Source organism: Nelumbo nucifera, chromosome 3 (genome assembly GCF_055504915.1).
Source record: "Nelumbo nucifera cultivar China Antique chromosome 3, China Antique-T2T, whole genome shotgun sequence".
Lineage (NCBI taxonomy): Eukaryota > Viridiplantae > Streptophyta > Magnoliopsida > Proteales > Nelumbonaceae > Nelumbo > Nelumbo nucifera.
This window is the reverse complement of record NC_142651.1, coordinates 8,320,636-8,388,524: the sequence shown is the minus strand read 5'-3', so window position 1 is coordinate 8,388,524 and position 67,889 is coordinate 8,320,636. Positions and strand designations below refer to the sequence as shown.

The window sequence follows — 67,889 nt, the reverse complement described above, 5'->3', positions numbered from 1 at the left end:
TTATCCAACGTTCAAGATAATGCCACATCATTGCACCTGCTGGCAGCAATGGGCTGTTTTTTTGAGAAAACATTGAATCTAGTGTTTCTTCATACCACACTTTCTTGATTTCTAAGACATAGTCTGAAGCAACATTTTTTCTAGAAAAATGATACCAATAAGAGGCCGCTTTCTGAAACACCACTTTTTCTGATATGGTTTCTACGTGGTGCCGTTTTCTCAGAAAATGGTACCGATGCCAAACGCCGCCTATGATAATGTTATGTGATTATGAGACCCACGTATGGAACACTGGTAAGTCCACTCGTGATTGATAATTAATACAATTGTGTTTGCAGCAGATCCTGAGCTGTCTGGTTGATGCCTGATTTAGATTTTATTTATGGGTAGTTTTCATTGATGGTTATTCATCCTTGGAATTTGACAATTTGGGCCTAGATACAACTAGTGGTCTGGTACGTTCCTATTTCTATAACTTTATTTTCCTGGTGAAAATATATTCTCTTTTGTTTTTGTTTTAGTGAGTAAACATCTGGCATACTTGCACGTTTTCATTTATGGGAGAAGTTCACGATGCATGGATTTCTCATTCATGCATCTGTTCAGTCTGGATCTGTTTACAAAGGCTCTACTCACACCAATGCACAGGAGCGGCGCATTGGAAAGATCTCCCATTATACACATACAAGTAAAGTAAAGAGATATTCCCTATGTACGATTGTAATGTCTTGTGGGTAGCTGATATTAACACGCCTCTCCATGGCAGTATCACTTCCTTCTTATTAGAGTAATGTGCACTGAGTTTTTAATTGCAGGGAATCCGGTTGCTTGCATCACTGTATGAGTGTCGAATACAAATAACCAAAATTTTCTTGTTGACCTCAGTAGCCCTGCTGGTTAGGGGTGTCAGTTGGATCGGATTTGGTCCAATTTAAGTCCATTACATATGGATTAGGTCCAGTTTAATGCGATGAATACTCTTAGACCATTTTGAATCAGTCCAATTTAATGTCTGGATTTTTTTTTTGGGTATTAAAACTGAAACAAACAATAGAGTGCCGCAATCAGTTTTCTAAACTGATTAAGTTCTCCTGCCAAGGAGGAGCCAAAACATTCCACTCGTTCCATCTTTGCGAACGGGAATTGAATGCTGCTATTTGATGAGTTGCATGATTGCAGTCCTGCTAATCCATTTGAAGGAGATCTGCTGAAACCTTTCAAGCAATAAAAGCATATCAGATAGAACAGGCCAGAGCTCACTAAAATGATTCTCATCTCCTTTTTAAATGCCTTCAATTACTTCTTTGCAATCTGATTTAACCAAAACTTGTCTGATGCCACGCCTAATAGCCTCGGCCAAATTGCGTCTGATTGCCAGCGCTTCCAAGATTGATATTGAAGAAGAGGCTATTGGTCCACCTCCTACCACTATTAAGTCACCGGAAGCTGATCTAATAATGAAGCCTATTTGCTGCATTCGGATCTGTTTTGGATTTTGTTGCATCTGAGTTCAACTTAACAAAACCTCGTGGAGGTTTTTCTCAGTGGCTATAAGAGAGGGAGGATCCATTTGGCCAAAGAGAAGTCTGAAAAGAATCCTTTAATTCTGCTGTTAAAAGCAGAGCTTTTTCAATTACAGAAATAGGAGAGTCTTGTGTACCTTGATGAACCAATTCATTTCTGGATTTCCATATAAGCCAGCATGTGATAGCCATAAGCACTTCTGGATTATTTTGATTCCTTTTTGTGTCAATCCAATCACAAAACCACTCCTGTAACAAATTCTGCTGAACCAAGTTGGTTTGAATTGGGATGTTTAGTCCAAAACCAAATCGCCTTTGCAAAAGGGCTATGGATGAGCAAGTGATTTATAGTTTCAGCCTGCTCACTGCATCTTGGGCATGTCTCCTCTTCTGGTAAATGTCTTCTTTTCAAACACACTAATGTTGGGAGGGAGTTGTGAATACACCTCCATAGAAAAAAAAATAATTCTTGGGGGGGTGTTATTTTTTTGGATTTTGAGATGGGGGAAAGTTGGTTAATGGGATTTTGATTCCCATTGACCAAGAATCCCATATTCTTTTTTCAGATTAATATGGGAACTAAGGAAAGTTTATTTTTTTGGGTATCACTTACCCGGATCTCCCAGGTGGTCAAATAAATTTCACACTTGGGGAAAGTTTCCAACACTTGAATGGGACAAAAATACCCATTTGATAATGAATATTTATGGTTAAAATAGTCATTTCCTCTTTTACTTGGAAAATAAAAGAACATGGATAAATGCACTTACCTGGATAAGTGTTTTCCAAGAAAAACTTACCTAAGTGATTACATATACCCGGGTAAATAACTTACTGAAAAATGAATGCAGGCCTTAGAGTAATTGCATATTCCAAACACCTTTCAAGATAGATTGGTTCACCTTAGCTTCCAGTAGCGTGGTTACTTTCCTCATCTAAGCTAATTGCCAAATGATACGCATATTTTACCCCGAGAAACTACCATTATTTGTTAGGCCCCAGCCCATTGTGTCTTGAGTGGGATACCAGCTCAATGGAATTGCCAAGATAGCAAGGATTTTCTCATTTGAAAACAGGGATCTAAGCAACTCTCCCATTCCAGGTCCTTGATCTTTGATTCATCAGATCCCCCACCTTGGTAACTCACAAATCGATGAGTCCTCCCATATGTTGTTTATACTAAATCCTTTCTTTAGTAAATCCCTCTCGATTAACAAACTTCTCCGTGCCCATGAGGGACGGGAACCAGGTTGAACCTCCAAACGCATTGTTCATAAGTGATCAACTGCATTCTGTTTATTTGATTCGCTAATGTGTGGATTGTTCAATATGTTCAAATAATCTGGTTCCAATCTAAACTTGGTCCATGGACGGTTGTATTTCTAATATAAATTCATTACAAATACACATCGTCCAATCCAATAAATACTTTGAACCTTGGTCCAATTTTAATTCGTTAAATCCGTTTAAATTGATTTTAATTTGGATGAAATTCAACTCAAAACCGGTCCATTGACACAACCTAGGTCTGTATGTAATCATCTTATAAGTAATCAATCTGCACAATATAGGGATAGGGGGATGAGATCAAATCAACCTCCACAATACATTTTTGCCGTGTATTAAAATTATCTCCCAATGATAATATCATTTTCAGGAAATATTCCCAGTATACGGCGGTAATGAGCTGTAGAACGTTGTGGGTGGCAATCCGTGGGAGCTGATTTAAACAGACGGTTATTGTTTTAGAGTCTATGTCTAGCCGTGGGTCCCAATCCCATACAGGTGCATATTTACGAAGAGTGACAATCAGATGTAAAGGTTGACCGTTGACAAATGAGGAAGACCAATAAACCGGAGCCGTCGATTTGCAAGGTGCCGTCACTGCCGCGTAGCTTGGGTTGGGGATAACATTCTATGATTCTATCTCTATCTAAGGAGGACACACAAAGGGACATCATGGTCCTCGTTGCAGCTCGATAGATCTCTCTTTCTTTCCATTAGATAAAATTCCAGATTCGGCGGGTATTGCCCACTTGCGCATAGATAAATGTTCCAAATGTTCAATGAACAGAGACGATATTATTTGTTTAATCAATAGGGCAAGCCATTTTGATGCTGGACGTACAGCCTGCCCGCTGCCCGAAACCCTAAAACCAGCTCATTGGCCTAAGGTGTCGTCGGTCCTTACTTGAAGACATTATAAGATGCAAACCCTAGAGACTCATCTCATCGGTTTCAAGTTTCAAGTTTCAAGTTTCAACTTTCAATTCCTCTCTTCTTTTTCTTCTTCCTCAGTTCCAGTTCTTTTAATTTCTAACCCTATTATTTCATGTTTGTGCTCAAGTCTCAGACTCTCAGTTAGTTAGAGAGGGAGGGCTTTTGTTCTCTCTTTTCTTCAACCATGTCTATTAGATTTTCCAGTTTTAACTTTGTAGTTGACCGTTTGTGCACGTTACATCCTGTGTAAGTTAGGACAATAACATCCTTGTATTATCTAAAATCCATCTCTTCCTCTTCCTGTGTTTTAGTGTGTTTTGGTGCAAAAACTTCCATCCGCTTGCGACACGTGGTGGGCAGAGCGGCCATATTTTGCACAGATCGAAGAAAAAAGAAGTGCTTTTTGGCTGTTCCTGAAGGTTGATGTGAGGATTTTACGCAGAAAACCTTCTTTGGAATATCAGCATACATTTTGTGTAGAGATTTCTTTTGAACCGAATTGGATTTCAGAGTTTTGTCCGTTGATTTTGACCGTCTAGTCCATGGGATTGTTCGGAATGGTGCTCGGAATAATAGAACCATCAGTGACAGTGACCAGAACGTGACCACATCCACATGGACCAAAGGGAAACTACGGATATTGCTAATTTACTATTTTACTCCGTCTTTTTTTAACCAAAAACCCTAATATTTTGAACTAAGAATACCATTCTCACTTCTTTCACCCTTTGAGAAAGGGAAAATCATTGCCATTCTATAGTTTAGTCCACCTCTCGGGTGGAACTAAGATTTTTATAAGGGAGGGGCTGCCATTTTAGATACTTGTCCCTACATGGTTTCGGTAAATACTAAACCACTCTTAGTTCTTGTTTAATACTGTTAAAAGCGATAATAAAAATTTATCTAGCAACTTTAAGTTTCGTTTTTATAAAACTTTAAGCATGGAATGATGATTTCCAAATCAATATAAATCAGAAAAAGGATGCTCTTTATTTATCTGTTAATTTTATATCATATTTTTTCAGCATATTATACTCAACTTCATCTTCATATTTTAATATCATTCCAAGTTGCTGTGCGAATCCAGAACTTTGTGTTTAAGAACCCAAACCACAATGCCAGTGAAGATGGCATCACCAATTCACCATAATAGCTTCTCTAGATATTCTTCCTATGATTATCTTTGATTGGTGATGTAAAATCTACATACAATGATTGATTTTCTATGATTGTTACATCTCCCACCGCGACATCAATTTCCTCTTCATTCCAAAAGGAATCCACTCACTCGCTCCTTAAATATGAAATTTTTCCACCACATTTTTTTCAAAATGACGAAATTATAAAAATATTCTAATGAAACACAATCAATTAAGTTCTTCCTTTTAGAATTTAAAATTTAGGGAGTGTTTTTTAGTGTGGATGAGAAATTAGTGATCCACACCACATCTTATGGCAGGGACTAATCCACACCACATCAGAGTCCATAGCTGTTTTAAATTGTGGATAAACTGTGTGGATACGACCAATCCACACCCATAGTGGTGTTTATGTATTGTGGTGTGGACCGGTCCATATCACACTGTTTTGATTCCATGTATTTCATGTACATGAAATTATTGATATACATAGTTAATCATAAATATGTAATTTTTGTATTTTGTATGATAAATATTTAAAAATGCATCAATGAATTAATATTAGCCAAAAAATATCATTTTTTATAAAATAATAGTAAAATAATTAAAAATATATAAAATATATATTAAATATTTAAAAAATATTATTTCATTGATGCTGACATTCCCAGTGGCGGCTTGAATGGGTTTGTTTGTGCTTTGCCTAATAAGTTTTGTGGACCTGAAAATAGTAACTTTCATATTTGAAAACCAGCTCTGCTCTCATCTGCAAAGCAGGTGGTGGAGGCTAACAAGGAGTATCATCCTATTGGTGACCCAGCTTTGCTCTCATCTGAATGAGTATCTATTGCACCTAAATAAGTATTTTATTTCATCACTATAATTGATTCTTTGTTTTCTTCTATTTTTCCAATCTAAATTCTTGTAGTTGAGATTATTGTGTCATATGACCAATTCTATTCACAAGTAGTAATAATGTCAAGGATTGTTTGAATCACAGGAAAATGTGATCAATGGAATTTTGTGCAAATTCATAGGTATAATTTGGTTTTAAGTATTTTCTACCTATTTTTCATTGAATAAAAAGAAATCTAAAATTTGTAATAAAGTTAAATAATGGAAGAAAAGATGATCAAGATAATAGGAGAAGAATAAAAGAGAGAAAGGAGAGAAAAAGACCGCAATGCAATACCCAGAACTAAAGAACACGCATGTTGGAGATTGTGACCACCAACCCACCAACGCAATACCCAGAAAGAAACGAAAAAACCAATAAAAAAAAACAAGAAAGCAATGTAGAGGTTCGATGAAGAGGAAAAAAAGAGAGGATGTTGTTAAAGATCAAAAAATGATGCAACATGGATCTTACCTTCGGTGAAGAACTTGGACAGCGTAGGTGGAGTACAAAAGAAGCAGTGGAGTACGTAGAGGCGATGGAGCACAACAGAGGCGGTGGAGCATGTAGAAGCGATGGCGGTGGAGCATAACAGTAGAAGTACAACAGCAGAGGTTTGGCGGAGGAGCACAGCAACTGAGGCGATGGCGGTGGAGCACAACAACAGAGGTTTGGCGGAGGAGACTTTGAACAAGATGTAGGGTTATAGATATTGTGCATGAATCACATTATCAAAGGCAACCTGTGGAAGAAATTCATCCACGAGAAGAAGCCATTGCTGAGAATATAGGGTGTGGACAGGACTGGTCCACGAGATAATGTGGACCGGTCCCATCCATAGTGAACTGAACGCTACTTTCATCTCATGGCGTGGACCGAAATGGTCCATCCACGAGATGTAAACAGTACCGAACAACACCTTAATGGGTGATGGGTGCTCTGGAAATTTTGTTTTTTCTGTGTTCATCAGCCGCTTCTAGTTAGGGAACCAGTAACATGTGGTTTTGGAACAAAAAAACCACCCCCACGCTCAATGAAAAAACGAGTGCCTTAATTAAGCAAAAATGAAAAAAAAAGGTAAAATAATTGATTAGAGGTTCGTTGGACGTTGAGAGTAAGAACTCTTTATTGGACGTTGAGAGCAAAGACTCATCCTTGGATGTTGAGAATAAGAAAGACTCTCATCTTAACAAAACAAACAGAAATCTTATATATGAATGAAGTTTGGGCGCTTAAGGGCACTTCAGTCAAAAAAAATTGTTTAACAGGTTGACTCACTATTAAGAGGCAGTTTGGTCATGAAATTTGCATTTAGGTTGACATAACTAATTGACATGGTGAATTGTGAACGATCTGAAAAGTTGATAAATTCAAGAGAATCCATAAAATGTCATAGTGAGTTTTGAATAATATCCCGCTATGTTTGGTTTGAAGGAAAAGGTAGGGAAAGGAAGGGAAAGATAGAAAAATCAATACAAGAATTGTAAAGATTTTTATATTTTTCCTTCCTTCCCTTACATTTTCCTTCAAATCAAACGTAACCTAAATAAAAATATGCGCTTATAGACCAATCAGGAGTTGCATATCTTACTGTATTGAGATGGGCTTGCCTGTCGCTATTTCGTCTCGGTCTATGGAAATAATTTAGGCTTGATGTCGGAAAGGGCTGATGCCTGAATAACTTTGATCTTTGTTTTTTACGATACCGGTTGATTGGTTATCCCTTTCCGTCATCATTGTCCAATTAATAATATGACGTGGTAGATTTGATTCCTGAACTATTTTTAGATCCCATCGTGGTTGTAAAGTTGTAAACGTCCCTTTTGTATTCAGAATTAGACGTCATCACTTGTTGCTTTGAATACTCACAAAGTGACAAGGTATAGCGACCGTTAGGAATGCCAACGGGGCGGGGATTATATTCTCCATCCTTGATTCTGACCTCCCAAATCACTCTTCATTTCTGTTCCTGATTCTTGGCGGGGAAAGGAATCCTCCCTCTATTCCTAACCCCGATGGGGATGAATTCTTCATCAAAGACCTGAATCTCTGACGGACTGAGAGGCTATAGAGAGATTGAGACTAAGAGAGAGAAAGAGAGAGAGAGAGAGGACCATTGGGAGAGTTAAGGTCGGCGACGAGAGAGAGTCCGACGGGCAATGGCGGTCAGCGACAATAAACAAAGGTTAGAAGGACTGACGACTGAAACTCTTCTTTGAGTATCTCTTCTCTATCACTTGAGAAGACACGAAGCTAGGGTTCTGAGTCTTTTGACGGCGACGAAGAATCAAAGACAAAGGAAGATGAAGGCATGCACAAAGCTAGGGTTCACTGGTTTAGCTATTCCAGAGGCAGAGTTGAGAGTTCTCGACTTCTTTCTTCTCTTTTTGAGTGTCGAGGGTTTTATTTTAGTGTTTTATACTTTTATTTTTTTTAAGTTTTAATAATTAATATTTTAAAAACAAATAATATTATATATATATATATATATATATATATATATATATATATATATTAATCGGGATGGATCGGGGTGGGGATTGCATTCCCCGACCCCGACTCCGACTCCGCCAAGGTACCCCCCATCCCTTTGTGCTATTCAAGCATTTTGATAACACAGTCATCCAAAAGCAGAATGGATATATCCGCGGTCAATATCCAGTATTCAGTTCCAAATAAATGCTACGTCATCCTCTCAATCTCGAGAGACAAACGTCTATAAAGTCAAATTCCCAATATTAGTATTTAGAAGAAATCAACTGTTCCGATTTACACTCCCATGAATAGAAATGAAATTGAATTGCAAACAAAGCCACCGTACTTGTTCAATTCCGGAGCCAGGTTCAGGAATCATATTTCAAAGTTCAAACATAGAACATGCGCGCGTTTTTGGATTTTATTGCTTCATCCGTGTTCAATTAAAATTTTGATTTAGAGAAAGAGGGGGAGTTGGGTATTGGCCAACCATCCATAATATTCCATATGCAGGACTCCACCTTAAAAATGAACCCAAACTAACTAATGAAGACAAACAAAAGTGGCTTCACAGCTTTCACTCCGAAAGTTCACCAAGAAAAAAACAAAAGCTTTCACTTTGGAGCAGCCTGGATTTTACTTAGCTTTCCACGTGCACCTTTGGTGCTTCACCTTAGACTTTTAGCAGAGACAGCCATTGTTGATGAAAATCCAAGAAATGCCCCATCCAAATTCCACGAAAAGGAAAGAATATACTTCCTGCCTGGACCAGTGTTACCCCACTCAAGTCCTAATCCATCCCTCCACTGGCAAGGAGTGAAGCTTGTATTTCCAAATCAGAAAGAAGATTAAAAAAAAAATATTAAGAAATGATGCCCTCTTGACAAACCTGCAACTAGAAATTAATTATAGAAAAGTAGTTCGTTACCAAGTACCAACTTAACAAGGCACCCGTATGGCGTTGCAAGCATGCGAGAAGTTGCACACCAAGAAGCAGACACAGCGGCCTACTAGCTTGTTAACGTAGGCTATGAAGTAATTAGGTTCTTTCGCTAAAGCAATTGGAGTTCAGACATTGAGTTGTTGGGGTCAGGAAGTATGGATCTAGGGGAAAAATAATTAAGGGCCCATTTGGGAGTCGGGAGAGCATCAGTGTTAATTAAGCTGCGTTGACTGAGCCTCTTTGGGAGAAATTACTAAAACTAGCTTAATTTTTGGTTTTCTGGGTTTTCATCAAGCATAGCTTTAGGACGTTCTGTATGAGGCCTACCTTGCAACGCCAGAAGCAGAAGCCGCTGTGTCAAAGCCCTCCCAAAGGGGATTTCATGCTAGGGCTTTTGACTTTTGGGAATCGGGGAACACCCGAAAATCTATAAGCAGTGTAATGTTTAGTAATTTCAGGCCATTACCCGACCCAAACCTATTATTGCATGGGCATGCTGGTCCGAGGCTAGTTGGGCGGCATAGCTGACGTACACATACAGTGCACCTTGTGTTAGCGTTCAAAGTTTCAAACACAGAAGGAAGCTCACAATTCATTCTTGTATGATCAACAGCTGCTTCCGAAAAAAACATTGAGAAACGCTAACATAATTTCCTTTCATGTAATTGAAAATTTGAGATTTCTAGACACCCATCCATAAATGGCGTCTGTACTTATGCATCGAAAACGAGCATTTTGCGAATGCGATTTCAAATGTGAAGTAATGCCCTCTTCTGATCATTTTCTCTACCCATGCCACTGATACGAAACAAAGTAACTTGATGCAATTATTGGACCATTCATCCTATACCAAAGACCGTCCCATTGAGACACAATTCCATGGTGGAACCCCTAATTAAGAAAATAAGGAAAAAAGGAAGGAACAATTCCAATATGATTAGTCTTTTTGAAACACATTTCTCTGATGATTTCGGTGTCGATTTAAACCCGAATGACATACTTGGGTTTTCAAGCAAAACCATTCATTTTTGCGTCGGCTGGTTTTGTTTCGCTCCAAATACGCTCTCCACGGGGGCAGTGCCTGTGCATCAGTTCCATCACATCAGTGTCTGTTCATTATATGGAAAATTCGCAGCTAACTTCTATGTTTGCACTAGTTGAGCCAATGTGTCGAACACCTTATAGGCTTCAAAGGAGCAATACAGTCACGACACACCCAATACCCATATATAACATGTATGAGAGAGTATTTACCAGATCAGGGTTGAAGACGTTGTGGATGACAGAGGCACCTGCTAGAAGCGAAACAATAACAACGATGCAGGACCATGCGAGTGACGGCGTCCCAGTTGGTTGCCTCCCTCCTCCAAACCTTCGCTTCATCCTTTTTATTCTTTCTTCCCTCTCCAGAATAATGATGCATTGCAGTTCTTCTGATTTTAAATCTATGATGGGAAAATATATAGTATGGGAAGAATTTTGACCAATCAAAGCCAACCAATGAAATGGCTATCATATTTATGATTCCAATTGACTGGTCAGAAGTTTTTCAGATGTTATATCTTTTCCGTATCATAGTTGAACCTTTTAAAATTTGAGGCTATGTTTGGTTAAAAATAGAAAAAACTTATAACTACTTCATCAGATAAGATCAGATCAGAGTATCTGGACCGAAAGCATGCCAAACACACAAATCGTCTGGGCCATGGGCTGCAGCGTTCGAGCAAAACTCCGCTATATTGTCCGCTTATAGGGACTTAAATGGGCTGGGCCTTGTTTGAACAAAAGAATCTCCCCTGCACCAGCACACATAAGGCTCATAGTAAAGCCAAAAATCCTTGGAGCTGTATAAATAAGAGAGTAACAGAAAGCGAGGGAAAGCATTGAGAAGATAAGAAGATATCAGACCAAGATAATTGTCCCAACTCCCAAGTCCCAAAAGCATTGCAATGTAGATATTCAGAACAATCCGCCTTTTTACCTTCCATCGCATTAACATGTGATGTGACTATGTGAGCCACCTGGAAAGGTTGTAGCTCACTACTATATATGGGTCCTTATATAACTAAAAAAACTGCCTTTCCATAATATTTAAATACCCAAAATACCTTCTTCTTCTTCTTCACCTTCCTTCCATTGCCAAACAACCAAATAAATATGGGCATATATCTGCTACTAAAGTGATGATTGCCCTCCATTGACCTCCTTTGGGGTGCTCGGCGGTATGAGTGGGATGTGCGGACATACATCATGTTAAAATGTGTTGGAACATTTTGGCCTGCACCCCAAATAAGTAGTTTTTACTTGAAAAGCAGGTGAGAGCGCAGGAGAGTTTTCAGGTTGGATGTTTGAGTGTATTGTAACAAGTTCTCAGTGTGTGGAAGACTGGAAGGTATTCGTCTTAATTTTTATCTCTACCATTTGTTGATATAGTGGATTATCTACTCTGCCATCACCCATCGGGTTTATCATTGTGAATCTTTTTAACCTGGATTCACTTGACGGACTCATAAGCCTGTTATTTGTGATCCTACACCTTTGTCGCAGTTATTCTGTAGTATGCATTCTGGGACTCTCATATTTGTGATTCCTCCTATCTAGGCTTTTGCAATTCTGCTTTTCTGTTCCGGATTTGCTCAATATACCTCCAGGCTCGCTACTAAAAGGGATTTGCTCATAATACACCTTGGAATCATCGCTCCGGATATTGCACTTAATATATACATCTGTACGGTACACATGGAAAGAGCACAAATACAAATATGTAGTGCGCAAAACCTTGTGTAAGTGATTTGTATGTATTTGCACTCTATTAATTTGTATTTGTACTTCAAAGCAAACAGCAAACATGGTGTTTGGAAGTGTGGTTGCTTTTTAGAATTGATTTTCAAGAAAAAATGTCCATACTTCTAATACCTGTTTTTCACAAAAAAAACGCTTCTGTCACGTAGGCATTGAGCAATACTATGCTGTTTGGTAAAGTGATTTTCATCACCATTTTTCATGTATGTGTTGACAGGTAAAAACTGCATAGGATACACATCAGTCAACCGTTGGGGGAAACGGTTCACCGATGCATGAAACTCCAAATTTGGTGTTTTATGCATCGGTGGGGTCCCGATTTTCAAGGCATGCCCGATTTTTTAATAATCTGCTGAACTAAATAATGAGATACATGAGTGTTTGTTGACATGATCATTTGTTGAAACGCCTGTATGAATCCGATGTGGCACCGTTTTTTTTGAAAAATGGCCACGGTTCCAAACATCTCCAAAATCTTTCGTTTTGTATGTATTTGCACTGCACATATATGTTTTTGAACCCCTTCCAAACTGAGCCTAAAGTTGAGATTCGTAGAAGAACAAATCCCAAATTGTTTCACAAGTAATGGGGGATGTTAGAACCGGTCTGTGGCATTAGGGGTATTCGTACAATTTTCTCAAATTAAAAGAAAATGTGATTAGGAATACTAACTTATTTCAAGATTCACTAGGCCATTCTAGTAAATTCACTCTTGTCGTAGGGTTTGCGCCACCACAGCACCACCCATGGCCATGGGTACTTGATTGAGTGGTTTGCTCTCATTTATGTACAACTTAAAACTAGAACCACCTAGAAGCCAAATTTCGGAAATGACAATGCCAAGTTATGGTTTTAAAATCATACACTTTTATGAAGTTTAGGGTTAAAAATTCTCTTAAGCTCTATTCTCCACTAATCCCCTTTACCTTTAGCATGCAATGGAAATGAGAAAGGCTGACATAAACAGACCAGACTGTACTAATCTTCATTAGCTTATCATGCAACCATAATTTGCTCTCCACAGGGAGTCCAAACATATTATATTCTAATGTAATGCTGTATTAGTATGCTTTATTACAAATCTCCACAACCCAGTTGAACTAATGATCTTGAGCTATGTACCCTCGAAGACCCTGCACATGGATCTAGTGGATCAGATTAACCATCCATGACTTGATAGAATTGAGTTCTTCAATCACAACCATGATTTCCTTCTTTATTTTATTATCGTTATTCTTTTTTGTTTTCTTTTTTATGGGTATCATGATAATGGTGGTTTAGTTTAGACCTAAATAAGTTGAATTCATGCTTGCTTTGCTTCCCCATTACATAAAGAGTTGAATTCTAGCTTCAGATTGCAGAGCTCAAAGAACCAAAAGCCTATTGTCAGTTGGACTGTGAAAGGTAGGATTACTTTCGTAATTAAGTCTTCAAAACATTCCAAATGAGTAAATGCCGGCTCTACTTGTACCCAGAAAAAGTCCTAACCATTTTTGTAATCTTCCTCTATATAAACTGTCTGTAACCACCATCTTCCACTGCTTCAAGTAGAGTTACACCTGAAACTCTTAAAACAGAGATCACATCCTCTGCTTAATAGAGTAAGGCTGAAGAGATGAAGAAAAGCAAGAATATATCTTTGCTCTTTCTGTTTGTTTGTCTGATCATGATACTCCTTGCCTTCTCTACAATTTCAGTTGATGCTAAGAAGAACCATAAAAGGAAGAGCAAAGCTCACAGGAATCAGAAGCAAAGAGGAAGTGAGAATGGTGATAATTCCCCTGGGCCAGTTCATTCTCCTAGTCGTGAACCTGACCCTGCTCCTTCCTCTGGTTCTTATCGAACCCACTCCAGCATTTTTGATGTTCTGTCCTTTGGAGCTAAGGGAGATGGAGTTTCTGATGATTCTAAGGTGCAAACAATTGGAATTTGGAAAATGTGTTGAGAGAGAATGAGTGTGAGTGCATGTGAATATGTAGTTGTTAAATAGTGTTCTAACTTGTTAATGGTGATCTATCTGATGATGCAGGCATTCCAAGCAGCATGGAAAGCGGCATGCAAGGTTCCAGGGGCTACAGTAGAAATTCCATCAGAATTCAAGTTTCTCATCAGACCAATAACATTCCAAGGCCCTTGTATGCCTCACCTTGTTCTTCAGGTTTGTTGTGTACTTCCTTTCTTAAAAATGTGTGTTCTTCACCTCTTGTTTTATTAATATTTCTCTATTTCCCCCAGGAAAGATAAACAAATAAGCCAAAAGAGAAAATAGAGGAATCTGATCTGTTTGAAATTTAAACAGATAGATGGGACTCTCTTAGCTCCTCCAAAGATTAGTGCCTGGCCAAAGTCCACCTTGTTTCAATGGATAAACTTCAAGTGGGTACATAATTTCACAATTCAAGGAACTGGCATTGTTGATGGCCAAGGTTCTGCTTGGTGGAATCTCTCTCAAATCAACCTTATTCAGGTTAGCTAAACAACTTCCTTCCCCAGCATTCAGGTAGAGTGGGAAAAATACAAAATACAATTGGTTAACAGCATGTTCCTGTCTATTTTCGTGCAGAAGAGATCCAAATGCATACCAAATGTAAAACCAACTGTAAGAAATCCTCAATCCTTTATATTTATGGCTCGGGCCATCAATTTTCTGAATGTTTCCTTCAAACTCATACGAATCAGCCTTCTGGGTTTTTCTAGGGTCAAAGTTATGTGCGTTTGAATTTCTGGGTTCATTTTGCAGGCTTTGAGGTTCTATTCAAGTTACGATGTTACAGTTCGTGACATCATGATCGTAAACAGCCCACAGTGCCATCTAAAGTTCGACAGTTCAGGCAGAATCAAGGTTAAAGATATCACAATTTCTTCGCCAGCAACCAGTCCGAACACCGACGGCATTCACCTACAGAACACACAAGATGTCGAAATTCAACATTCCCATATTGGATGTGGTAATATAGAATATTATTAAGCCATTCTTGTAGTATTGTTTACAGATCCATCAACCTGTTTAGCGCCTTCACCATACACGTGGCCAATTTTAATGGATAAAAAAGCATGTCTAGAGATCCATTAATGAAAGCTTAGAAATTTGCTTAATTTTTTCCTAACTATACACCAGTTCTATTTTTACAGGAGATGATTGTGTATCCATACAAACTGGGTGTTCAAATGTTCATATTCATCACATCAACTGTGGCCCTGGACATGGTATTAGGTAATAAGCTTACATACACACTCAGAAGGAACCGTCCAACCTAAAAACTTGAGCTGTTATGTGAGGTCCTGGATAGGTTTTTATTCTCTAATACACCCCCTCGCACTAAAAGTACATCGGGCTTTAAGCGTGTAAAAGCACAAAATCCACTCATACCTTGCGCTGATAAAATTTAATTAATTATAATAGAGTGATGGGATCGACTACTTGGTCATAAATGTTCTAATATCATCTAAAAGAACCATTCAACCTAAAAACTTAAGCTGTGAGGTGAGGTTCCTAAGTTCCTGAATAGGTTTTTATTCTCTTAACACATGCATACTTTTAGGAAGACCATTCCGGGTCTAGAATCGGAATCGGAACAGGCTATTCCAATTCCAATTATGGAAACAAACCATTCTGATTCCGATTCTAATTTCAAAGGATTTTGATTCCGATTCCAATTTTGATGTGCGAACCAAAAGGACCTAGATGTACAGCTGAATTTCATTTTCATTTTGCTTAAATAAATAATGTGGATTATATCTGCTTATATATTAATAAATCCTGTCTCTTACTGTCATTTTCTCTTTCTCTTCACAGCCTAGGAGGGCTAGGGAAAGATAAAAGCATGGCATGTGTATCCGGTATCGTTGTGGAAAACATTAATGTGCAAAATGCTTTATATGGAGTTAGGATTAAAACTTGGCAGGTAGAAAATTGTCAAAGCCTAAATAGAAATTAATAATCAATTAGCAAAAAGAAAAAAAAAAAAAAAACTTGAATTGACATACTCAAATTTTGAAAACTATACTAATGGTGCATTTCTTTTCTCTGATTTCTTGTCTGTTTTCTGAAAATCCATTCCAGGGGGGTATTGGATCCGTCAAGAATGTATCATTTTCAAAGGTCCAAGTCTCAGAAGTGAAGGTGCCAATCATGATAGATCAATACTACTGTGACAAAAGATCATGTCGAAACCAAACAGGAGCTGTTGCAATTTCCGGTGTCAAGTATAATCATATAATCGGGACCTTTTCGGTGCAACCCATTCATCTTGCCTGCAGTAACAGTTTCCCGTGCACCGACGTTGATCTTATTGACATCCAGTTGCAGAAGTCGCCAATGGGTTCCAGAGGTTTTCAACAGGCACTGTGTTGGAACTCTTATGGAAAGTCACAAGCTCCCCTTGTTCCGTCAAGCATCGATTACTGCCTGCAGAGGGGGAGAGGTTTGAACAAACGACCAGCCAAATCACATGAGTACAACTGCTAGTGTTTTAATTAAGGTGACTCAAGACAGACCTTCATGGTGCTGTAGTGATCAGACACATATAGATTATAATCATGTGCTTCCCTTCTGCAATTTTGTTTTTTTTAATTGTAGGAAGGTGATGGCCCGATGCTTTAGATTGGTTTCAGCACAAGGACAATGTAAATCAATTGTCATTTTTATTTAAAGGCTGAAACATATGAGCATTTTCTTGCTCTTTACCATCATTAATGCTGTTGTATCATGTATGTTGTTGCAGCAGTAGCTGCTCTTGTTATGAAGCTACTGGTGATAATAATATGAAGATGGTAATGGATTGGAAATGCATGCACCAGTCCTACCTATAAATAGGATTGAGTTTAATCGATCAGCTAAATTTGAAATGAAATGGGTTGAGGTTGTTTAGCCTGGTCTGTAATTTGATACCCGTGTATGGTGACATTCATCGGCATTCTACTATTTATTCACTTGCTGAAGGCAATATGTTATTCAGCATATACTCCTGGGAAAGATCCAGAAATGCTCAAAGTTGGAAAAAAAAAGTGAAAACTGAAAAGGGGAAGGAATATGATAATTTCCTATATATGATACCTTAAAGATTTTACAACCTTCAATGGTTGGAAGCTTTTGCAGACGGGGACACGCAGACAAACTTCTGTAGCTGGAGTGGGGAGTTTCAAACCATAATCGATCAGGACTTGTTGTCTAAGACTAAAAAGCACCAGAAACCACATCAGAACTCCACTCATTCCCGCATTCCTAAGCTTTCCAATATATGATCACGCTATCTTTTGCACTGAAATAAATAAGAAGGAAAGAATACATGCAACCTGGCCGGGCGTTTATATTAATTTATATTGCAACCTCAGACAGACAGAGGGAGAGAGAGAGAGAGAGAGGGTCTGGGCAATTCTAATAGAATTAATGGGGTTCATGGTGGTGGTGGTGCTCTGTGAGGAGGGATGTGAGAACAGCTTGTGGGTAGCAGATTCGGAATGGGTCAATTCTGATAGAACTAAAACTGAGGCCTATAGGTGCAAGACTGCAAGTTGTACACACAACACCCGCCAGAAACCATTTAAAATTAAGCGTAGGGAGAAGAAGAAAAGAGCGGAACGGTAGAGTCCTATTTGAGCGGATAAAAGCTTTTATAATTTAGTATTGATGAGAGAGAGCACGGTAGAGTTTGTTAAAATAGAAAATGCCTATAGTTGAGTTGAGAGTAACTTTAAAGTAGTAACTGTAGAAGGGGGACGATTATGCTCATTTCCCATCCCCTTTTAGTTGGTTGCTTCTCTGTCTCTCTCTCTCTCTTTTCTTTGGTCGAGTGGCGCACCGCCTGATTCCCTTTTGGAAAATTTTACTGCATGCGCATTGCCTCAATTTTTTTTTTTAAAGAAAAAGTTAAAGACACAAAACCCATAACCTACCCCTCTCCTCCCCCTCCATCTGTGTGTTCTGCAGCTTTTTATTCCTTACTCTTACTTTTAGATCACTCGCTCGACCAAAGAATTCCTACAGAAAGCCCATTTGTGGGGCGGTAATAGCTAGCTAGGCAACTTTGTTAGTAATATGTAGTTGGGTTCAAATGGATATTGTAGTGGTTTGGCACATGGGACTTCACTCACATTACTTCCTGCAGTGATGTGTGGTGTTTTATTTTATAGGGAGCGTAAGAGGTTGTTTCAATGGTGTGAACACGGGTTTGTATTGACTGAAGCCTAACTCCAAAGTGAGGGCAGAGGGTTCTTCTTTGAAGTCCACTACTTATAAGGAAAGAGAGAAATGTCAGATAACAGGAAATGTATAGAAGAATATTGGATGCTTGCAAATAGGGGTGTCAATTGGACCAGATTTGGTCCAATATGAGTCCATTGGGCAAGGTCCAGTCCAATTCAATGTATTAACTGTCCAATATGTTCAAATTGGTTTTAATTTAAATTGATTCCAACGCAAACTTAGTCCATTGACACTTCTCTAATATCAATGGTCTGGATATTGGTTCAGCCTGACCCAATCCAATATAAATCTATTACAGATCAGATGGACCAGCTCCTGTCCAATCCAATAAATACTTTAGACCATTAAATCTGGATTGGTCCAATTCATTATGTCTTATTGGTCCACCCAATCTGTCCAAATTGATTTTTGATTTAGACAGAATCCAATCCAAAGCCAGTCGGTTGACACTTCTATTTGCAAACCTGAACCAACTTGTAGAGAACAAAAACACTAGGGATGACACTTGGAAATGCATATTTTGGCATCAAGAAAGATATGTATCAAAATGGAGTAAGTAGCATGTGGGCAAGTAGATGAAAAGTCAAGTGGAAACAGAAAGCTTAATTAGAAGACCTTATAAGACCAACAACATTTTATAAAAGCATAAAACTAGAAAGTCAAAAAATAAATTATATCTATAAAATGAGAATAGCTGGGAAGAAACTTTTGAGATATGGAAAGCAAACTTTCTTCCCACAGGTCAAACTGAAACAGTATCCTTACAAAGATCAAAAACATTTGTAAAAAAAAAAAAGAAAAGAAGCCTATGATGTATAATCCAAGAAATCAAATAATTAAAAGGAATAATGATTGTTCAGTCCATCTCAAAATTCTTAACTCCACCATATCTTGACGTGAATTGATGCCAAATCTATGGACAAGATGAAGTTTAAAGGGGGGCTACTAAGCCTTATAGGGGTTGGCTACTCTGCCATTCTATCGTGTTCAGTGCCATATCCATCATTAAAATAGGCCCTCAATTCACTGGCCTGCCCCTAGCTCTTCTAGACTCTTCCAACTTGTAATAATTCATTTCTTCTCACCAGTAGAAATCAATACAGAATTTGTAGGACTTAAACCTCGTTAAATATGACACATTACCATGAGTGTGGGGTAAAAGAGTAATTTTTCTCAATATCTTTTTAATAGAAAAAGACAAACATGTATGGGGTAAAAGAGTAATTTTCTTCAATATCTTTTTTATGAAAAAGACAAACATGTGTGGGGTAAAAGAGTAATTTTCCTCGATACCTTTTTGATAAAAAAAGACAAACAAGAGACTAAATGAGTTGACCAAACCGATTATGTGGGTTCTGGTTCTGCGGTTTGTGTCCCAATTAATGAGTCAGGACCAGCTTTTATTGTTCTGAACCAATTATATAGCTAATAATGTATAAAGATCTCCTGATTTTCTTGTAATATCTGTTATATTTTATGTCTAAAAGAGTTATAGGCCGTATATAAGAATTTGTCTTATAAAGACTTGTTTTATGAACATATAAATTTACTGTTAATTTTTATTTTTTAGTAAGGTTATATTTTAAAAAAATGAAATTCTAATTTGTTATTATATAATTATAGATGTCAAGTCTAATTTGCTTCTGGGTTTATTTTATAGACCTAAACCACAAGTAGGAAAGAAAAAGAATAAATGAGAAAAGACCATGCAGATCCTTATGGAACCACACAACTGATTGTCTACCTCTACATGAAACCACCGAGTCATATTTCCTTGGGAAGCAAATTACAAGCGTTGTAGAGAGAGACATTCTTATATAATTTCGGGCTATGAGTGTAGAGACTTTAGCCAACAATGAACTACGGTTGTTGATGTTTAAAGCAATAACAAACAACCACGATATACTCAAAGAAGTGAGAGTAACATATGTCGCGGACCCCATCATCACTTCTCCCTCTGATAGTATAAGTTGGCATAGCCTTTAAACCAATTTGATAAAGAAAACCGTGAAAGGATTAAGGAACTTACCTTTGAACATCTTTTGAGATGTGGAGGAGAAACATATGGCAACCCACACAGCAGACCAAATAGAAATTGCCATCTCATTTCATCGAGGCAAAGTTCATAACCTGTTACAGAGTCAACAACTTGCATGCCCATCGAGGCTAACTTAAAAAAGGGTTCACAGACGCCTATAACATAAATTTGTCAAAGAAAATAAAGAAAAAAAGGGGGGAAGAAGCAGGATGCAAGATAACCAGAGCAAGCCATTACTCAAAACCGAGTGTCTTTTGACAGCTAAACTGTTAAAATCATTGTTTTCAAAACTGGACCGGAAAATCTGATAACCAGTAAGTCACTAAAGCCTGTTGAAAAAGTTAGAAAATCGCTGACCCGGGTGATTGAAACGCTAAACCGTTCGACCCGGGCAGCGGTTTGCGGGTTATCATTTTTATTTTTGCTGATTTAAATAAAATAAAAAACAAAAAAAAATGAAATAACCCCCATATCCCCAATCCCAGATCTTACGAATATTTAGGGTTAGACCCCCATTTTCGTTCTAACTCTTCCCTCCTTTCAGCCCTCACACCCAACTGACCACCTGTGGCCGCTACGACCTATGGCGTCTGACGACAACACACAGCGACTGGCAACGGCAGTGAGCTTCATCTACGACGGCCAACGTTGATTTTGCAGCACTTTCAGGCTCTAGCAGTAACAGTTGTGACAATAATAGGTCCGATGACTGACTTGCAACGGTGGCCGGTGATTTTGCAGCGACAGATGGGGATTTCTAGCGGTAGTAACAATTGCAGCAGTACTTACAGAGGCAATCACCTGCGACCAAGCCCAAGCCCACGCTATCCACCATCACACCACCGTTACCGGTAGTGAAACTGTGAAGGACCTGAAGGTATAAAATGCTTAGTTGCTTACTTCTTTGAATTTTTTTTTATGAGTTTAATTGATTCTTTGAATTTTTTGCTTAATCCTTTGTTTAATTAATCTTGCTTAATTATTTTTTTTCTGAATTCTTTGCTTAATTAATTATAGAGATTAATCTACTCACATTGGCTTAATTAATTTTGCTTTAATAATTTTTTTTTTCAATTCCTTGCTTATTTGCTATGTGAATGATGATGATGATTAGATGATGTCAAAGAATGACAAAATCTCTTTTTTTGGATTTTTTTATTTTCTGCAAACATATGGTTTTTGTATTTTCTACAAACTTAATATGGTAAAATTGCTGAAAGTTTTGCTTAATGAACTCTAAGTTTATATGAACTCAATCTTTTCTGTTTTTTTCTGTATGTATTTATTTGCAATTTTCTGTTTTATTTTTCTGTATTTATTTGCATTTTCCTGTGTTTTATCTATTTTTTTACAATTTTCTGTGTTTTTATATAGTTTTTTGGTTTTTTTTTTGTATTTTCCGCACATGTATGAGTATGACTAAACACATCCTAATTTATCATTACTTTTTCTGTATTTTTAGAATGTTTCTGTACTTTTTTTGTATTTTCTATTTATTATGTACTTGGTTATTTTTGTATTTAGATAGTTTTATTTTTCTGTATTTTTTGTGTTTTTTTCTGTATTTTTTAGAATTTTTCTGTATTTTATTTTTATATTTTCTGTGTTTTGTACTGTATTATTTTTGTATTTAGATAGTTTTATTTTCTATATTTTTTCTGTTTTTATTTAATTTTATGCTATTTTATTATTTATAAATATATTTTTAATTTATAATTTATTTATGACATCACAGGTTGAACTGTTCGACCCGGACGGTTGAACCGCTTAACCAGAAACCGGTCCCCTGACCGGTTCTGTTTCCAGTTCGTTTTTAAAAACTTTGGTTTAAATGGGCTCTCACTGTTCACCAAACTATATAAATAATATATATTTTCTTTGTTCTCTTTTGTTTTTTCTTTTTCTTTTTGATAACTAAAGAAACTTTAAACAGAACCAGCTGTGTTCAAAAATACAAAAGCTGATAATCACGCACGAGGACTAAACCAAATTTCCTCCCCATAAGAGTTTTTCATATGTTGTGCCATCTCATGCGCAGCCCTATTAAGAATTCTATTTATATACATGAATTTGGCAAAAGAGAAAGAAGAAGAAACATAGTGAATCCCCATCCAAAAGACAAAAATCTCCCAGGTAGTGGAGAATCAGTCAAGGGCTATGCCAGTAAGGAGTCTGATTCTATGGTGACAGACTTCTCCACAAGCCAAAAAGACTCCACCTGCAGTAGCAAGAAACATATTACTGAAGGAAGAAAACAAATAAAACCGTAAGTGCCTGTGTCCTTCCCTAGCAGACCTCCGTTGCATTGAACAGATCATCATTAAGACAAACTCTGCTCTCTAAAACAGAAATATTTTGATGAGTTGCATGAGAATTATCATAAACATTCAAATCACTATAGGAGGAAATAATTCATTGAATTATGCTGTCAATCCAAATTGCGTATTTGCAAGATCCTTCAAAGATGTATTTATTTCCAGCGAACATGCAGTAGTCAACCAACAAAGGAAGCCTCGCTGCATATGAGCAAGGCTACTAAGGCTGCATTTGACATTCCTTATTTTAAGGACTATCTCCTTTTTACAGTTTAAGACTCAGTATTCATAGTAGCATTTTAACCACAAAAAGGAGATAAATCCTTAAAATAAGGAATGCCAAATGCAGCCTAAGAAAACTTGAAATCAGATGAAAAAACATTCAATCTATCCTTGCTGAACATGCAAACCCCAGGAGGACCTAAACCAGATGCTTCTAGCAAAAGGACAAAAATTAAATATATGCAAAATGGTTTCATTATACGTTCCACAGAAGGCACAGACGAAGTGTACAAGGTTTAAATATTTAGTAGGAATGAAACCCCTACTAAACAGGGTTTCACCAACACCCACACAACTGATTGTTAAATATTTTGCTTCTTAATAGATTCACCAGAAGATCATTAATGCATGTGTACAAGGTTTGTACACGTTTCCCTACCCTTTTCTTTCAAACCAAAACAGCCTAAGAGAACTGAGGAACCTTCAAGCAAGTTAAGTAAGCAGTATCCCAAGATCATCCAGATAGATTATGGGTACCAAGATCTACAAGTGGGATGGCTAACACTCTAGCTAAGCAAGGGATTACTAGAAATCTGTTGTATTGGGCCTGTTTATAATGTGCATACTCTTTGTAGTAGTAGGATAGTAATAACTACACTCACTGGGTCTTCATAGAAACTGTCCATGATAATCTGAAGGGAGCTAGTGTCTCGTTTTGTTGACCTAAAACAGAGGAATACCCAAGTATTTAGAATTTGGATCTAAACTTTTCATTCTAAGCTGCATTCTAATAACCTTCTGATACTTGAACGGAAATTTTTACTACAGTGAAATTCAGACTTATCAAAATTAACTAATTGACCAGAAACATTTTGAAATTGATCGATAACATCTAACAAGCATAGTTTTAGAAGCCCTAGTATACAGAAAAACATCATCACCAAAAAATAGATGAGAAATTGAGAGAGCAGCAGAAGAGATCTGAATACCTTGAATAGCATTGTCCAACTAAGCTTTATAAAGCATACAAGAGAAATCCTCCATGGCCAAAATAAAAAGGAAAGGGGAGGGAGGATCCCCTTGCCTAATACCTCTAGAAGGTCTAAAGTAACATTGAGGGGATCCATTAATCAGAACTGAAAAGCTAACAGAAGAGATACACTCTAAAATCATATTGCATCAATTGGATAATCCCACTCTAGCATATTAAAAGCTTTAGATATATCAAGCTTAATGGCTAGACAACCACCCTTTCTCCCTCTTTTTACTTCATATAATGCAAAATCTCGTGAGAAATGGCTACATTATCTAAAGGCTGTATGCCAGGAAACAAAGCAACTTGATAATAGGAAATGCAATTGTCCAGGAGTGTCCTAATCCTATTGGCAAGCAGCTTAGCAATGATTCTGTAAACAACATAATAACGGCTTATGGGTCTATAATCAAGAAGATAAGTGCAACTAGATTTTTTAGATAAAACAAAATAAAGGAGTGATTAAACCTCTTAACAACTTTTTATTTAAGAAGAATTTAGAAACAAACTCATGAATACCATGATATCCCAAAACTGTTGATGGATAAGAGCTGGCATACCATCCAGGCCAGGAGCCTTGAGACTTCCAATACTAAACACTACATCTTTAACTTTTTCTAGAGTTGGGGAACCTAGAAGCATCTTCCTCAGTAATACAAGGATCAAAAAGATTGTTGATACAACCAAGATTACTATGACCCTGAGATTTAAAGAGGCCTGCAAAATACTTGAAAAACTTATTGACAGTATCCTTATGCTCGTTCACCCAAACACCATTGTCATCTTTAATCCACGTGATTCTATTTCTCTTTTGCATACCCATAGTACAAAGAAGAAAATATCTTGTATTTCAATCGCTTCCCCTAAGCCAAAGTTACCTAGATTATTGTTTCCACAAGCTATATACCTGATTAGTCACCAACTCTCTTTTCTTATATGTCTAGACAACCGATGATCAATCAAGGAATTAGGCTGTGACTGCTCAAGGACAATTGAATCATCTACACTTTTCAACTTGTCATTGATATCCCCAAAAATGTTTTTGTTCCAACCACAAAGATCTTTTTTTTTTTTAATTTTATACAATCTGAGATAGATTTCATATCCAGCATATCCATTTAAGTTCAACTTCCAGCCATCTATTACAACTTTTTTGATAAATTCCCCTTATAATTTGAATACAAGCAGGGTCCTCTAACCACATTTGGAAGAATCTAAATGGGTTTAGACAAAAACTGGATGGTAGGTTGAAGATAGTTAAGGATGGGTTGTTACATTTATCTTTATCTGTTGGGTTAGTGAGCCTAATTAGTCTATTAGACTTAATTAAGCCATGTAATGAGTTGGGACCACACTTAATTAATTAGGGTGACAGGGGCTTTTTTGTCCGCTCATTGTTATCTAATTATGTATCTAAATGTTTCTTGGGGCGGCTGCAATGTTTTTTGGTCTCCCTTCTAAGTTTCTCTAGTTTCTTTTGTACTTCCTCTGTTTTCTCTCTTCTCTAGAGCTTTCTTCTTCCCTTCTTTTACTGTTTTCTCATTACCTTAGCAGTCTCATAATTTACAAATTGGTACAAGAACTGCTCTAGGAAGTTTTTTATCACATTCTCATGCAGTTTTAGGAGTTTTTAGGAGCATAGAGGAGCTGAACAGATTTTTTTTTGGGAAATTTCCAGATTAGTACCCTGTACTTTGGGTCTGGTGCCATTTTGGTCCCCGAACTTTCAAAACGTGCTAATCTAGTGCCTGCCATTAACCAGTCCGTTAACCAGCCGTTAAGTGTCATTTGAAAAGACACAAATATCCTTCAAATGTCATCTAATTCTCTTTATCAACCATCCAAACGTTGACAAAAAATGAACAGTCCCAAATCCTTGCCTCTTCTGTTAAAGAAAGTTGGGGTCACCAGAATGCCCACACCCCAACTTTCTTGAATAGAAGAGGCAAGGATTTGAGACTGTTCATTTTTTATCAACATGCGGATGGTTGATAAAGAAAATTAGATGACACTCAAAGGGCATTTGTGTCTTTTCAAATGTCACTTAATGGCTGGTTAACAGATTGGTTAATGATAGGTACTGGATTGACACATTTTGAAAGTCCGGGTACTGAATTGTCACGTTTTAAAGTAAGGGGACCAAAGTGGCACTAGGCCCAAAGTACAGGGTACTAATCAGGAATTTTCCCTTTTTTCTCATTCTTGGAGTTTTTTAGGAGTTTTCACTGCCCAAGTGATGTTCTTGGATAGCAGCCTAGAAAACGGGAAGAATCAGTGAAGGAAGGGTGATTCTAGGTTGGAAGCCTACCTTGGGGCTGCAAGTAAGGCTAAGTTTGGGAGTGCTTAAAAATAAGTACTTATTCAAATAAGCACTTATTTTGGGCCAGGACCACACCAATAAGCACTTATTTATGTTTGAAAAATAAGCCTAAAAGAAGTGCTTATTCTGAGAATACGCACTTATTTGAGAAGCACAAATTTTGGGCTAAGTGCTCATTTTCTTTCTGGCCTATCTTGGCCCACCACATCATTTTGAAAATACCTATACTATCCCTGTTTAAAATAAGTGCTTTTTCACCAAACACTCATAAGTGCTTATTAGAACAAGCACTTAGTTTTCAAATAAACACTCCTAAACATGGCTTAAGATCAATTGTACTAGGAAGTGTCTTTTGGCTGTCTAGGGGAGAAGGCCACTATTATTCTTATACTTCCTAGTCTCTGTACTGCTGCTGATTGCTCCGGGAAGGTTTTCAAATTGTTTTTGGGGGCTCTTTGTGTTTGGGAAGCAGATTTAAGGTGCTGCAATCTTCCTCTTGAGGTTGAAAAGGCAATGGACAGTCCAAGGGATGATCAGAAAGCTAATAGTGATTGCGGGAGTCTGACTTTGGTTGCTCAAATTCTACACAACCACACATCAGTAAGAACTATATATTCCTGAACTCATCTAAGGAAAGCACAATGGGATGGTGATCTAAACCCCATGTAGGAAAGAAATTTAAAAGAGAATTTGGAAATATTTTAGCTAATCAGGGGTAACAAAAATTCTATCTAAATTCCTCTCAATACAATGAAATCCTTCTTTGTTATTAGACCAAGAAATCCCACCACCTCTAATGCTAATTTCTAAAAGACCAAAATCATCATCATCATCCAAGCTTTATTTCAACTATATGGGGTTGGCTACACGAATCCCATTTCATCATTAATGCCATAAAACATTTATTGAGCAAAATTATCAGAATTAGTAACCCAAATCATTTAGGCTATGTTTGGTTTGAAAGAAAAGATAGGGAAAGGTAAGGAAACCTTTACAAAGTTTGTATAGGTTTCCTTACCTTTCCCTACTTTTTCCTTCAAACCAAACACAGTGTGATAGAGCTTATATCATCAAATTGAAAATAAACAGATTGATTTAGATCAATTATTATCACAAAGGGCATGTCAATACTCAATAGAATGCAAAACCGCATGGAAAACCAAATAGCATTTCTCGTATTTTCCCTAGTTTCACTATACACAACACTCCAATTTTGATCCAAGGGGCCGGATTTTACAAGAAGAAGAACATACCTATCAGAAGAATAAAAGATATCAACATCCATTTCATCCTTCCAAAAAATCGCAATACCACAACTCAAACCTTCAAAGAGGACCACATACTGATTAGGGTATTTAAGACTAATGCCCAGATAAGTAGCCTTATTAGAAGAAACTTTAGTCTCACAGGAGAAGAAACACCTTAGGTCGACTACACCACCGCAGTTGAAGTGTCGAACTGAACAACCTCCTGAGTGGTGCTGTGGCTGTTCTGGGCCAGCCACCACCGCCCCTATGAATAAAAATGTAAAAAAAAAAAGAAACGCCTTACCTGAGTATTATCATGAACCACATCCCCTTCCGAAACAGAGCAAACAGAGGATCTCCTGGAGATAGAGGCATCACTAGATGGTTGACCCAAAACCTGAACCCCAGAAGAGAAACTAGTTGCAGGAACGGTAATAGAATCCAAGGAAATGACCCGATCAACTGGCTCTGGATCAGGAGTAGATGAAGCATCCGAAGCCAAGCCAGAGAAACTAACCCCAATACGGATACCAGAAGAGCCTTCTACACCTCCTCTGGGACTGTCAGGGAACACATTTCGCAAGACAGTATCAAAGCTCGCTGCCAAAGACGTAGTAACGTCAGCATTCTGATTCTCGAGCTGAGCACTGCCATCGTTACGAGAGCTAGAACTCCCACCAACTCCTGAAGAAGAAGGATTACCAGAAGAAGACCTAGCACCAGAAGATTCACCAACATGCATGTGCCTACCCGAAGAACCAACTCCAGCATTCCTTTGCGAGGACCCCACATCTCTTTCCCTGGCTTGGCAATAAGTTAGCATCAAATCTCTGAAGACTGGTCTACGCCATTCCTCCCTAAGTGGATTTTCAGCACGTAACCACGGACCAGGGAAGTTCATCGTTATCTGATTGAAGTATTGTTCCAAATTATCAACTGAAGGAATTGGATAAGAACAATGACGGTAGCGATGTCCTGCTCTACCACACGCATAACAAATAAGAGGCAGGTTTTCACATCTATAGATAACCTAAACGGTAGGACTCACAAATTCCCCCGTTTTAAGAGGTTTGTCGATAGAGATGACCACTTTCAACCTAATAAAAGACTGATTTGGAACAACAGCCCTGACAGTACCTAAAGAAGCCCCAATTCTAAAGCCAACAGCTTCACAAGCATGTTCGTGAGGGAGATTATGGATTTTTGAATCCATACCTCCGCTTCTCTCAGAACCTTAGGCCAAAATGATTGAGGCATATTCGCCTCCCAGGCCTTCAGAAGAATCCATACGTTAAGCACAGACCAGGGCCCATGCTTGAGGGTATTATCAAAATCCTCTTGAAACCTAAATTGAAGTACAAAGAAACCCCTCTGAAGAGGCCTCACTGTCAAAGAATTTTGATTAAGACCCAAGACAACATAAAGAGCATTAACAAACTGCTGAAAAGGGATGGAAACAATAGGAAAGATTCTCCCAATGATAGAGCGACTCCATATTTCTAGTAAGTCAGCAGGAAGTTCACCCAATTCAACGACATCGACGCCAAAATCCAGCCCGCCATTAAGCATGTGTGCAAAAGCTTCAATGTCTTCAAGTTCTTCCATTTACACTACAGAACAGAAAAAGGTAAACACCAGATAATAAATACAGGAAACTAGTAAAAGTACAAAAAGAACAAAGCTAGAAAAGAAAAAAAAGGCCCAAAAAGGAGGGGGAAAAACCCTCATAAGGGAGGAATAATTGAATAAACCTCACCAGGGACGACGAAAGCGCAAACTGAAAAGCACCAGCGGAAACGCAAACTTCGGTTGGGACACTAACAGGAAGAGAAATGAAAGGAATACAGTTACCAACTCAGGACCACTATTCTATATAACGAAGCACACAATAGAGAAGGAGAGAAACAATCATACGATGGCATGCAATCTGAGCCGTCTCGCTCGAATCGGGATTTGCTCCTCACAGAGCTCTCCTCACACTGAACACCTCCCCACGAAAAACAACATACAAGTGGCGGGAAGATGTTCTCGATGTGCGGAAGTTGGTGGAGGAACGCCCCGTGACGAACATTTCCGGACTCCGTCCGCTTCTACTCCAGGCGGTTTTTTCAAAAGGGCCGGTAGAGCAAGAAAAATCTAAAAGCCGAATAGAACCGACAAGACCGAATCGAAAAATCTGATTAATCGAACCGGTCGATTCGATTTTATTTCGAGATTTAAAAAGAAAATGATGGTATCATTCGGTTTCGGTTATCCAATATAAAAAACCGAGGTTAATCTTAATCGAATCAATCCATGTAAATCTATATTATACTACTAACGAGGAGGTATTGACTTTTTTTTTTATTAAAATATCTCTCTTATTGAATTTAGTTCATAAAGGGCATAAAATATAATTAAAAAAATAGTATTATGTATATTTAATTACCTTTCATTAAGTCTCACATTTAAGTCATTAAATAAATCACATTCTCTTTGAATCCAATATTTATACTTCTGTTTATCATCATTAAATTTTGCTAATAAATTCATACACAATAATTATTAATAGAATGAAATTTTATATTTTTAAAATAAACATAAAAATGAAATCATATTTTTCATTTAGGTGGTGGGTAAGTAGTTCAACCATTTGGGTCAAACGGAAAATTTCATGATGTCATAAATAAATATACAAATTTAGAAATGTAAAAATACTTTTGTTTATCATTATAAATTTCACTAATAAATCCATACACAATAATTATTAATAAAATGAAATTTTATATTTTTAAAATAAATCTAGAAATGAAATCATATTTTCCATTTAGGTCGTGGATAAGTACCTCAACCATTTGGATCAAGTGAATAATTTCATGATGTCATAAATAAATAATACAAATTTAGAAGTATAAAAATACATAGAAAAAATAAATTTTAAAAAAAGTTGGACACGTTTCTATCATTATATATGTCATATTAAAAAATAAGTATGATAAAATAGACATAATTTTATTAATGATGGACATCAAATATACAACTTAAAACTGGTAGGAAATTAAACCATCTTCATATCGGGGGATGGATTAATTAGTGATTCAACCTTTCAGGTCAAATGGGTTAACCCATGATGTATAATTAAAAATATATTTTTTAAATAAAATAGTACAAAAAAATATGAAACAATTTTGGACACATCTATAATATTATATACTAATAATATAAAAAACAACAAGTATGATAAATAAAAATTATCTTATCAATGATATAAATGAAATGCAAAATTTAAAACCAATTTGAAAATAAAACAATTTCCATATCTAAATGGTAGGTAGTAGGTCAATGATCTAACATTTCGGGTCAAAAGGGTCACCTATGATGTTATAACTAAGTAACGAATATTAAATACATACATACATACATACATACATACATACATACATACATACATACATACATACATACATACATACATACATACATATATATATATATAAACTCAAAGAAAAATATAAACTTTGTATAAAGTATTTTAATACAGTTCTATTGTTATATATTCACCATATTAAACAAAATAAATGAGAAAATAAGAATTACTTTTATTGATGATGAAAATGAAATACATGATTTAAAATTAATCGAAAAAGCAAAATAGTTCTTCCATCCAAGTGGGTTAGTGGTTAAACTATCCATGTCAAATGGATAACACATGATGTTATTATTAAATAATAAAATATAGAAAATTAGAAAATATAGAAATCTGTCGATAATTTTGAGTACATTCTATAATATTATATGTTCATCATATGAAAAAGTAAGATTAATAAGAATTATTTTCATTAATGATAGAAATGGGATAAAAATAAAGAGCATTAATGTCTATCACATGACCCAACTAACCATGTCAAATGGTTCAATAATTTAATTAGTTGGGTCATCGTAGACAAGTGGTTTGGTAGGGATGCAAACAGATCAGATCAAATTTGAATCAGGGTATTTTCAAATCTGATTTGATCCAAAGATTCAACCGGATCTCATAAATATTGATTTGAATCTGAATCCGATCAACTATTTCCATCATATAAAAAGTTTACAAAAATGCAATATAAATAACATATTTATAAATAAATAATAAATAACATATATATTATATAATAAATACTATATATATAAATAATTGATTTGACTGCATTATTAAAAACCAATGTTCAAACAATATATTGGAATTGCATTTCCTCTTGGTAAATAAGTAATTTTTATTATCTCATAAATTAAGTAATAAAAAATAAAAATATAGAATCTTTTATAAATTTTATAAAAAAAATTGAACATACATTAATATTATATATTGTTCATATTAAGAAAAAATATGTTTAAAAAAATAAGAATTATTGTTAGTAAAGATAGAGATGGCTAAAATACAATGAAAAAAATGAATTAATGTCTAATCATAGTCTATTTTCCTGGTTAAATAGGTTAACGGTTCAACCAATAAGGTCATTTGGTTGCTGATTATTATTGCCATCATCATTTGATATTGCCACGTGCAAAAATAAATGTGAAAACAAGAATTACTTTTATTGATGATGAAAATGCAATACATGATTTAAAATCAACTAAAAACTAAAAAATTGTTTTTCCATCCAAGTGGTGGGTTAGTGGTTCAACTATCCATGTCAAATGAATCAACAGATGATGTTATTATTAAATAATAAAATACATAAATTCTAGAAAATGTAGAAATTTGTATATAATTTTGGGTACATTCCATATTATTATGTATTGATCATATAAAAAAGTATGATTAATGAGAATTATTTTCATTAATGATAGAAATAGGATAAACATTAGGATATAAAGAGTATTAATGTCTAACACTATGACCCCACTAACCATGTCAAATGGTTCAATGATTTAATTAGCTAGGTTATTGTAGGCAAGTGGTTTGGTAGGGATTAAATTTGATTCAATCTGAGGATCTTATCAGATCTCATAAATATTTATTCAAATCTAAATCTGATTAAAATGTTGGATATCTGAATCTGATACGATCTAATTTAATTTAAAAAATCATAAATTATTAAAAGGAAAAGAAAATATAATAGTTGAAATAAAGAAAAACAAAAAATATAAGTATTTTTTCAACTATTTTCGTCGTATAAGAAGCTTACAAAAATGCAAACAGACAAATATAATTGTATTTCCTCTTGGTAAATAAGTAATTTTTATAATCTCATAAATTAAATAATAAAAATTAAAAATGTAGAATTTTTTATAAACTTTATAGAAAAATCTGAACATGTGTTAATATTATATATTCTTCATATTAAACAAAAATATGTTTGAAAATAATAACTATTGTTAGTAAAGATAGAAATGGCTAAAATACAAAGAAAAAATGAATTAATGTCTTAATCATAATCCATTTTCCTGGTTAAATAAGTTATTGATTCGACCAGTAAGGTCATTTGGTTGCTAACTATTATCATCATCATTTGATATTGCCACGTGCGTATATAATGTATAACATATGTATATTAAATATATTTTATATTTTTATATATTATAAATAATAAATATATATTATATATCAATACATATATAATGTATAACATATTATTTATTATTTAAAATATAATATTTTATATATTTTTAGTTTTTTATTATATATTTATTTGTGATATATAACTATAAATATAAGAAACTAAAAAAAGTGATGATTAACCGAACCTGTCAATCAGTTAATTGAATGGCTTCAATTCGATTTTGGTTACCGATTTTCTAGAAACCAATAGTACCGGTTCAATTTCTAAACCGTGAGAACCCCTAAGGGTTAGGGTGGATATCGAAGAAAAACCTGAAATTCAAGGACAATGCGGGGTGGTAGTTGTACACTTCATCCATAGTCTAGCCCTGAATATATATAATGAATATATCAAAAGTTACTTGATAAACCAAGTCATATATTCTTTAAGGTATAAAGATATTAATAATCTTATAATAATTTATAAAAAACAACTTGATCAAATTTAAATATATACCTAAATGAAATTTTATCCAAAAAAAAGTACCTAAGGATGCATTTGGTTGCAATAGTTTTATCTGCACTAGTATAAAAGCATGAGAGTGCAAATGAAAAAAATGCAAATTTTTGTTTAATTTTATTTTGGATTTTTATTTTATTTTGTTTTATGTCTTAATTTACTTCTTTTGTATTGCAATCAAACAAAATAAATTTAAATTAAAAACAAAAATAAATCAGAATTTACACTTAAATCATTTGCACTGCCATAATTTTGCATCAATGCAAATTTATTTTAACTACAACCAAATACAAATGAAACCATAACTAGAATTGCCCGGAGCCCAGGGCAATTTCAAGGATTACCATTTCCATGAGAATGAGGATGTGGTCGGGGGTCGGACATTGAATATGCAAAAACCGGGCCCACCCCACCCACTTCCATTCCAATCATAATGGACCGAGTTATTGCTCCAATCCAGCTCAGTCCAATACTTTATCCATTAATGAATAATCTTAATCCAATCAAACCCAAGGTCCAATCCCATCCATTTTAATGCAAATGGATTGGATTGGACCCCGTACAATCCAAAATGATTGAAATAACAGAAATTACATAAAATATAAAAACATTATAAAAAATTAGAGGAAAACTATTTGAAATTTCAGATAATATATATATATATATATTTGTTTCAATGGTTAGAATTTCTTCCATTGGCATGCTTTTCTTGAATCTACAATTACAAATGCATTAGGTTAAGTAATCAAAGATTGAGAAGATCAAGATATAACGCAATGGGACCTTTTTCAGGCACCCTAGATTAGTAATTTTAATTTGTAAGAAAGAAGAGATTGAAGAGGATATTAACCATAGAATTAGAGTGAGATGAAAATATTGGAGGGGTTCCTAAGTCTTGTGTGATAGACGAATTTCACTTAGATTGAAGGAAAACTTTATAAAATTGCTGTAACTTGTAAGACCAGTTATGTTGTACCAAGAAAAATGTGGGCAGTAAAAAAATTAGACATTTTTGCATAATAGATATCAATAAATATTATTCCCGGTTATACATTCAGAAGTTCTTGTTTTTTCCCCAAAAGAAACCCAGAAAGCATTCATTGATAAACACTAAAGGAGTACAGGAAGGAAGATGGCTGCCCTATACACTTGGAGTTTGTTATATTTACAAGCCTGATAAGCAAGTTCATGAGCAGCCCGATTCAGATTTTCTATTTATATAGTTTATGCGTACAATATCAAAAAAGGTTAATAAGTGGGTAACTTTTTCCTTGATGGATCTAATAGTCCAGTCCTATGCATCATCACTGAAAAACAGGCCACCAATCTACTGCCCATAATTAAAAAACATATCTTTGTGTCCAATGCACGATATTGAGAATGGAATAAAAAAAATAAACTTATCTATATTTTTTTTGCTATAAAGTTAATGGAAAAGTAGGGACAGGCCCAATGCAGATTTCTGAATTCCACTGCAGAGTTATATACATTCAAAATGTCAAAAACCCCCATTCTATACACTAATGCCCACTCGTAAATTAGCATCAATTCCGAACAGGCACCTATCCCAACTATACTTTGGGCCTAAAAATTCTGACCCTGGGCTGAACCGTCATTCTCCCTAAAGTCAATTGAAAACATTTTGAAACGAACACTCACCAATAACTTTTTTTTAAAATATGCCTACCTTTAAGTATTAATAATATTTATGCCAATTCATGGTAAAAACGAATATACATCAAAGCACCTTTTTGGTGAAAAGAGTGATTGACTCATAAACAAGAGAACAATAGAAACAAATAAAAAAAAAAGGCAAAAGCAAGACACTTACATACAACAACTAGCACAGAGATTGCCAATCATCTAGGCATAGCTTCAGTGAAACAGCTCTAAGAAGACAATTCATCGATAGCTAGTTTATGTGCCACCCCATTAGCAGAGCAAGGCACCCAACAAAAATCAAAAGATCTTCCTTGAATCAGTTTCCTTAAATCCATGCATAAAAGCAATAAATCACAGTGGCAGTTCAGATCAGAATCAAAAAGATTGTCTATTAGAGATTTACAATCTGATTCAAAAACCCATGCTTCCAAATTTAAATTAATTGTAGTTTTCATTGGTTCAAATAAGGCTTTGGCCTCTGCAATCAAAGAAGAAGAAGCTTAGACCTAACCAGCCTTTGCAAAAAGAAATACGCTTGTACAATCTCTAAAAACAAAACCCACTAAAGCTTTCCTTGAATTTCAAAACCCACCATCCACATTTGCTTTGACAAAACCCGCTTTTGGTGGAACCCAAAAAGATGAAGTGATCTTTGAACACAACTTAGTTCTTGAAGAGCTTTCCTATCTCAAAGGCAAGTTTTGAGATCTCTCCACTATAAATCTGTGAATAGAAGAGATGACATCCAAATGATTAAAATCAAATTTTTTTCATAATAAAAATCATTCCTATCCTTCCAAATTTCCCATAAGTAGATAGCACAATTAGCTAGGATATCAGAATTTTTTAATCCGATCTCATTTAACAAAAGCATGAACCAACTATCAAACCTATGCATATGGTTAAGTTGTTGTAAGTCAATCTCGATGCTTACCCCTAACTAGATGCACTTAGATTAATCACAATATACTAGAGCTTGCAAAATGGATTCAGCATGATGGTTACATCTTTCACAGTTGGAGGATGAAGCTATTTTTCTATTAAACAGATTATCCTTAACTTCAATGTTGTTCAACCAACATTTCTATAGAAAATTTAAAATTTTTTGCTCTACTTGAATCTTCCAAATTGCATTCCATCCTTCATGAGTGATCATTGAAGTCTGAATTGCAAAATTCCTATTACCCCGATTTTCAAAAGCTATTGAATAGGTTGACTTGACTGAGAACAAACCCTTCTTGTTTGGATTCCACACCAATCTGTCTTCCCATAGATTTCCAGCAAGGTCAATGTGCATAATTTTTTCAGCAAGTGTAGGGGTGAATAAAGAGTTTAGTTTTTCAAGGTTTCGTTCCCTATTTTCCTGGTTTATGAGGTCAGAAACCAAGTCAATGTTGTCTGGCCTTGGTTTTGGACCTACGGGCTTAAAACCATTAACATCTGGAATCCAAGGGTTGTCCCAAATTCTTATGTTAGTTCCTCTATTAATTTTCAAAACTACCCCTTTCACAATCACACCCCTCCCTTCCAACACAATCTTCCACCCCTAAGATTGCCCTCTTCTACCTTTGGCCTTTAAGAAGTGATCATTTGGGAAATGTTTAGCTTTCATGGCTTGAGCCCAAAGGCTAGAAGAGTCAAAACAAAGCCTCCAAGCTAATTTTGAGAGAAGGGCAATATTAAAAGTATGTGAATCTCTAAAGCCCTGCCCCCCAAAACAAGGGTTCTTACAAATTTTATCCCAAGACACCCATCTCACCTTTCTTTTATCTTCTAAATCCCCCCACCAAAAGCTTTTTTAAACCTTACTAATGTTGTCACAAGTTTTATTTAGCAACAAGAAACAAGACGTACAATTGGTAGGGATGGTTGTGATTACTGATTTGAGCAACACTTCTTTCCCAACTTAAGAGAGAAGAGCATTCCTCCAGCCCCTAGCCTTGTTTGCAACTTTTACAATTAGATGTTCAAAAAGTTGACACTTGCATCTATTAAATGATATGTTCCTAAATAATTAAATGTATTATCTATCTTTCTAACATAAAGTCTATTTACCACCAACCCTTTAAGTTTAGGATGCATGTTGGGACTAAAGAAGACTTCGGGTTTTGAATAGTTCACTTGTTGGCCAGAGGCTTTCTCATAGGAGAAAATAACCTCCAATAATGCTCCTCCTTCTTCCAAATCAGCCTTAGCAAAGACATAGCTATCATTTGGAAGAGAGAGAGAGAGAGAGAGGACTGGAGCTTACTTACAAATCTTGACACCAGAAAGCCTTTTAACTCTAACTAAGCCATTTAATAAAGAGGAGAATACATCAGAGCATAACTAGAATAAATAAGGGGAGAGAGGATCCCACTCTTAGCCCTCTTTGTGGCCAAATTTTCTTCGAGGGAGAGCCATTGATTAGAATTTGGTAGGATTCCACTCTACACTATCATATGCCTTACTCATCCAATTTGATTGTCATCCATCATTTTTTTTATTTAGATGTCTTCATATGGTGTAAGACCTCATGAGAAATTAGGATGTTGTCAGTGATCACTCTCCCTTGAATGAAGGCACTTGATTCTCAGAGATAATCTTTTCCAGTTTCCCTTAGTTTATTTGCTAAGATTTTGGCTATTATTTTGTAAACAGAGTTATAAAGGCTTATAGGCCGAAAATGCGAGGTTGACTTAATGTTTTTTTTTATTTTGAGAATTAAAGTTATAAAGGTGGAATTTATTTCAGAACTCAATTTCCCTTCCTTAAAAAAAATCCCCAATTTTTTTATAATGTCTTCTTTGACCAGGCTCCAAAACTTTTGGTAAAAAAGATTGGGGAATTCATCCAGACCTAGAGCTTTCCTCAGAGCCATCTAAAACAAGGCTTGGTGAATCTCATCCTCAATTACCTCTCTCTACAGATCATCTTCTTAAAAAATTACTAGATGAATATTGTTGATAGCCAAATCCACATCCGTAGGATTGGAGGTGGTAAAGATTTCTTCAAAGTAATATGTAAAGATTTTTTTTAATATCATCTTCACCTTCCATTCATTCCTTAATTTTAGGATCCTATTTCTAACTCTCCTCCTAATTGTAGTATTATGCAAAAATCTAGTATTTTGATCCCCATACATTAACCAATTGACTTTGAATCTCCTGCCCACAAGAACCCTGCCCATGCCTACCCACAATACACTACTCCCCGTGAAATGGGAACATCTCCCCCTGCATAATACTATGTAGAGGATGAGATGTTCTCCATGTGCGGCTGCGATAAACATGGGTAGGAGATCCGGACTCTAACCAATTCACTCTAGATTTTTGGGCCCACATTATTTCCTCTCATATCCAACTTTTTTCCTGCCTCTTTCATGGCTGGGAAGTTAAAATCAGAGCCATGTTTATTTTTCTCTCTTTCCAATGATAGTTTTGCTTCCTTAATTTGACTTTGCACCAAATTCTTCCTTGTTCCACTTGATCAAAAGCCCCCTCAGCCTTTTCCACTTCCACCTCACATACTTGCTCCCTCCACTCCAACTGTCTCTAATAATTTCCTCACATTTACTATGAGTCAACCACATTTCTTCAAATCTAAAAGGTTTTTTCCTTTTACTTCTAACCGGGTAAGTATTAAGATAGACAGGTAAATGATCAGACCCATAAGACATTTGAGAAAAGAGTACAACATCAAGAAAGAGTTCTCTCCAACTGGTATTACAAAGACCTCTGTCCAACTTGGCCTTAATACATCAAAGAACAGTACGGTACCATACATATTGAAATATGAAAGATTGACTATTCCATTGGTGTCACACGCACCATGCATTTGTAACAGTTGTTTCTGTTTTAAAAACAAAATCATGAAAAACCTTTGTTTATATAGGATAATTCAAAGCAATGTTTAAAAAACTGGATTAGACCGGTAGAAATGTAACAAAGGTGAAATTTAATCATACCCCAAAACTGGACTAGATTGGGTAAAAATTCGACAAAAACCACCATCCCGACCAATTAAACTAGAAAATCGACAAACCAATCCATTTTTTGAATTTTTTTTATCACATAAATGCAAACTTCTAAAGGCTATAAACATTGAATGTCTGATTGGGGTGACCTTAGTTTTAATTTTGGGTGCTTGTCCCACTACTTTATCAAAAAACACCTTTTTTGGCCTCAAATATTAATTTTTATTATAAAAAATAAATCTAAAATCAGAAATATGTTATTAAAGAATATATTATTCTTTGAATATATACATATAATTAATATTTTTATGCAAGTATTTTAAAACCAAACCACACAGGGAACCATTCTGGGTCCAGTTCCCAAGTCGAACAGTCCAACCATCTGGTCTAAATGGACAACCCACTCTGACAAAAAAATTAAAAATATAAAAAAAACCTAAAAAATGGTAACAATTCACTGACCAAATCAATGGTTTTTGGCCAAATAACAGTTTTGGGGTAAAACAGAACGGACCAGGTGACCAATTCCCAGTTTTTCTGGTCTAACCATCTAATCCAGTTTTGAAAACATTGTTTTATGTTATATCATAACCTGCGAACCTCTCCTTTTTTTTCCGGGTTTGATGCCCAGTCTGGTTCTCACATTGATCCAAATCCAAAGTCCATCTATTAACTAAAAATAATTAATTAAATATTTCGATTAATAATTTTTAATATAAACGAGATTTATAATGTATACAACCATATTTTAACTTTCCTACCATTTTATCTATGTTCCAATAGTTACGACTTAGGACCTCACGTAAACGATTAAAAAAAAGGCTTACATATGTGAGATTTAATCTCGAAATTTTCCTAGCATTTCCACGCATATATTATTTATTCCATTATATCCATGAATTTGTAACCACATCCAGAACACCTAAGCATCTTAGAATACGAATCTCCAACAATCCGTGATACTATCATACAATTTGAATGAAAGACAACTGTTTGGTCAAAACAAAGATCTTTATCTTCCATAGAGTGATCCAGTTAAGAAATGCAATGTGGTTCGTCATTTCTTTTGGTCAAACTTCAAGTACAGGTTAAGAAAAGATTTTTTTTCACTTGGGATGGATCCAGTTACCAGGAGTTCTATTACCCTTTTTTTTCCTGTCGATACGATACCCCCCCCGGTCCACCAACAATCCTTCGAGGCACAAGGAGTGAAGGAACTACCACCAAGATACTCGGACCTTACAAAGAATGTAAAAAAATTCCGCTGTAAACAATCCATGGACCATGGCCAAAGAAGCTGTTAAAGTCAAATACACTTTAAAAAATCAAAGGTCAAGCACATCAGCTACCACTCCCCGTTCCCCTTTTCTTCAACCACGTCCCATCCGAAATACTCCTGGCCCTGGATCACGCTCAACACCCATGTACAATCAGATGAACTAGACAAATAATTACAATTAATGCACTTAAAAAACAGGTCAAGCCTCAACCACTATACCTGCAAAACATGTGCGTTTGAGCCAAAGAAACCAAGATACCCTTTAAATGGGTTTGCATTCGGCTTTTTCAGTGTCCTCATTCTCCATTGCCACCACCTGTAGATACTTTAACAGCACTATTGTTCCGCCCATAAAAGTTCCCCCCACCACGCCTGGAGTGATTCTGACCCCTATCACGGTATCTCGAACCAGTGATACGTGAACCATCAGTTGTTCCTTCAGGCGAGTAACCTGACTTGTTACTGTGAGTCCCAATTGGTTGGTATTCATAATGTGAATTATACCGCCTCCTGTCCCCATTTGCAGGCAGATGATATTGCTTGCTGTTATCCTGCCCTTCTAAACTCCAACCTCCTTGAGACTCTTGGGCTCTGCCAGTACGGCTATTGTGTTGGCCATGCCTAGGCAACCCTGAGGAAGAAAAGGATTGGTCATGCTGCGCATCTGCATCTTTAGGAGCTTGTTCATCTGGGGTAACAAGACCCCGACTTGGGGGTAGTGCTCCTTCCTTGGATGTGTCAATGCCCCTTCTTTCTCTCTTAATTTCTTGACGCCGTATACTGGGTGCATCACCTAAATTGATTTTTTGAGTATCGGATCGATGAGGATGTGCTTGGACCATGGCAACACTTTTACCCTTGTCACTTTGTGATGGTAGATGCTTTCCACCATGGGGACTAAACTCCATTTCACCACCACTAGCCTGAGCTGCAACCTTCTGATCTCCACTGGCCTTGCTTCCTTGCCGATTATGAGCCAAATATGTCTGAGACTTTGGTTGCCAATGGGAGGTTGGATGTTCACCAACCCCATGGTTTTCTCTTGAAGTGATTCTGCCCTCTTGTTGACTCAACTCATTGTTCAATGATAAGTTGTCAACTTTACCTGTGGTTCCAATATGTGAATCTTTGTGATCAACAGGGTTCTGATTAGGACTGACACCCTTATGCCCCTTAAATGGATTTCGCTTCCCTCGACTTGTTCCATGATGATCCTTCATAGCAGTGCCAGTGACTAGTTCGGCTGAAACAGGATTTACAGGAGCACACCAGCTGTCATTATGTTTTGTCTGGCCCTCCAGTGGATGTACCTCAGTCTTCAAGGGCTGATGCTGCTCATTATGTGTCTGAACAGTCTTGCCTAATTTAGAAGGCAAAGATCCATCTTGGGAACTCTGTATAGATGTTTGTTCAGTTGAACCACGTTGACGCCATGCTCCATGTGCTTTACCATGCTTATGAGGCTTACTGTCTCCATTTTTGGAATCAACAGAAAACCCAGACTTCCCAAGGATCGAACCATCAGGCCCAGCACTCTGGGAACCAGACTCTGCTCTACCACTGGTCTCACTGGATGTAGCCTGACTGATTGAGGGAGACAAAGGTGGTGGGAAATTCCCCTGCTGGGATTGTTCCTTGTCCTTGACCACAGGCTTCGGGACGTACCTCTCTATTTCAGCTCTCTTGTTTTTCATCACAGTATTCTGCATTCCATGATCATTCTTAGCTGAAGGAGTATTTGTCTCAACAGTAGTGCTTTGGTTGGCTTCTTCTGAGAAATCATTCCTATTCTGTGATCTCACAGGTGCCCAAACAGCTTCACCAGTATGAAACTTATCTGCAGATCTAGTAGCTTGTGGGTTTCTTGACATCCGACGAGGAGGTTGAGGTTTCCACTGATTGTTGTGTCTAGAATGAGCTTCTTCAGTCGGTAAGGACCACCCTATGTTTGTGGATGGAATAGCATCCAGAGAATATTCTGTAGTTGTGCTCAAATTTGAAGCATGAACAGTCTGAATCTCCGAATCAGCTTCATGAGCCTTAGATTTATCACCTTCAACTGAAACTTTTGCAGGATATCTTTCAATTGGAACCAATGATGGTGAATAGCCAGAGACAGGCTCATCCAGCTTGTGCTTGCTCTTGCTACTCCTGTTGTTTCTCTTCTTCTGTTGTGGCAAGGGATCATCCACTGTATTGGAGCCACTGGATAAGCTAGGATCAGAACCCATGGTTAATGCATTTGTAGAAAGATTAGCTTGACTTACTGGGTCTGCATTGGTTCCAGTAGCAGCCAATTTTTCACTTGTATTCTCCAATGTAATATTTTGCTTTTTCTTATGAACCATTTGCTTGTGTCTGGAAACGCTAGAATCATGAATTTGTGCTGCAGATTTCAGATCAGTAGCCTCAGATGAATCGGCATCCAGTTGCATTGGTAAAGCTAAATTATGTGACACAACATCTTGTGATACAGATTTTTGGAACTCTGGAGATATGTTCTTCGAGATATCAGTTGATTGACCCAGCTTTTTTCTCTCATTCTCATTCAACTGAGCAGCTGCATTAGAGTTCTTACCAGAGGCAGATAATGGTGCTTCTCTTGAGCTGCCTGTGTCACTGGTTGGTAAAGAATGAGTGGAGGATTCTTCTTCCCCATGTTGAATGGCACCACTCAATGACGAAGAATGATCCAGTTTCTTATTCAAACTATCTCCCACTTGTGTCCTCCTATTCAGCTCTTCCAATTTTGCCAGTGCTTTAGCTTTCTGCTCTCTTATCCGCTCTTCTTCCTCTTTCTGAAGTTGTTTTGCTCGCTGTGTTGCTAATTCCTTCATTTTAGCACGCTGCAAACAAGTCAAAACAATATTAATTAACACAAGAAACATCAAAATCATGGAACCATAGAATGCCATAAAGAAAACCTACTTGTGCGTTGTAGTCACTTGGATCAAAAGCAGGTGTCCCATATTCTGTCCCAACCTTCCCTTGAAAATTTGAGCCATGCTTCTCAAGAGCCTCTTGAGAAGCACCAATGCCTTGCACATGAACATCAGGACAAGGCTCCTTAGATGGAACAGGAACTGAAGTCGTAGACACTCCTCCAACAGGAGGCTTCTTTCTCCACTCCTCACCCTCCTGGCTACTAAACCTTCCCTTGCCTCGGTAGTCAGCTCTACCTTGCACACCATTGACTCTCTTGCTCATCTGAGAATTAACTTCCCTTTCCCCAACCACGGAAGAATTCATCATAGTGCCAATAGACACTTGTTCACCAACTGACATGGACATGACTGCTCCACTGGGAACTGCAGAAGAGCCTCCGTCATTAGAGGAAGTGGTACGTGTACTATCACTGGATGTTCTTTCAGCAGATACAACATGCATGCCAGCTTGATTAGTGGAACAGTCAGCCTTGGCATTTGCAACCCTGAACCGTCTCGTTTTGTCATCTCTACTAGACTTAGGACCACCATCATATCCGCCATCCGAAATCCGAGCTTTCGAATTCAAACACTCTATTTTGTCTATTAGAGTGGGATTTCTTCTAGTAGCTAGGAATACAAGTTGACTCTGTTCTTGAACAGCTGCAGTTTCTGGTTTCTTTAACAAACTGTCATCAACTGATCTAGCATTGTTCATCTGTCCAGGCACAACAGGGACTGGAGAAGATCCCCGATTGTCAGTTGCTTCAGCATAAGCTCCTCCCTGGTTGTATGTGACCAAAGAACAGCCTCCATGACCATCAGCAGATTGAGAAGAAAACCCACCAAATACTGTTTTTGGCAAACCAACCACTTCTTCCTTTCCATGATCAGTTCTCTGGTCATTCTCCATTATGATTGATGCCGGTTCCTTTCTTCTATCACCGTGTGGTGCACTTGATATTACATTGTGCCCCATCTTCTCTACATCCTTTTCTTCCCAACCATCATGTTGCTTCAAAAGAACCTTGTATGGTCCTTGATGACCATCTTGACCAGGCTCCACCTGCTCATTGGTCATTGAAGGGCTAGGGTATCCACTGGGCCTCACCTGGTTACCAGACTCAGGGAGGATCATATGGTTCGCATATCTGTTATATACACAAGGACCAGTAGCCATTCCAATGACAGGGGAATCTCTTTCATTTGAGTTGCAGTAGCCTATACGTGGAGGACCATAATAGCCATCATAAGGCAACATACCAGGGTAAACACCAGGTCTAACTGGCAAAACAGGCCGGATGTAAGAATCAGGCATCTGAGGGCGGTAAGAATCTCCACTTTTTGGGTGGTATGCACTTGGACCAGCTCCTGGCCGTGGACCTGGCTGTGAGTTGGCCAGAGCCCTAGCTGAAACCTGTGGATGGTAATAGGCAAATGGTTCAAGGGGAAAGCTACCAGGAGGGCCCGGGGTTCCATAAGGGGGACATCCAGGAGGTCCCCTATACCAAACTCCATCAGAAGCATTACGTACAGGAGTACCATGCCAAGGGTCAAGATGCTGAGGTGGCATACCAGGATTAAGGTATGGCTGAGGATCCCTCTCCCACTTTTCCATGCTAGGTGGGGCACCATCTCCAACATATGAGGAACCATCAGTATTCCAGGTATTTACAGTTGCCCTCCCAGCTTTCAGATCAACAGACTCACTTTCTGTGCAAGACAGCAAGCAGATGCATTTCAATCAGATAAGTGTAGCTTTTAAAGATGCATTCCTCGAAAAATAGGTGAGAAAAGGAAGATTTATTAGGAAACCTTGAGGAGTTCTGATAACTTCTATTTCTCACATATTTTCCAACAAATCAAATGCAGATCAAATAACTTATACCCACCAGTGGGAGAAGTTCCTGAATCATCTTTTGGTGTTGCTACCCTGCCAGAAGCAGAGACAGGACGCCCATGAGAACTGTGACCTGCAATGGAGTTGACCAGAATATCAAATATCAAGACAACATTCATATAGAAGTAACCATCTCCACAAATGTACCAACTGGTCCGGTCACAATTTAAACACTTCCAAGCCATCACAAAGTAAAGTCAGCATACCAACGGAGAAAGGCATTACATGCATAATTGCACGTGTAGACAATGTCATCAAAATGCATAGTTCCAGTCATCATATGAAGAATATTGATAGAGGAACATTTATCATGTACATGGCATTTTCTTTTCTTTCTTGTTTTTGATTATTAACATTATATGCATGATAGAACATAAAAATGACTCACCATGGTGATAATACTATACCTTTGGCAAAAAATATAAAAAAAAGGAGTGGCATCATATCTATGTGCATAATTGATGCAAGAAACCAAAGGGAATATATAGTTTTCAAGGCGCCAAGGCGAGGCTAGGTGACAGGGGGTGTTGCCTAGGCGATGGATTTTTTATGTAAAAACTAAAAATATAGATCCTAGGGTAGTTCCCTAGGCATAACCATATTTCCTTAATAATTATTAATATTTTTCATAAGAAAACTATAAAGTTCTTGTTTAAGTACAGAAAATCAACATATTCGTGAGAAGAAAAAGAAGAAAAAAAATTGAAAAAAAATATATACAGGGGTGAACCCTTATTTTTGTTATAGGAAAAGAAAAGAAAAGGTAGAAGGAATGGAAGATATGGAAGAAAAAGTAGAAAATAATTTATCTAAAAAAGTAGAAGAAGAAGAAGATATGGAAGAAAAATTGTTGATTAGACAAAATTTTAAGTTATACCTTACTTATTGGTTCAGGTTTTGAAGTCTTTGGGGGCTCAATATAGCATTTAGCAATGCTTGTGTTGATTAAACCTTACAAATAAGAAAATAATAAAAAGAAATTAGTATATAAGAACACAAAATGAATATTTTAGTTTAATAATGTCTATTTTATAATTATAATCTAAAAACATACAGAATAAAAAAGTATTTTATAATCGAAGTACATAATTTCTTGGCAATTAGGCAAGGTGAGCCTCCAAGGGCGCCTTGTCGCCTTGACAACTATACGCACTCAAATTGCTACAATACGGTTGTTCATTGCCCCCAAAACCCCCAGCATCATCATCATCATCTAAGTACTGTCCCAACTATATGGAGTCGGCTACATGAATCCGGTTTGGTAATGCAGGATAATAAAAAAATTGTGGTTTTCTTTGGTTTGGCTTCAGAAAAGATCATGTAAAGACCGGAAACTCATAACATCCTTTACGTTTCCAATAATGAAGATAAAGCTTAAAAAGCCTGTTTAGTAACTTTACTCTCCAGACTCTTGCCTTTGGTCTCACAAGAATGGAAAATGATCAAAGAGTATCTTTCAGTAGTCTCATACACAATACTCTGATGAGTTAGAAAGATTCCCGATAGAATGGAAGAACAAAAGAATAAATTGAGGGGGAAAAGACTTCAACTTAAGTTCCTTATTTTTTTGGTCTTTTTTGAACTTCAGCTTCTTCTGGGCAGTGGCTCTCAAAGATCATATTACCAAACTACAAAAGATTAATCTAAACCTTTGGGCAGTGGCTCTCAATGATCAAAGAGTATCTTTCAGTAATCTCATACATAATACTCTGATGAGTTAGAAAGATTCCTGATAGAATGGAAGAACAAAAGAATAAATTGAGGGGAAAAGGCTTCAACTTAAGTTCCTTATCTTTTGGTCTTTTTTGAACTTAAGTTTCTACTGGGCAGTGGCTCTCAATGATCATATTACCAAACTACAAAAGATTAGCATACCCTTTATGGATTTGAATATCCCAGCCACAGCCTAAGCAGACAAGGTCTATTAGTCTATATCTAGATAAATGAAGATAAATAAACTCCGTAGAACTTTCATGGTGTTATATCAGAAGCCTGTGGCAGCAAGGGATAAGGAGGCTGGTGGAGTTTTTCTGGAATTGCATGTGGAAGTGTTGTTCATGGTATGCTCGGGATAAGGGATGTAAACGGGTCGGTTTTGGCACGGGTTAGACCTCAACCCAAACCCGACCCACCTTAAAATACATAATTTCTGAGCCTGACCCAACCCGTAGCATTTCAATTGTATTTTTCAACATGCTTTGAAGACCTAAAATCAATTAATTTAAGTTAGGAAATCGTTTTATAGAATCTAAGATGTCACTTTTCCCATTTAAAAAAAGAAAAAGAAAAAAATCAAAAGCAGCATGTAAATAAATATTAAACTATAATGCTATAGAGTTAGAAGTCAAAAAGTTACAAGAATACTTTGTATATATGCAGGGTATTATGACCTGGCGGGGCAGGTCAGCCAAAACCCAAACCCAACTCGTGTTGAAGAATCAAAACCCTAACCCGACCCTAAAACCAAATATGTTGACCCTAAGGGTCAGGTCAAGCCAGGTTTACCATTTAACCCAACCCATTGGCATCCCTGCTCAGGATCAACAGAAGATGGAAACTCTGCCTGGGATAAATTGTTTTCCCAATAAAAGTGCTGAGACACTAAGCTTTTTTTCTTGGACACCCCAGCCTGGATAAGGAATAACACTTTGGAGTGGTAATTAGCTTGAATGTTAGATGCAAGATAGACTTCTCCTTAGATGTCTCATCACCAGGTGAGGGAGGCTAGATTGTTAGGCTATAGAATGAACATATCCTTCAGTTAGGTGAGAGAAACAGCCAACACACTTGTGGATTATATAGATGAGGGAAGAGTAAAGAAAATTTGTTTATATGGAGTCTCCCTGGAGAAAACAAAAGGATCCATTTTCCCTACAACAGCAGAGCGAGTTTTTGTTTGATCAATGGTCTCCAATCTTATACATAATTCATATCCTGTTAAGAAGTTCTGATAATGTTAATGACCAAAATAATAATTAGTATGAGATTTTTTTGACAGACCTATATTACTCACAACTCACAAGTAAGAGTCACCAACTTAGAGTCATAGACCATTTATCATATATGGAGTTCCTAGATTAATCATGTATTTTAACAAACCACTACATGCAAGTTCATCATCTGACCATGCATGGTATAAATCTGCTAAAATAGGGTTTGAGTAGGGTTTAATTCTCAATCACCTGACTTAACATGCGGGCTCTAAAAGATAACAAATAACAAACACCAATCATAAACTGAGGGTCAAGAACCAAGTGCATTTTCAAGCTTTCTATATATCATAAAGATTAAAGAAAATTCATGAATTAGGTCAAACAATATCTACATCATGAGAGCAAGCACAAGCACCTTGACGCCCATGGGATTCAACATTCTTTTCAGAGCCCAATGTTGGAAAATCTCCAGAACTCAGAGTGAAACCATAATCCTTGGATGATGGAGCTCCCTGCATGTGTAAGAATTAGTAATAAGCGGTCAGGCAATCAGGAAATAATGCCAATGATCTCCATGGATATTATGCTGCCATAGAAATTGTATATATTTCTGCAAGTAAATAATTATAATCGCAAACTAAAAAGCATAGTAAGAATATAGTTCTAGAAAATGATTGTTGAAAAATGATGAATACAAATTATAAGCTAGGTACCAATTTTTCTGCAGTTCCTTGTGCACCCCATGCAACTGAATTTTCAGATACTGGATCAGCAAACCGTGACAATTGAGAGCTACCAGGTCTTGTTTCAGCACTGCGAGGACGTGTTGCCACCATAGATGCCTGATTTGATGCCAATAACCCAGAGGCAGAAGATGGCCGAGAATTTGAGCCCCATGCATTGGGTGCAGGCTCATGGGATCTATCACTACCAGCTGTCGATGGCCGAGTTCCACTTCCACCAGAAGAAGGACGGCCATTAAGACGGCTCGGTGAACCAGCAATTCCATCTGTGCTAGGAGGTGAGAATGCTGTGGAACCCCATGCATTTGGTGCGGAGGAAGATGTTTGGCTGCCCCAGCTAAGTGTACCCCTAAATAAGTTGAGCAGGAAGCACAATTAATCAAGTTCAAGAAACTGAAAGCAGAATAAGTGACGCAGGAAATAAAGTGAAAGATCTGGAAATTTTTGAGAGGATTATACATGGAACAAAGCAATTAAATAGTACTATGGGCATTTTCCACCCAAAAGTGGAGCAGGAAATCCCATCAAGTTTTTTTGGGTTGATGGAAGCACCATCAAGTTCAAGAAAACGTAATTGTGCTTGGGAGTGGAATAGCTTGCACAACTTCCATCTCGAACCATAAACTGAAGACAGCAGATCTTGGAAGTGGAATAGCTCAGGAAGTTTCATAGTAAAATCCATGATTCATCATGGATTCTCCACAGCCCCAGACTTCCCACCCAAGCTCTGGGAACACAGGATCCCCTCCAATATAGCATCATAGCTTTTCATACTTGGATTGCAGCCCTTGGAAAATCCCTTAAAAAGATAATCGCACCAAAAGGGGAACAACCATGCCTTCACCCATTTGTGTTCTCTGCAGCCTTGAGATGGACTCTGATGGAGACAGTGAATCACCTTTTTCTCCACTACCCAGTCAGCCAACAGATCAAGGCCCAATTTCTCAAGAGTTTAATATAAGTTAGGTGTCTCCAAAGTCAGTAATGGAGCCCTCTAGAGCTGGCAGGTTTGCCTCCCCAATCCAAAACAACTTATCATTTAATCCCTGCTGCCACTCTCCAGTGCATTTGTATGGAGAGAAATAGCAGGATCTTCAACAACAAATATTCTCAGCTGGATGAAATATGCCGGAACATCTCTGCAAAAGTTATTTCTTAAGCAAAACTCTGCTATATCTAATATTGTATAGCTTTGGTGCTTACCATACTTTTGCTGTTCTGTGATCGCCTTTACCTGTATAGAACCTTACCGTATAGGGGTTTCCCCTCTTTTTGATAAATCAATACAAATTTTCCTTACCTTTTCTCAAAAGAAAAAACAAAGAAAAAAGATAGAATGTCCTCTGGGCATTTTCCAGTCAACTTCAATATCTTATCCAAAGAAGCTAAAATTCATTAAAAGGACAAAAAATACAAAAAAAGAAAAAACGCGAAAGGTTTACATGTAACAAAGCAATTGAATAAATGGAAAGTTGAAAGCAACAACTTACTTGGGGACAATTTCCACATTTGGATCTACACCATGGTTTTCCAACCTTAAAATAATAGAAAAAATAGAAGATTGATCAGATGATAGACAAAAGCAGTCAGTCAGCAATATTGTACAAAAATAATAATTGCCCTCACAAGAAGTTATTACCTTTGACTGGGTAAGTTAACAGGTTTTGGGACGGAAACTTTCCCTAAAACTGTCATACCCCCTCTTCGTGATGAAGAAGCCCACCTGCAAGATTTTAACACAGATATAGATAGCACAAAGTTAAGGGTACTGGCAGATCATACCATGTCTGCATGTGTGTGTGAAAGAGAAAGAACATTAACAATGTGTTATGGGGATGTATAGACTTTTCCCTTAATTAGGGGGGCAAGTTGGATACCCAAATGAAGAAATTACACAGCATTAGATAAGGCCATCGGGCTGGATCCATACAAGTTTTATCAAATGCTCAACCAAGACCATCCAAATTGCACCAATACTCTTAAGAAACAATGAAACTACAAAAAGGTACTAACTAACAATAGCATTTTTTTGAGCCTACTAGCAGTGCAAAATCCAATCCAAAATATCATAATTGAATGAACATTTAGTACATGATAACCTTATCTCCTTCTTGAGAGAAACCATTAAGGCTCTTTTTTAATTTAGATGTTCTTTTGTACACTCAAAGTAAAAGGATATAGTTGATTAGCAACCTTGTATGGCTGTATGTCCCCCTATATAAAGAGTCTCATCGTACAGGGGCTTGTTTTTGTATCCTTTTGCTTTTTGAATGAAATTCAATACTTCACAATTTCAAGAAAAACAAAAAACAACGAAATGGTGAATATATTAGATTTATACTACTTTTAACCCAGAATTCTCAAACTATAAATCAAGTAAAGGTCAAAATGAGAAAGGAGCAAATGTCAACTTTCAAACATCCAACTAGATGAAATCTTGTATATTTTTGTTGGGAATGGCATACTTCAGTCAAAATCGATCATGACACCAGGATGTGTCACATGTGTCCATCTCGTTAGGAACGAAGAAACTAAAAATTACGTTCTTGCATTATCAACAAGGATCAAGAGTCCATCTCGTTGGGACTCTAATGCAAATAGCTCCCGGTTGTGGGCTTTAGTAGCCCTATTTGTCAGGCTGATCTTTTGGAAGCTGAGATCAGAGCCCAATAAAAGGTTTAAGGGCTACTAAAGCAATCCAAGCTAGACCTTTATTGGTTGAGATATGATTCAAACACCATGATAGATTGGGCTTCAATGCTGAACAGGCCCATTGAGACTTGCACACTTCCTGAATGAGATCCAGGAGATTTCATCTGAGATCAATTGTTCTTTCAGATGGATTCCAAATTTCCAAGGGATTTCAATGCCTTGGCTGATTCTCTTCCTAAAATGTGGGAGGATATATCTATATCTTATAGTGCTAATACACTACCAATGTAAATTGGGTTGGATTTTGTAGTTTTTTTTCTTTTGTACTTCTTTTTTGTATATCCCCCCTCTTGCTCTTGAATGAAAGTTGCTTTCCTCCAAAAAAAATATATTGAACTGGACCAACTAAATCACATAAAAGACTGGTAAAAAAACTATAAACTCATAAAAGAGAAAACAGTGGAAATTGCAATTGTAAATCATACCTTCGCTTTCCAGTCAACATACTTGAAGCCATAGTTAAATTGTAGTTGCAAGGACATCAAATCGATCTGTTCAAGAGTAAGAGCAAAATGATAGAACAATTCCATTAAACAGTTGTTTTTTTTTCTGAAAAGATGGTAACAATTCCATTAGCCAATTGTAAATGGCAGCTAACTAAAAACAAATATTAAGCTTAACTAGTTAACTAGCAGGTGCATATTGCACATGTAAGAAGAGATGAATATAATAGGAAAAGAAGAAAATAAATGGTATCTTGTTTTGATATGAAGCCAAGGCAAGTATGGGCATTATTATATGGTAAAGGTGTCTAAGGACAAAATAAGAGAGGTCCAAAACGGTCAAAAGCCAAATAAAAAAGGCAGCCAACTGAAATAAATATTAACCAAAAAATCCTAATTCATTAAATTTGTTGACACAAAAATCAACAAACTTCGTGGTATTCATCAAAAGAAAATGCTCAAAAAGGATCTCACCTTCAGAAGTAGATTGAACTATAAATACTAGAACCATAACAAAAAAAAAAAAAAAAATCTGAGCCTCTGAGAATCACTCCAAGCCCAAAACACAGGTCAACTCTGCAAATCAGTTTATGAACATAAGTACATTCTATAACTTGAAAACTCAACAAGTTCAAAATATATGAATCAATGCCTTGGTAACAAGAATTGCCCCAATCTTTTTAACACCAAGCTGGGAGCTATATAAGCTAATGGGCTCGATAGTTGTCAAGGTGCCACCTAGGCAAATAAGACACCCTTGAAGGGTCACCTCACCCAAGCGCCTCTATATTTTGTCATAAGGTGTCACATAATGTTTTTATTTTTTATTTTATAATATAATAACATTACAATAAATATTATTACACCACGTTATTCATTTTGAAGATCTATTCCTAGGACAAAAACAAGGGCTCAGCCCCTATATTCTATGTTTTCTTTTCTTTCTTCATTTCCTTCTCATAAATATGCTGATTTTCTATGCTTTGAGCAAAAAAAAAAAACTATGTTGGGTTCCTTGAAAAATAAAGAAAATATAAATACTAGGATAGTTCCCTGCTTCCTTGAAAACTATGTTGGATTTGATTCCTGTGAAAGTGAAGCTATAATTAATGAAGAAGGCCTTCCTAGTCTTTAAAAAAATTGCTCAGATGTATCCTTGCACAGCCTTGTGATGGACTCCTTTTCTGGTTTGGGGATGTGTTCTGAAAAGCCCCCATCTTATTATTAATACAACCTTTTTTGAGAATTAATTGTTGCTAAAAAAAACATAGCCACTCTTTCACCAGGAAAAGATAGCAACTTTCACTTTTCTGTTTCAATATCAATACAAACAAATATTATGCCAGCATAATAATGGTAACCACAAAAATCCTCTGGAAATTACAAATCATGATGCTGCAAGGGTGGAGAAAAGAATGATGACCTCAAAAGGCTGTTGTACTGGTACTCTAAAGCTGGTGGCTGATCATTTCTTCAGATCAGATATCAATTTTTAGGAGATTTCCAACTACGGAAGAAGGTTGTTAGTCCCTCAGATACACTGGTACTTTTAACAAGCCTCTTGAACTGCTCATTCAGTCGGGTTCCTAGATGAGTTAGTGGTTTTTTTTCTTTCCTATATTTTTGCAGGAAGGCTCCCAGACTCGGGGGTTGATCCTTGATGTGATTGTATTGTCATTTTCTTTCTGTTCCATCCAGTATTCTTCTGTCGTATCCACATTTTTCTGATATCACGCTGTTTGCAGGTGTTTTTACTTCTTATCATTGATAAAATCACTTATTCTTATTGATCAGGAAGAAACTCAAATGGACAGTTTTGTACATTGTGTTTTAAAATACTTTTATATTGTTAATTTTTTATATTATAATTATAAAATAGCCATTATTAAACCAAAATATTCATTTTGTGCTTATATACTAATTTATTTTTATTATTTCCATATTTGTTAGGGTTTAATCAACACAGACATTGCTAAATGCCATATTGAACCCTCAAGGACTTCAAAACCTGAACAAATAAGTAAGGAAGAACTTAAAATTTTGTCTAATGAACACTTTTCCCTTTCTTCTTTTGTTGTAACAAAAATAGGTTTCAGCCCCTATATTTTTTGAATTTTCTTTTCTTTCTTCTTTCTCTTCTCATGAATATGTTGATTTTCTATACGTTTAACCATAGTTGTCAAGGCAACGCCTAGGCAACAAGTCACCCTTGGAGGCTCGGCTCGCCCAGTCGCCGTGAAGTTTTGTATACTGTGTGTAATAAAATATTATTCATAAAATAGACACTATTAAACAAAAATATTCATGTTTTGTGTTTATAAACTAATTTATTTTTATAAATTTCTTATTTGTTAGGGTTTAATCAACACAAACATTGCTAACTGCTGTATTTAACCCTCAACTTCTTTTCCTATAACAAAAATAGGGGTTCAGCCCCTATATTTTTTGAATTTTATTTTCTTTCTTCTTTTTCTTCTCATAAATATGTTGATTTTCCAGACTTAAACATGAAGTTTATAAATTTCTTCTGAAAATTATGGATAGTTATTAAAGAAATATGGTTATGGAACCTAGGGAACTACCCTAGGATATGTAGTTTTTACTTAAAAAATCCATCACCTAGGCAACTAGGTGACAAGGCACCCCCAATCACTTAGCCTAGCCTTGGCGCCTTGAAAACTATGCTTTTAACATGCAGTTATTACTTTTCTTATGAAAATTACAGATACTTATCAAGGAAATATGGCTATGGAACCTAGGGAACTACCCTAGGATATATGTTTTTTACTTGAAAAAAATCAATCGCCTAGGCAAGTAGGAGACAAGGCACCCCCCCCCTGTTTCCTAGCCTCACCTTGGTGCCTTGAAACTAAGGAATTAAGAAATAACTAGCCCATGGATGAGACTAGTGGAGATCAGGAAGTTAAAATAGATAAGCTGCAAGCGGAAAACAAACAATGAGGATGGACCTAATGGACACGAAATGTTAAGAGTTGGTTCATGTTGCTAGTCCTACATGATGGCATAGTTGTCGAGGTATATATACACAAACCTAGACAACATTAGAGCACCTCGCTAGTTGCCTAGGTGATAGATTTTTTTGCCCAACTGAGGTAAAAACAAACAATGAGGATGGACCTAATGGACATGAAATGTTAAGAGTTGATTCATGTTGCTAGTCCTACATGATGGCATAGTTGTCAAGGTATATATGCACAAACCTAGACAACATTAGAACACCTTGCTAGTTGCCTAGGTGATAGATTTTTTTTGCCCAACTGAGGTAGTCTTCATGCTTAAGGATATCTTGGAGCTTTGCAAGGACTTTGATCTAAAACTCCAATGCTCATGATCATGCAGCTCTTGGTTCTACCAGTCAGGGTGGCACCCCCCCCCTTTCTCCTCCAGTTTGGATGGAAAGTAGCCTTTTTCTTCTTCCATCACTTTTTCTCCTTGATGCTTTTTTGTTATGCAATGTTACTCTTTGGTGGCCTCTGGATCTCTGTAAACTCTTTGTTTCGCTTAATAAATGGTGATCCTTTCAACCAAAAAAAAATAGTTTATATTTTTCTAATTTTCAACAAATTGAAGATAAGTGTCATCTTTCAAGTTTACACTTTTCCTTTTTCTGAGTAGCAATTTGTGATTTATTTTTCTCATTTTCTACTACACCAATAACTAAATCATTTCACTGGTCAGGCAGGTATATAACACAAATGAGTTGTTGAAACACAGAAATTAGCCAATTGTTTACAGCTAAAGTTATGAATCATGATGGCAAGATTAACTTAATCGGCATCATATCTCTCTGCTGTGTAAAACATTTCACTGGTCTGGCAGGTATATAACACAAATGCGTTGCTGAACCACGGAAATCGGTTAATTGTTTACAGCTAAGGTTATGAATCTTGATAGCAAGACTAACTTAATGGACATCATATCTCTCTGCTATGTAAAATATTTCAATGGTCTGGCAGGTATACATAACGCAAACGCATTGCTGAACCACGGAAATTGGCAAATTGTTTACAGCTAAACTTATGAATCATGATAGCAAAGATTAAATTACTGGGCATCATATCTCTCGGCTGTGTGGACCAATACGTGCAAATTTTGAATAAATACATAGTCCCTAAGCATGAATTTCATGAAATACAACCAGAAGAATAAATAAACGATTCAAAAGCGACCAGTAACTGCGTACTTTTTAATAGTAGGTACCAGATATTCCAGGTTATAACTTGGAATGAATGCCGAAGTTGGAGGAACTCCTAAAAACGCAGACAGTAAACCACGTAAATATTAGTAAGACATTCAATACTTGGTTTGCTCTTCAATGGAAATTAAACAACGCATATGCACAAAGAAGGCGACGCGGACACATATGATCTTATCTCAGTTTTAACAAAAATATTGGTGACAGAAAAAAATAAAGACGAAGCCCCTGATTTCTATTATTAATGCAAATAAGCAAAAGGATGAGAGGAAGAGGAAAAGAGGGGCGGATCCCCTGGATTTTAAGCAAATACGGGGGAAAAAAAGAAGGACAAAAAATGAGAAGAATAAGAAAAGACAGAGGCGGGAAAGCGCCTGCATCCGATCAGAGAGAAAGAGGAAGGATATTGGGCGGAAACCCTGTTTTCGGCTTTCCTAAGAAGGAGAGGAAGATGATGGGGTGGAGCCCCTGTTTGAGCCTCGGGGAATAAGAAGAAGAAAGAAGAAATAAAGAGAAAAATAGAGACGTACCTGGATCTTGAATACTTGAACTGAGATCGATCGACTTCTCCTCCTCCTTCTATCGATTAAATACGGAGTTCTGTTGACTTCTCGGTCGGAGCTCCTTCCGTCGAGTGCTCTGCGCTCCAAGCCCTCGCCAAATCGAACCCTAGCCAAGTCGAACCCTCAGCAACATCTAAGAAAAACGAAACAAGCACGCATGTTTGTTATATAATATATGTATATAAGCTAATTATTCAGTGCATCAAGGTGTAAAATAAAACGGTAGACCAGTGACTAAAACGCCACCTGACCCTGGCCAGCAAACAGAGGATCCGTAGGGCACAGCTTAGTGGATGTTTGGAACCATGGCCGTTTTTTAAAAAAACGGTGACACGTCGAATCCACAAAGCCGTTTCAACAAACGCCAATATATATGAATGTTTGGTTAGGCGTTTATTGAAAAATTGGGCATGCCTCGTAAATCAGGACCCCACCGATGCATGAAACATGCTTACATGAAAATTTTGGCGTGTTTCATGCATCGGTGAACCGTTTCCCCCAAGAGTTGATTGATGTGCATCCTATGTGATGCTTACCTGTCAGCTACATGAAAAATGGTGATAAAAATCACCTTACCAAACAGCATAATGTTGCTCACTGCCTATGTGGCCTAAGTGTTTTTTTTATGAAAAACGGGTCTTGGAAGCATAGACGTTTTTTTTTTTTAAATCGGTCCCAAAAAGTGCCTATGCTTCCAAACACCATCTTAATTGTTAAACTAAGTATATAGTAAAAAAATTTAACAAAGAGGGTGTCTGGTTCCGCTTACGTTTATTCAGTAAACGTTTATTGAAGGTGCCAAATAGGCACCACTTTAGCATTTTCTCTCTCTCTTGCTCTTTTGCATGCACCGAAAATTTAAAAAAAAAAAAAGTCAATTTTGGTTTATGTGCATGTCAGTCGTTTGTGAAAATTATTTTTTAAAGTTTATACAAACGATCAAGCATTTTTTCACTGTGATGATGGTGTGAAACCTGATGCTAATTGTCATAAACAATCGTAATTATTATATTTATCGATTTTATCAACAAATAAACTACAAACATTTATTCAATAAACATAAACGGAACCAAACACATACAAAATAATTAAACTATAATTGTTTATCGGTTTGTCTTTTGGTGGAGGGGGAGAAAGTCATGTACGTACTGCACCATTCAGAAATAAAAATAGTCATTTTAGCATGCCGTTTAGTTTACCAATTGAGAAACTTGCAAATTAGTTATTCACTAAAAGACAAATTGATTAACAATTCATTTCAGCCAATTCAGTCATTATCAAATTTTATGTTTGTGGGTTATGCTTATGCCCGGGCCCTGTACTACCTTTGCATGAGTGTATTTACAAACATACTCTGTTTTTTAGGCCCTTTTTGGTTTTATGGGAATAGGGGTTTGGAATAGGCTATTCTGATTTCAACTATTTATTTGGGCAGAATTGAAATTCCATTCCCATCTTTGCTGGAATAGTATTCCCCCCTTTAAGGGAATAGTCATTCCGTATTCCTCCCTTGGGAATGGAATCCCATTCTTACTGATTCTAATTCTCATCTCCATTCCAACAGAGTATGGAAATGGATCATTATAAACCAAATAGACCTTTATTTCTATTTTGAAACCCCATGTTACATGTATAAATATCAGGGTAAATTACACGATCCCCTTATACTATGGATATGAGATAAAACCCCCTACACTTTTTTTGTGAAAAAAGACCCCTAAACTTTGGCTCTTAGACAAAAACCCCTCCTTAGTGTTCCATCAGTTAACTTTAGCCGTTGGACAGGGGAAAGGAGGAAAGAAGAGAATGGGAAGTAAAGAAAAACGGGAGACGAGAGAGAAAGGAGAATGACAGAGAAAAGAAAGTGTGAGGTAGAGAAAAATGGGAGAAGAGAGAGAGGAAGGAGAAAGAGAAAAGAGAGTGAGAGGTATAGAAGAATGAGAGAAGAGAGAGAATGAGTGAGTGAGTGAGTGTTGCCGCTGCAAGCGGTGGTGCAAGAACACGACTACAAAAGTAAGCCAAAAATTACCAATAATGCTTTCACAGTCACAGTCACATTAGAATCCACTACCTCACAAACTCAGGTATCAACTAATAGCAGTTGTAGATAGAAAGCCATGATTTCACATCACAGCAACTAATAGCAGAGTCATTCTTGATGTAACCGTTTTTGGTCACGTACCATTTTTTGTGATGTATAAATTTTTTGGCTAAGTACCTCGTTGTTTGACCCGGTGGTGACGCCTTGGTGATGAGCTACTTGGTGACGAACTGCTTGGGGGCGAACTGCCTGGTGGCGAATTGCCTGGTGGCGAGTTGCCCGGTGGCGAACTGCCTGGTGGCGAACTGCCTTGGTGGCGAACTGCCTGGTGGACTCGTCACTTGACTTGCTCCTAGGCGGCCTGCAACTCAGAGGATGGTGGAGCTCCCTGGTGCAGCGCAACCCGACTACCCTTCGCGTGAGGTGATTTCCTCTCCTTTGTAGGCGGCGGGAGCTGAGGGAACTGCGACAACTGAATTAGAGGACCCGGGGGTACTTTCCCGGTGGGGACTCTCCGATGCCTAAGTTAGCATTCTGATTACAGAGAGCTTGGAGAGAAATGAAAGAGCTAGAGAGCAGGGGTTACCCTCCTTTCCGCCCCCCCCCTCCCCTTTGGGGGGTGAGGTCTTTATATACTGGAGTCCTCGCGGGTTAGGTGGGTGAAAAGCCTCTAAACGGTAAGACTCGTCACATCCCGTCAAAACCGGGATACAGTGCTGAACTCCTCGAGGTCGTCAGGCTGGCGCTTGTGTCAGGCGACCAGGTCGGCGCCTGGGCCAGGTTGTCAGGGCGGCGCCTGCTTCAGTCGGCAGGTCGGTGTCTGGGCCAGGTTGTCAGGTCGACGCCTGTGTCAGCCGACGGGTCGGTGTCTGGGTCAGGTTGTCAGGCAGGAGATCTTCTTGCGATACTTGGGGACGAACTGCTTAGTGGCGAGCTGCCTAGTGGCGAACTACCTATGCAATGCCGAGTTGTCTAAGTTGTCAGGCTAAGGGTGAGCTGCCTGTGGCGAGCTTCCTATGGCGAGCTGCCTGTGGCTAGCTGCCTGTGGCGAGCTGCCTGTGGCGAGCTGCCTGTGGCTAGCTGCCTGTGGCGAGCTGCCTGTGGCGAGTTGCCTATGGCAAGTTGCCTATGGTGAGCTGCCTGTGGCGAGCTGCCTATGGCGAGCTGCCTATGGCGAGCTGCCTGTGGCGAGCTGCCTATGGCGAGCTGCCTGTGGCAAGTTGCCTATGGCGAGCTGCTTGTGGCGAGCTGCCTATGGCAAGTTGCCTATGGTGAGCTGCCTGTGGCGAGCTGCCTGTGGCAAGTTGCCTATGGCGAGTTGCTTATGGCGAGCTGCCTATGGCAAGTTGCCTATGGCGAGCTGCCTGTGGCGAGCTGCCTGTGGCGAGCTGCCTGTGGCGAGCTGCCTGTGGCGAGCTGCCTGTGGCGAGCTGCCTGTGGCGAGCTGCCTGTGGCGAGCTGCCTATGGCGAGCTGCCTGTGGCAAACTACTTATGGTGAGCTGCCTGTGGCAAGTTGCCTATGGTGAGCTGCTTATGGCGAGCTGCCTATGGCGAGCTGCTTATGGCGAGCTGCCTATGGCGAGTTGCCTATGGCGAGCTGCTTATGGCGAGCTACCTATTTGTCAAGAGGCTACATTTAGTTGGCATGAGGTGCCAGGTGTCACAATTTCACTGGAGGGCCAAATCTGCCCTCATCTATTCTCATATACAAAGCCATGATTTCATCTCAATTCGAGTGTAGAATAATTCCCATATATCCACCACAAGTGGTTTATTTCTCCCACTTTCATAATGCTACCCATGGAACACCTCTCTCTCTCTCTCTCTCTCTCTCTCTCCCCCACCAAGCAAACAAACAAACAAACCTTCTCACAACCACAACTGATAAATGATGATTGGTTCATCTCCATATATACACTGGAAGACAGAAAATTCTGTACTTAACTCATCAAAAGTAGAACAGCATTTTATTGTATCGTACACTCACAATCACCACCCACATCTACCGTTACCAAAATCAGGAGCAGCTCTTACTCTATTTTACAGCTGTGTTGATGCAAATTCTAAGGTTTCTGAGTGGTTCCAGCTATCTTTCTAGGTCTTCCCCAAACGGTGGCACTTTTGCTTCAACAATTGTTGCTGCCTTGGATGGTGGAACCGTATTTATGAGAAAAAAGGAGCGCTCAGGACTATTATCAATGAAGTGAATTAAGATGGCGTTCAGTGTCCATTTAACAAGAAAGCTGGAGAATGTTTACTTGATTAGACTGCAGGTGCGAGAGTGGCTAAGAGTCTGGTTTGAGTAGAAGTCGGCACTAACGTTGGGATTATTAGAGGAGGTGGGGAGGTGCTGTTACTCGTAACAGTAAAAATAATCTCGAATTGCATGGGCGTGCCGGCAGAGTAAGATGATGATGCAATGACGTAGGATGTCGAACCGCCCGCGTCCTCTGTTGCTTCCCCATCGTCATGCACCGCCTTAACAATTTCCTCGAAGCCTTGTCGATGCTGTTGCAGCTAGAGGAAAAACTCGAGCTTTGGAGATCGCCCATCACGATGTCTACAACTGAGCTAAGGATGGAGTACTGGTTCTGGATCGGCCAATGGATTGCTCTCTGCTCACTTTTTTGTACAACAATTGTTCTTTACTACTGGCTTTTAAAATAACAAGCGAAGGGACGACTTGGCGAATCATGAATACGTGGTTTTCCGTTTCGAATCAAGAGTCTGGGACTGGTAGGAGTATGAGTATGATAGAAGGAGGCAACAGACTTAAATGGACCAGAGCAGGGACTGAGGAGGGCTTCCGGCGCAACCCAGGAGCCCACGGTGCTTGGTGCTGAGAAAGTTAGGTTTTTCGTTGCCGGAGATCTTTCAATAGATTTGTTCCTTTCTCCGTGACGATTAAAGGTATTTTTAGGTCAATTAAGTTTTGAGAGGGAATAGCAAAAAAAAAAAAAGAAAATAGAAAAAATTTAATAAGGTATTTTGATAATTTAATGCCTTCGCTCAGTATTAAGAATTTAAGAGGGTCTGACTCTTTATCACTGACCCGACGGTACCTGACTCCGGGGAGACGTCTCACAACACATTACCCTCGCGAATTGGGAATATTTCCCTCTGCATGATATTATTTAAGAGGATGAGATATTTTTTATGTGTGATTGTAATGTTATGTGGGTAGACATGGGCACAGTTCCTATAGACAGAGATCCAGCGGGGGTTCATGTAACTTACCCTAAATATTAATACACTTAATCATCTACTTTTTCTTGATAAAGAATCGCCAACCTAACAGATATCATTGGATTAGGCATTTAGCTGTAATCACCCCGATGAAGTAAAACTTCTATTTGCTTGGGATCTCCAATATGAATTGTTTTTTCTTGTCAATTTCAAAAAACAAGGTAAAACTAATTGGCTTGAAAATAAGGAGGAGGTTTAGAGGGTGAATTGTTTTTTAAAATGAAAAAAAAAGATAATTATTTATAGGGAAAATGATGATTCAGCCCAGGGTCAGAATTTTTAGGCCCAAAGTACTGTTGGGGTAGGTGCCAGCTCGGAATTGATGCCAATTCACAGGCAGACAGGTGTTGGTGAATAAAGTATGGGTATTTAACATTTTGAATGTCTATAGATCTACATTGGAATTCAAAAATCTGCATTGGGCCTATCTATACATTTGAAAAAAACTTTGCAAACAGAGAAAATAATCGCCGTGATGACCTAAACAACCACGAACACAACGGATTGGCAAAACAATGAAGAGTACACTTCTGGCTCCAATTCATAAAGGGCCAAAGCGTACAATTAAAACCAAAATCATATAATTTGTATACTAAAAAACAGTTTTTCTTTTGAAATCCATTATTTTGATGGTTCAAAAAATAAGTAATTTTTTAATAAAACCAATCTGTTCTCTCCTTTGCAAACAAAAACAGAATTCAAGGACATGGTTTTGTAATTTTGTTTTGTTTTTGTTCTTCTTTGGTGTGGCAATTCCAAGAATAAATGAAGGTAAAAGCATTCATGTTGTATAGAGTACCCCCTAAATTGGTTCTTAAAACAATTACATTAAAAAAAACATATTTTGATTAAATGTGTTTTTTCATTTCCAAAGTTGGAATACAAATTATTATGTCAGTATAAGCTCGTCTCCAAAAATAAAGGAATAGGGTTGCATCAAGTTGGCAAGTCATGCTAAAACTTTTTGCCAAACTCTCATAATCATGTATTATGATTTGTCTTTTTGTGTTAAACAAAACAAATCAAAGAAACATGATTAACATAACCACCCCCCATATAGTTGGAACAAGGCTTGGACGACGATAGTAAAAATTTGCTTTATTAATGGTTAAAAAAATGTGTATATATTTGTATAAGGGTTTGACTATGATACTGTAAAGACATGGTACTGAAAATTTTAGGCCCCATTTGGTTCACAATAATATGGGTCTAGAATTGGAATCAAAATATGTATCCTATTCCACCCCCCTTGGGAAAATGAAATCCCATTCCTATTGATTCTAGTTGCCAATTCCATTATTGTTTAAACCAAATAGATTGTGGGAATAGATCATTCTGATCCCGATTCCGATTTTGACTATAAACCAAACAGATCCATACAATCAATCAACATGTATCATAGTAGAGGTGACCAATCAGGTGGTATTAAGCATAATTCACGAGGGTGCTTTAACTAGCTAGTACCATGTCTTTCCGATATCATAGATTTTCCCTTTTTAAAACAAATTAACATGCTATTGCATTATGAGGAAAAAAGGTTCGATAATGTTTTTCCTTGATGTGGCAGTTTAAAAAATAGAATCATTCATGTTTGGGTAGAATACCCTCGAATGGAACTTATAAACAAGAGTTTGACACTACTTTTAACCCAAAAGCTTAACCCATTAGGTAGTGTTTTAAGGGTGACAATTTTTTACCCAACCCACTCTAAAACCTACCCATAGCCACTCATATATCATGCAGGTCAATATGAGTCAAGTAACCCCATTAGGGTTATGAGATAAGCGTTGGATTAGAGTGGGTCATGGGTGTCCATAGGGTGAGTATACTACTGTTTAGGGTTTGAAAATAAAACATAACCGGATAATTGTTTGCCCTCTCTCTCTCTAATATAGTTGAAAACTTAAAGTAGGCAACATTTATGTATTGGTTGAAGGAAACAACAAAGGATCAAAACGGAGTGAGGAGAGGCTTAGATTGTCAAAAAATCAAAATCGTGGAAGGGAATGGCAATTCAAATCTATATATGTCGAAGGAGACAATAAATGATAAGATTGTCGGGACTCAAAACATATAAAACTTGAATAATGGATGGGAGTGGTGACTCAAATCTATGCAGGATAGGATGAGGTCTCAAAGATTGATGGTGACAATGTCTCATCTATTGATATTATAGAATTGGGTGTTGGTAATGCAAGCGGAGTAGAGAAAGTTGTAAATAAAATTTTGATGTTTAGTGGAGAATTCGACAAGGAAGAAGAGAATGAAAAAAACAAAAAATAAGATAAATGGTTGTGGATCCCATATGTTTTATTACTAGCATGGAGAGTTATTATTGGTTTTATAGCCCATTGATAATTGAACATCTATTGCATTCAACTAATCCTTACTTAGTTGTTATTGCAAGATGGTGGGTTCCAGAGAGGCGGTGGTTGGATCTTCAAAAAATTTGAGATGGTAAAGGTTTCATGTCGATTGCAAAAATAGATAGATAGAGAGAGAGGTAGGTATTGGTGCCTTTGGGTAGTGATGGTAATTTTCCCAGTCCCCATTGGGTACCCAATAGGGGTGATCATTTTTTGCCCACCCCAGCTTGCAAATTTCCAAGCCTAGGGCCAGGTTTTTGTGTACAAGTCCAACTAAGCCTGGGCCCGCATCAAGCCCAGAAAATTTTAGTCTGGACTTGGGCCCAACACTTCAAGCCCAGCCCAGCCTGCAATATATTATAACATTATTTTATATATGTTATAGATATACATGCATATATTTTATTCTATATTAAATGTTTATTATTTTATATAAGATATACAAATTTTAAGTTTTAACATATACATAAAAATCATGTCAACTAATTCACCGATTCACCGGTGGCAACCTCACTAATTTACCGACCTCCGGTGGTGAAACATTCAACCAGCGACAAGCAAAAGACCCTCCGGTAAGCATTTTCTCCTTCTCCGATGGTCCTAGAACCCTGTATTGAAATGCTGATGGTATCTTCGTCCTCTCTACAGGTAACCAGCAACATCCTCACTAATTCATCGACCTCCAGTGGTGAGACATTCAACCAGCAGCAAACAAAAGACCCTCCGGTAAGTGGCTTCTCCTTCTTCGGCAGACCTGGAACCCTATGTTGAAATGCTGATGTTATCTTCTTCCTCTCTACAAGTTACCGGCAGCATCCTCACCGATTCACCGACCTCCGACGATGAAACATTCAACCAGCGGCGTCTTCACTAATTCACCGACCTCTGGCAGTGAAACATTCAACCAGCGGCATGCTCACTAGTTCACCGATCTCTCGTCATAGCCGGTGCACTGAAATTCTGTGCTGGCATCGTCACAACCTAGAATAATAAAAAAAAGGAAGCACTAACACAACCCCAAAAACTAAAATTCATTAAATAATTCAGCAAATGAGTACCCACTTGTGGATTGTGAAAATGCTGCTGATTTGCTGTCTGAGCAATGCGAAATAGAGATCCGGCGAACCCGTTGTACAACCTTTGAACTGAAGCTTCTCTGTTCTACAGATTCAAATAAAGAAAAAATTAAGAAAACGAAAGAAAATAATCAGCTTTCTCTTTTTTCAAGTAAGGGGCCCACTTGGCTTGGAGATTTAAAGGGAGTATCAACAACATCATCCCAAGATAGAATCTGAGGAATCAGCGCCGGCCAGGCTTAGAGGAAGTGGGCGAAGCCCCGACTCGCTGCCCTGAAAGCTAGTGTCGGGAATAGACGACGGCGATATCGCCATTCCAACGCCGCCTCTCAAAAGAAGTAGCTGCTGCTGAAGGGCCAACGTTTTGGCTGCTAGTGAATTCCCGCTTATATGGTTCTGACGAAGCCGTGAAGCGAGCAACGTGGAATCGTCAAAACCGTAGTAAAGGTTTTCCAGCTGCGATGATGTCTGTTGGTCATCGGATAAATCTCTATGTTTGCCGGTGGTAAGCTCCTTTTTCTTCTTCTTCCCTCTTTCCTTGCACAACTGCAACGTGGCTAGGTCCAACTCTCCTTGATGTTCGATGTTAGCTAACCAATTCACCACTCTATTACCTTTCATGTGCGTGTGATTGTACTTGGCCACGTCCAATTCATTATTTTATCCTGATAGACTCATCCTTTATGATTTGGCATTTTACACTTAAGGCATGTTCAGTTGTTCTGAAATCTGACATTTGAAAGTGCAATAATTACATGAAGAGGTATATCGGTATTGGTGAACTTTTCTTTTATTTGCATTCCGAATAAAGAGAATGTTGTTCTAAATTATGAAAATTATCAAATATCTATTTTGATCTCATATATTAGAGTTTTTGTTTATCTATTTAGGGGTATCATTGGAAAACAAAAAGTTGTATGATTGCACTTTAAGAGATAGAAGTTAAGAAAAAACGAACAACCATTTTTCTCTTAAAGTTAAAAGATTCCTCTTAAGAGATAAGAGTTAAGAGAAAACGAACACACCCTTACTTTTGAGCATATCTATTGTTAGTTTTGAGTCACCTAAATAACCTATTTCTGTTGCCGTTCTAGATAACTTCTTGCAATACAATTGTTCTGTAGGCGTAGTTGCTATTCTCTCTCCTTGAGGCGTTGAAATTGATTTTGATTTCACTAGGGTGAAGTGGTAACTATTTTATCATTTTGATATCCTTTTTCATTCCTTCATTTCTACTGATTTGGGTTTCGTTGAACTCTCTTGGGCTAATAAGAACCTTTTTAATTATCTCAAGTGGTTTGAAAGTTTTGTTTTTCCAAAGATCCCATAGTAGGTACTTGCTTTTTTTCAATAGGAGTTTCGAGTTTTGTTCCCTCTGGATCCGAATAAGTTTGTTCCACTAGCTAGAAATGGTTTGGTGTTCTTGTGCTTTCAGTCCTCTGGGTCCCAAACCTGTTTGGCTAGGTGGTATTGAATGAAATATGATTTGCATCTTCTCTTTGTCCACATAATTGGCAATCCGGCTCGCATAATATTCCCCTTTTCACTAAGTTGTCCTTTTTAGGGACTTTATTTCTCACTAGAAGTCACATAAATTCCTGATAGGTATCCTGTACTTTAGGTTGAGTGCCAATTTAGTACCCGAACTTTAAAAACTTGAATTTTCATTTTGCCACAATCTAGTACCCGACATTAACCAACTGTTAAGTGGCATGCAAAAAGACAAAAATACCCTTCAAGTGTAAACTTGCAACCTTACTCATGTGTAAACTCCCCAATACTGGAAATGAACCATAATATTGAATGTTGACCGGAGTTGGAGACTGCAACTTGGGATTTTATCGTAACAAGGGGCAAAGAGAGCCCGGTATTAAGTCATGAGTTATCATTTCTCTGCCACCGGAAGTGGGAGAGAAATAGGGAGGTAGAAGAAATGACGGAGAAACCACCGTGGGTTCAAATCTGCCATTGGAAGTTCCATCAATAAATAGAAGTTAGGAATGCAGAATGGATTTAGATCAAACGCCGCTCTGCTTCTCTGTGAAGAAGATGAACAATGTTTGAAAATGATGTCGTCAGCCTCAGTGCAGAACCACAGCAATTGTCAACACTTCGACATGCCTCAGTGCAGCCATGGCGGTACAACTTGTTTGCACCCCGATGATGTCGTGAGCCAAAGACTCATGGTTCAAAGTAGCAGCAAGGGCAGTAGGGGGGAAACGGCGTTCGGGAGGCGGTTGGGGACAATGCAGGAGAGAAGAAGAAGAAGAAGAAAATGAGTAAAGAAAAGAATGTTGCCACTGCTAGGAGTTGCAGCGATGGTTCGGCTGAAGTGACCGTGACAGGGGAAGGGGCGGTAGTTTGTGGAAAGGAGAGGAAAAAAAAAACGAATGAGGAAGAGGATAGGAGAAGAGAAGCGGAGAGAAAGA

The 67,889-nt window shown here is 37.5% G+C and overlaps 3 protein-coding genes, 1 long non-coding RNA gene and 1 pseudogene across 14 annotated transcripts; 2 read left to right on the top strand and 3 right to left on the bottom strand.

Moving 5' to 3' along the window:
- Positions 1–9,997: 9,997 nt before the first annotated feature.
- LOC104593140 (uncharacterized) lies at positions 9,998–11,540 on the bottom strand. Its single transcript, XR_734540.3, has 2 exons — positions 10,450–11,540; positions 9,998–10,276 (listed from the first exon to the last, which is right to left on the bottom strand). It is a non-coding gene; the product is annotated as an uncharacterized LOC104593140 (long non-coding RNA).
- Positions 11,541–13,612: 2,072 nt separating this feature from the next.
- Positions 13,613–15,662, top strand: LOC104593139 (polygalacturonase At1g48100-like). The gene is made up of 6 exons (XM_088899603.1): positions 13,613–13,909; positions 14,027–14,155; positions 14,267–14,464; positions 14,561–14,596; positions 14,738–14,945; positions 15,130–15,662. Exons 1-6 carry the CDS (start codon positions 13,613–13,615, stop codon positions 15,213–15,215), a joined length of 954 nt encoding a protein of 317 aa, XP_088755729.1. The 3' UTR covers positions 15,216–15,662.
- A 159-nt stretch (positions 15,663–15,821) lies between these two features.
- LOC148800940 (polygalacturonase At1g48100 pseudogene) lies at positions 15,822–16,465 on the top strand (annotated as a pseudogene).
- Positions 16,466–22,099: 5,634 nt separating this feature from the next.
- On the bottom strand, positions 22,100–29,560 carry LOC104593138 (uncharacterized). 7 transcript variants are annotated; one of them, XR_016083357.1, is made up of 7 exons: positions 29,292–29,555; positions 29,134–29,194; positions 28,901–28,987; positions 27,682–28,284; positions 27,384–27,453; positions 23,440–23,500; positions 22,100–22,458 (listed from the first exon to the last, which is right to left on the bottom strand). XR_016083357.1 is itself a non-coding variant. In XM_010252851.3 (5 exons), the coding sequence occupies exons 1-5, from the start codon at positions 29,297–29,299 to the stop codon at positions 22,396–22,398; spliced, it is 822 nt and encodes a 273-aa protein (XP_010251153.1). In that variant the 5' UTR covers positions 29,300–29,560; the 3' UTR covers positions 22,100–22,395. The 7 variants fall into 7 exon arrangements, 3 of the variants coding, with proteins under 3 accessions (XP_010251153.1, XP_088755637.1, XP_019052541.1); XR_016083356.1 differs by having other exon boundaries at positions 23,440–27,453; XR_016083355.1 differs by having other exon boundaries at positions 22,100–23,500.
- A 10,449-nt stretch (positions 29,561–40,009) lies between these two features.
- Positions 40,010–56,892, bottom strand: MOS1 (modifier of snc1). Of its 5 annotated transcripts, none has more exons than XR_734537.3 (11): positions 56,698–56,891; positions 56,156–56,222; positions 51,934–51,999; positions 50,436–50,519; positions 50,287–50,331; positions 48,767–49,145; positions 48,469–48,565; positions 45,113–45,193; positions 43,225–44,933; positions 40,516–43,142; positions 40,010–40,419 (listed from the first exon to the last, which is right to left on the bottom strand). XR_734537.3 is itself a non-coding variant. In XM_010252849.3 (10 exons), exons 3-10 carry the CDS (start codon positions 51,963–51,965, stop codon positions 40,593–40,595), a joined length of 4,977 nt encoding a protein of 1,658 aa, XP_010251151.1. In that variant the 5' UTR covers positions 51,966–51,999; positions 56,156–56,222; positions 56,698–56,892; the 3' UTR covers positions 40,010–40,592. The 5 variants fall into 5 exon arrangements, 3 of the variants coding, with proteins under 3 accessions (XP_010251151.1, XP_088756388.1, XP_010251152.1); XR_016083805.1 differs by having other exon boundaries at positions 56,173–56,222; positions 56,698–56,865; XM_010252849.3 differs by having other exon boundaries at positions 40,010–43,142; positions 56,698–56,892.
- Between the last annotated feature and the right edge of the window lie 10,997 nt (positions 56,893–67,889).

Coding starts and splice junctions, on each gene's coding strand:
- LOC104593139 (XM_088899603.1), top strand. CDS start 13,613: ATGAAGAAAAGCAAGAATATATCTTTGCTCTTTCTGTTTGTTTGTCTG. Junction 14,465..14,560: donor CTCAAATCAACCTTATTCAG/GTTAGCTAAACA, acceptor ATTTTCGTGCAG/AAGAGATCCAAATGCATACC. Junction 14,597..14,737: donor TACCAAATGTAAAACCAACT/GTAAGAAATCCT, acceptor TTCATTTTGCAG/GCTTTGAGGTTCTATTCAAG.
- LOC104593138 (XM_010252851.3), bottom strand. Junction 28,285..28,900: donor CGTCGATGTCGTTGAATTGG/GTGAACTTCCTG, acceptor TACTTCAATCAG/ATAACGATGAACTTCCCTGG. Junction 22,459..27,681: donor TGGTTCATGATAATACTCAG/GTAAGGCGTTTC, acceptor TTGCTACTGCAG/GTGGAGTCTTTTTGGCTTGT.
- MOS1 (XM_010252849.3), bottom strand. CDS start 51,965: ATGGCTTCAAGTATGTTGACTGGAAAGCGAAG. Junction 50,520..51,933: donor ATGTTGACTGGAAAGCGAAG/GTATGATTTACA, acceptor AAAATCTTGCAG/GTGGGCTTCTTCATCACGAA. Junction 43,143..43,224: donor CAAGTGACTACAACGCACAA/GTAGGTTTTCTT, acceptor ACTTGTTTGCAG/CGTGCTAAAATGAAGGAATT.